The following is a 72089-nucleotide window of genomic DNA, read 5'->3' as shown; positions in this document are numbered from 1 at the left end:
GGAATGGTAGAACTCACCACTAGAGTGACTCCTGCACAAACACAAAATACATAAAAATCATAAGATATAACACCTGGTGTTCTCTCTACTAATCTAGCTAAAAATAGAAAAACTTAACTAAATACTCAAATTAAAATCAAATAAAGCAATACAAGTTCAAGTGTTAATGGCTTAAATATCCCACAGTGTATGAGTTCTCACACCCCCAAACTTGAACCATTACATGTCCTTAGGTGATGTGACAAATAATATCAGAAAGAAATTTTTTACTTTTATATAAAAGGACCACATCTATATATTGACACAACTTGGTGTTTTTACATATTATCATGTTTCTGTATGTGTGTGTGTGCGCGCGCGCGTGTGTGCATGCTTCATGATGTTTCATGTCATTCCAGAAGTCTTTAGTAAAGATATTCATCCTAAATCCTAGTTTGATTATTCTATCATATAGTCTAAGATTTCATTTTTTCAGTTTCAGAAGGGGGAATTAACTAGCTTGCTTTGTTTTGGCTTCTTAGTTCATTTTGAACTTGAGGATTTTACTTGCATCACTTTTCTTAGTAACGTTTGCTAGATGCTCCACCTTTCCACCTGACGGGATCTCACTTGTAATGAGTCCAACCTATTACTCTAAGTGAAAACACCAATTTTTCCTCCAGTTTTGGGCACACGAACTTTATTTATAATTCTCTTTGGAATTTCATTTTTTTGCACACTTTTGTGTGTTTCTTTGTAACATTTTAGTAAATGCATTAGATCCTTGTGCTAACCTTATTTACTAGTGTTTTTCTCTCCTAAACTAAATGCTACAATGAATCTTATTCCATACTTTAGAATAATTCAAACTTCTTAAGAGGCTAACTATTTTTAGGATTCACTACAACAAAAATGGGTTTAGGCAACAACGAAAAACCGCCCCTTAAAGGTATAAAACTGTTGCTTAATGCTTTAGGGGACGGTTTATCAAGCGTGGATATTGTATAACTATGGTGCATCTTTGATTTACCCCTTTTGTTTTTTTCCATTCTAATATTTTAATTGAACATTTTTCTTACTATATTGAATACAAAATAAATAACTTACCTGAGCATGATTATCTTTCCAATACACTAACAATTTCTTGAAATGATATTCAGATATACTCTTTGGACGGTTATTTAATCTTTCCTTCATACTAGAGTACTTTAGGAAATGATCTCTCTTAATAGAGTATTTGTGCCGTCTCCAAGCATCATTTATTCGAGAAAATACTGCTTTTTTTCCTCTCTCAGGAATGTTGAACTTCGTCTGCAAAAATAAAACAATATTTGTCATCAACTGTAGATAAATATTTGATCATTTAAAAAATATGAAATTTTACTTTTCATACATTAATAATAGGTCTACCACTGTATGCAAATCAAACGTTTATATATTCTATGGACAATGATGTTTTATTTTCATTCATTCATGTAGTATCATAGATTCCTAATTTGTACTATATCTTCTAAATTCTTCTAATTGTGCTTCAAATCATGATTACTTTTCACTGGGTTTTTTTGTATGTAATTTTCGCTACCGGGATTTCACGATAACGAAACCGGGACTAAAGAGATGCCAAAGAGAGGCAAAGTCAAAAGAGTCGCCACCGAATTTTATTTTGTTTACCTCTATTGGATAGGAGAGGGGAAATAGTCGATAAAACCCTCGGAAAAGAGACGCGCACAGGAAGCGCTTAAAAGAGAATAAGGAATCGGTCTCGCAACCGAGATTTGTGTTAGCACCCCTTACGTCCATGGTACTCCATGGGAACCATTTGGGTTGTTTTACATACATGAGATTTATCTATTATTGTTTTATTTTCAAAAGAATATGTGTAAAGAAGGGGGATAATTTTGTTATTATAGTGCTCGCCAAGGATTGTGGCCCTTGTGCCTACGTATCACTCATTCGGGGATGAGGAGTCAGAGCTCCGTAGTTCGGAGTAGAAAATATTTGTGTGTTGGTTGATTTTACCTTTGAAAAAAGGGTTTTCGGGATAAGGCATAAAAAAGAGTTTGATGAGTTGTATTGTTTTTACCTTGAATAAGGGTTTTATAAAAGAATGTTTGTGATTATATTGTACTAAAGTCTATGGGCGGAGGTGATTATTCTAGACAACAAGTCAAGCGTCTTGCGTCCAAAATAATAAGAGTAAGGGTAGGAATACTTCATTCTCACTCATTCTCCACCACTTAAGGCTCGTGGCGCACAATAATGATCGTAATTATTAGGTGTTTTGAATTTGAATATAAAAATGCCACTTGACGTTAAATAAAGGGTTTATTTTATTTTGATTATGAAATTTGGCTTATGCAACATGAATGCGAAGTAACCAACAAAAAATTAAAGAGTCTCATTGTAAGGTAGCCCAAGAGAAAGCCTTTTGTGTGCAAAAGTGACCTAAGTTAAACAAAGAATAATGGTCTTACAAACATGTCCCCCTAAGGTGGTGCCATGATGCCATTCTTATAACATGAATGTAAGTTACAAATAAAATCCAACATTCACAAAGTATCACAAAGATAAGGGAAAAGCCTCCAAGCAAGGGTCCTAAAATGAAATCCTCTAAGTCCAAGTTGATTAAGAGTGGAATGAGTATTTTTGTCTTATCATTTTATCATGTTTTTGTTGTTTTTAATATTTGATGATAATAAAATAAATAACAAGTAAATAAACATGCATGATGAATTTGTACAATGATGATGATGAGTACTTTAATGTAAATTACAAGGTAATGACATAAAAGTAAATTATAAGCTAAAGAAACAATATCACAATAATAATGGTTAGTGAATATAAATGATATAAAACAAATATAAGTCAATAATACCAAAATCACAATAACAAAGGTTAATGACAAACAAAATTAATGAAGTATAATTAGTGGTTAGTAACATGTATAAAAATGAATATTTTTTAAGACTATTTTCTTAGGCCAAAAAGACTTAAAATATGACACATTAAGGGATAGATTATTATTGATGCAAAGTATTGAAGATGATTAAAAAATCAACTAACAATAGATTTGTAACAAAGAAAGTTATGCAACCTTAAGCCCATCTATTAATATTTAAAAAAAAGTGATTTGTTCTCTTTCTTTTGTTTTTATTCCTCTTTTATTTAACAAGATAATAAGGTAGTAAATAAATTAGCATAATGTAAATGATATAGTTAGATAACAATAAACATAAACATAAAATACTTGAAATAAAGTGAACAATAAAGTAAATTGCAAAAAATTAAATCAACTCTAAACAACCATGGTCATGATCTAATAGACCTCATCAACCAAACAAATACAACAACAAGTTCATAATAAAAGAAAATGATAACACACACAAAGCAACCACAAAAAGGTGAAAAAGATAGTAAGAGTAAAAAATCTTTAAAAAAGGTGAGTAAACCAGAGTCAATCATTTTTTGCAAGCTTGAATCTAAACCATCTCAAAAGACCAACCAAGAACAAGCAACCATTTTTAATAAAAAAAAAAGAAACAAAAAGTTAAAAAAGTTTAAGTTAAAATCATTACCCACAAAAATGTGAAAAAAGCTAGGTAGAAATGGTGTTGAGCTTGAATGTGAAGCAAAGGGTTTGGGATGAAAATATTTATGGTGAAAGCTTAGTAAAGGGGTTGGGTTATGAGTGTTAGAGAGTGAGAAATTTTGAGGAAAAAATGTGAAATGAAAAAAAAGTTGGTAGTGGTGACCTTTGGGAGAGAAGGGTTTTTTTGGGTTTTGATTTAGGTTTGGAGAAGAGGGATTGAATGATATTTTTTTAGAATTTTTAGAGGCTAGAAAGCATGAAAAATGAGGGGGAATAGTGCATCTATTTATAGGGAAAGCAAGTGGGAAAGTGGGGGGAACCAAATACCCTTTGTGCAAAAAAAGCTTATTTTTGATGTCTGCGCAAGGCAAATCGATTTACCTAGTTGAGTAAATCGATTTACCTATTTTTTATTTTTTTTAAATTCATGCCTTGAGCCCATGCAATATGTCTTTGGTTATGAATCTTAATATAATTATGATGATGAAATAATGAAAGCATGCATGTGCAGTAGGGTCATGGATCAGATGAAAGTTGTATCGGAGTATGGTGAATTTTGGGGTATGACAGCTGCCCCTATTTAATCTTCTCGAACCTGAATGTTTAGATAGCAACGACTTCCACACATCCAAGGTAAGAGAGGATTAAATAAATAAAAATATCCAAAAATTCAACCTACTGGGAATGAAATGAATGTGATATGAAGTGATGGGTATTTGTGAAGTTTGTTCATGGGATGGAAAATAAATTTGATATGAAATCATCTGTTGAAGATAGTTTATGGTATTATGTGGGGAGGACACGGGTCAGCTATATGATGGTTATGTCATGATGCGTGTGATATGCAGTGTATGTTATGGTGTGTAACATAAGTATCTCTTCAACTGGAAAACAAAGAGAAAAGCTTCATGACAAAAGGTCAAGAAGAAAGATGAGAGGGAATATGACTTCGTTGGAGATAAGTTTCTTATGTAAAAGATAGTGAAAATCCCTAACAACGGATGAGAAGATTTTAGTTCAATGACGCTTCCTAACAAAAGCTGGAATACCTGAAATCTAAAGTTATAGATCCCTAGCAACGACTGGGGAGGTTTTAGTTCAGTGACGCTTCCTAGCAAAAGCTGGAATATCTGAAATCTAAAGGTGCAGATCCCTAGCAACGACTGGGGAGGTTTTAGTTCAGTGATGCTTCCTAGAAAAAGTTATAATACGTGAAATCTAAAGGTGCAGATCCCTAACAACGACTAGGGAGGTTTGATTTTTGAAAGTGTCAATCCCTAGCAACGGCTGTGAAGGTTTGAATTTGAAGAGTATCAATCCCTAGCAACGGCTAGGAAGGTTTGAGTTTGAAAAGTGTCAATACCTAGCAACGGCTGGGAAGGTTTGACTTTTGAAAGTGTGCAAAAGGCACAGGAGTACTTGCAAAAGGTAGGTGAATAGATATGGTTGTTATCATCCACAAGGTAGAGGAAAATTTACGGTAGGCACGAAAAACTCATTATATCCCTCAGGCACAACGGCGGGGATGAAATTTTCGAAATATGGCTACCACTTAGGACTTGCCAAACCTACATCAGGTGTTTTAAGACAAACGTTTAAGAGAATAGGTCAATCGTCCAATATCTCATTTTTGCATAACATGCAAAGTTGATAAAGGTAAACTCTTTCGTGCAAAAGGTAACAAGGAGGCTTGCAAAAAAGGCAAAATAAGGTTTTCCCTTGCAAAAATCAGAGGGGTCTCGCAAAAGGCCAGGTACTGAAAAAAGGGCCAACAATATTTGCAAAAGGCAAATAAGAAGAGACATTTTGGGGAAACCTGTTGGGGTTGTTCACGAGGACCCCTTGCACTTTCGAGAAAGGCTTGAATCCAACTTATGCTAAACATACTTGCCGCAATATGAAGAGTATGTTATGATGCAATGTTATGCATGTAAAATGTCGATGTATGCAGAAAGTCGGTGTATGCTCGGGCTGCTGGGTTATGCAAATGCATGGTCTATGGATTGTGCCAAGTATGGTTGGGCTTTAGTGGAACTTTCCATTTCGGCGGGAAAAATTATGCATGAAGTGATGCATGCAATGCATGTGGGACTACAACTGGGTATTTGGATTTTTGTAGGGATTTATTTTTGTTTCCAATGAGAGATTGTTGGTGAATATCATCATCAAAGGGTTGATGGAAAATGGTTTTTGAACATCGTCATCAAAAGGTTGATGGAAAAGGGTGTCATCATCAAAGGGTTGATGGAAAAGTATTTTTCATCGTCAAAGAGTTGACGGAAAAGGTAATTTGTCATCGTCAACGGGTTGACGGAAAGGTAATTTGTCATCGTCAAAGGGTTGACGGAAAAGAATTTGTCTTCGTCAAAGGGTTGACAGGAAAGAATTTGTCTTCGTCAAAGGGTTGACGGAAAAGAATTTGTCTTCGTCAAAGGGTTGACGGAAAAGAATTTGTCTTCGTCAAAGGGTTGACGGAAAATAATTTGTCATCGTCAAAGGGTTGACGGAAAAGCATTTGTCTTCGTCAAAGGGTTGACGGAAAAGAATTTGTCTTCGTCAAAGGGTTGACGGAAAATAATTTTTCTTCGTCAAAGGGTTGACGGAAAAGCATTTGTCTTCGTCAAAGGGTTGACGGAAAAGAATTTGTCTTCGTCAAAGGGTTGACGGAAAAGAATTTATCTTCGTCAAAGGGTTGACGAAAAAGCATTTGTCTTCGTCAAAGGGTTGACGGAAAGGTAATTTGTCTTCATCAAGGGGTTGACGGAAAGGTAATTTGTCTTCGTCAAAGGGTTGACGGAAAGGTAATTTGTCTTCGTCAAAGGGTTGACGGAAAAGAATTTTGTATTCGTCAAAGGGTTGACGGAAAGGAATTTTGTCTTCGTCAAAGGGTTGACGGAAAGGTAATTTGTCTTCGTCAAAGGGTTGACGGAAAGGTAATTTGTCTTCGTCAAAGGGTTGACGGAAAGGTAATTTGTCTTCGTCAAAGGGTTGACGGAAAAGAATTTTGTCTTCGTCAAAGGGTTGACGAAAAGGAATTTTGTCTTCGTTAAAGGGTTGACGGAAAGGTAATTTATCTTCGTCAAAGGGTTGACGGAAAGGTAATTTGTCTTCGTCAAAGGGTTGACGGAAAAGAATTTGTCTTCGTCAAAGGGTTGACGAAAAGGTAATTGTTGTAAAATGTCGTCATCAGAGGGTTGATGGGAAAAAAAAGTTTGTCATCGTCAAAGGGTTGACGGAAAAGTAACTTGTCTTCGTCAAGGGGTTGACGGAAAGGTAATTTGTCTTCGTCAAAGGGTTGACGGAAAGGTAATTTGTCTTCGTCAAAGGGTTGACGGAAAGGTAATTTGTCTTCGTCAAAGGGTTGACGGAAATAAGGTAATTTGTCTTCATCAAAGGGTTGATGGAAAGGTAATTTGTCTTCGTCAAAGGGTTGACGAAAAGGTAATTTGTCTTCGTCAAAGTATTGACGGAAAGGTAATTTTGTCATCGTCAAAGGGTTGACGAAAAGGTAATTTGTCTTCGTCAAAGGGATTACAGAAAGGTAATTTGTCTTCGTCAAAGGGTTGACGGAAAGGTAATTTGTCTTCGTCAAAGGGTTGACGGAAAGGTAATTTTGTCATCGTCCAAAGGTTGACGGAAAGGTAATTTGTCTTCGTGAAACACCAGGTTTTGGGAGTGACAGTCACTTGCCTTCTTATTTTTGTGCTTGCAGTCACACGACTTTGTTCTTGCTGAGGATTTTTGTTTTTGATTCCTCTTCTGCTTTTTTTTTCTTTCTGTTTTTCGACTTCCCTAATTTTGCCTGGACTGTTTTTTTTTTTGCTTACAGTCCAACGGGATACCCTAATTTTTGCCTAAGACACTTGCTTTCAAGTTTCGACTTAGTGGGCTTCTTTTCTCTCTTTTTTTTGAGTTTTTTTTATGGAACAAATCGTGTGACGTTTGTTTATTTGGTTTGAAAGGATTTGTGACTGTCTCACTTTTTTGTTGGCGAGGGACAACCATTGAATTTGTGATTTCGACCTCTCGTGAGGGAAATGATGTGGTTGTCCTTTAGACAAGACACTCCCTAGGATATGGTTGCTCCTCAAATGGGACACTCCCTTCTTTTTCTTTTTAAGAATTGAACGCGTGGTCAAATTAGCTGGAGACTACCCTGCCCCGGGTTTAAGATGTGAGGGTTTCTCTGCTTGGAAGAAAACTCCTACTTCTATGCTCAAAGGGGTTGACTAGGGATTACTGTAGCAGGGTATTCGTTACCATTAGAGATATTGACTAAATCCAAGGTAAATCATACAAGTCGAGTCGCCACCGCACTTCTATTTATCCAAAGGAATGGTTAGAAAGCGAACAAAAACCTAAAAGTTTTATCGAATAAAAAACTAGTAAAAATGTCAGAGATCTGGGTAAGGGGGTTGGTTATGCAATGGGAAGGTGTTAGGCACCCAAAGCATCCTAGGTACTCCTAGGGAGCCCTTTTCACATTTGTTGTAAGGTTGTTGTTTTTTTTTCGTGAAAATTTATTTGTGCAAACATGATTGAAGGGATGAGAAAAGAATATACAAATTTATTTAAGTTTTGTGTTTGAATGGATGAACCCATTGCCTACGTACCATCTTAAAAAAAGATTAGGATCAAAACCTCGTAGTTCGGGGTAAAAAAATTCAAAAAAAAATTGGTGAATTGATTGGTCCAAAAACCTTAAGGTCTTTTGTTATCAAAGGGAGAAAACTCAACCTAAAACCACAAATCCACCATGTGAGGATAGCTTCAACATGCTAGTGAGGGGTTAACCCTATAATAAGCATGGAAGACTCATTGTCCATCACTAAGGATAAAGGTGAGTATTATATCTACCTCAAGGATAACTCAAACCTAATAGCTAATGGTTATAAAAAAAGGTTTGATTAAGAAGGTGGCCATTGAAACCACAAAAAGTATTTGAATGGGTTATATTTACCAATTAAAAGTATTTACAAAAAATAGGGTTAAAGTGGATTAAAAGGTTCAATTCAAAATAAGTGTTATGAAAAATAAGTTTGAAAATCAAAAGCATAAGGCTTAGGTTTCTAATGTTGAAAACAAAAGTTATTGTTTGCACAAAAAGTTTTGGCTTGGGTTAGAATGGAAAAAAAAAGGGGTTAAATTCCTAAACATACAAGAGATAAGGGAAAAGAAAATAAAACCACATTGGGAGTTCCCCTCTTGAGATCATATTGATGATCCAAGTAGCTCCCATCCTTTGGAATAAGCAGTCACAAACAAATATCTCAAGTCATTAAGCACAGGTAATCGGAATAAACCTCCAGGGGGTATCCCACAAATAAAGTGAAACACCAAGACATCTCTGCAAGAGTCATGTGAGCCCTCACAAAAAAACTCAACAAACAGGTTAGAGAAACAAGATAGGGTAATCAAGAGTTGCCCACAAATCAAAATGTAACCACATGAATCATGCCATTAAAATTCACAAAAAAACTCACAAAAAGCAACCAAGGGCAGGAGGCCTAAACCTCTTGTCAAACACATACATTAAAAGGGTATCAAAAAATTTCAGGTTGAAAGTATAATGTAGTGGAAATAGGGCATGCCTGATTGGGGAGGATCCATTGAAATTGAGTTGCACCCGTGAGGTTTGCAGAGCAATCTGAGGGTTTGCCTCTGGAGGTTGCTCTGAACTCTGTCAGCTTTTCTCTCACTTTCTTTTTCCTGTCAGGGTAATAGGAATGGCCTCCCCTTTTGTTTCACTGAAACTCTGAATTTATAACCTGGTTTTTGTGGACCTGTGGGCTCAAATGAGAGAGGCCCAAGTCCAATTTTTTTTTTTGTTATATTTTATTTATTTATTTATTTCTTTTTTTTTTATTTTTTCGTTTTCCTTTTTTATTTTTTATTTTTTATTATTTTTTTTTATTATTTTTTTTATTTTATTATTATTATTATTTTTTTTTTTATTTTATTTTATTTTTTTTTTTTTTTTAGTAAACAAAAGTTAGAGAAACAATGATGTATAATTCAAGCATGCTTGGTGATCTCAAACCAATCACAAGGAGTCCCACCCAAAGGCAAAGGGAACCAATATGCTCATGACCCTTGAGGTTTTGCAAATGCAATGTTATGATGCCATGAGGGATCTTAGGGTCAAAATTGGGGTCTTATAGATGCCCCTATTTAAGATCATTCTAGCTGGAGAAGTGAAGGTTAAAATCTTCGTCTCGACGAGGTAGAATGGGCTTAAATAATAACAGAGAGACAAATTTTGGTCCATAAGAGACCTCATGATGCAGATGTATGTAGGCAAATAATACGAACTCTGTGGGGATATGTGTCCACAAAGAAGAAAAGACATCCGGAGAAACTGACAATCCATATGAGAAATACACTCAATGGAACAGAGACTCTGGGGACTCTTATGGGGATAGGAGAGGGGATAAAATGCGTGAGCAGGTCACGACTCAACGCTTGGGGAACAAAATTCCAAAGGGAAAACATCCAATGGAAAGACCCTACCTGATTCAAAGATGCATGTATTGGGGAATATGCCAATACAGCAGGAATTAAACACAACAGGTACTTCGGATAAAAAATCCGGACTCAGGCTGGGGAAAGATTTGAACAAAATATCCTTGCGGGGGAAATGCATGTATTGGGGAATATGCCAACACAGCAGAAATTATTCATGACGGATACTTCGGATAAAAATCCGGACTAGGATGGGGACAATCCACTAAGGGACTGCACTGGGGATGTCCAAAAGACTCTCCTGGGGAAGCAACAATGACGAGGTATTATCGGTTACTGGGTGTCATACGGTGAACTGACTTTATGTGTTTTTGCTTTGGAAAGCAAATGTCGCGGATAGCAAGAGTCGCCACCGACTTTTCTTTTATCCCATAAGGAAAGGTGGAAAAGAACAGGAAAGACCTTAATTAGATTTTGGGTTCGGGAGGTACATTATACAAAGGGAAGGTGTTAGCACCCTTTGTATCCATGGTTATCCATGGGCTCTTAATTGCTTGATCACTTATGTTTGTCTGAAAAAAATGTTTGTGAATTGCTTAAAAAATGTTTTGAAAAGAGAGTTTAACTTTGTAATGATTCTTGTACGAATGTATACAAAGTATTTATCTCGTTTAATTTTGAAAGCGGTTTAGAAAAAATATAACTTGGCAATGATTCTAGTACGAATGTATACAAAGTGGTGATTTTCTAATATTTGCAAAGTGTGAGGTATGAAAAATGTTTTAGGTTGTGAGCCAGCAATTAAGAGTTATACCTACCCAAGGTCTTTATAGGCATTTCCTATCCTTATGAGGGTAAAACTGTCCTTACTATTGAGAAGTAAGTAGTCTTATCCTTTGGATGTAAAGGGACATCGTAGGGTCATCGTTTGGTCATTGAAGGCAACATTTGTAAGGATACCTTAGCATTCGAAGGGACGATCATCATTTAACCGTAGGCTACAACGAAGGGTCATCGAGGGGCAAAATCATATATTCGCAGGCAACATCCGAGGGACTATGATTTATCTTATAGGGACATGATGATTTAATCGAAGGGTCTTTGCTAAGTGTATCCCCACATTCGCGGGACATGACCATAATACCGTAATATCGTAAGGCAACAGAGAGAGGTCCAAGATCACATATTCAAAGGCAATATTTTACAATCAATTAGATAATGAGGGTGAATCCCCACATTATAATCAATTAGGTAATTAGGTCCACATTATAATCAATTAAGTAATTAGTATGAATCTCCACATTAAAATCAATTAAGTAATTAGGATGAATCTCCACAAGGGTATCCCACAAATAAAGTGGAATACCTAGCAAGCTACCTTTTCCGGGAGTATATGAACCCTTACAAAATTCAGCAAACAGGTTAGAATACCAAATCAGGGTGCAATCGAGAATTACACCACAAAAGAAATCACAACAGTAATAGGGTCAGGTAAACAATGCATGGCTATGATAAAACATGTCAGATGAGCAAAAATCAGAACAGAAAAGTCAGTGACTGTCACGTTCGCTCCTGCCTCGCCTAGCGAAGGCTTAGCGAATACTCGCTACATGCTCGCTTAGCGATGGGCTAGCGAGCGGCTGTGGGTTCTGGTTTTGATAATAGTACAATTCCGGAAAGCTTCACACCCTATGGCATCCATCACAGAAATTACATGGTTAAACGTTCAAGACATTCATATATACTTAAACTCACATGCAAGACTTAAGATATTTTTATAAATTCAATCATAATGCCACATGCAAATTGAGAACATAAAGTGGTAATGGTAATGCAAACCTGTTTGCAATTGAATTGCAACCTTGAATTGGCAAGTCACTCTTAGGGTTGGCGCCGGATTGAGTTGGGCGGAGGTAACCTTGGTGCAGATGAGTTTCCTTCAGGGTTTCCTTTAGGGTTGCTCTGAATTCTCTGGGTTAGCCTCCAGGGTTTGTTGTGCCTTCTTTCTATCTCCTGTTTTCGTTTTCTTTTCTGAATGAGGTCCTTGGTATTTATAATAGTTTTTGTGACCTAATGGGCTCAGAATGAAGCCCAGAATTTTCTGGTATTCGCAAGCTTCGCTAGGCGAGTGGCGTAGCGAAGGGTTCGCTAGGCGAAGGAATTGCTCGCCTAGCGAGCATGCCAGTTTGGGCCATTTTCTGAATTTGGCCACCTGTGTGCTGGGTCTTTGTTTTTTTAAGATCAGTGTCTTGAACAATGAGTTGGAGTGCCTTAAAAAATGCCTTGTAACATTAACGGGTAAATTTTTGGGGTATGACAGCTGCCCCTGTTCAATTTTCTTGAACCGAGAGAGTCAGAATGGTATGTACGCCATTCGTGGTCTGGAGGTGGAAGATTATTGAACACTTAGAATGCCCCAAAATTTTCACTTGTTAATCAACAGTTAGTCTTGATGAAGATGGGCTTCAAGATGCCATCCAGGAAGTTTGATGATGAGAGCTTCAGAGTGCGTCATACATTAGACGATATCTGAAAACATGGGTGTCATGCCGGGTCATACGCTAGACCGTATAGTGAGTCATCCATTAGGCTGTCGACTTCGCTGGAGAGTCAGAGTGTGTTATACGCTGCTGGGGATAAGGGATCAGAATGGATCATACGCTAGACCGTATCTGAATAGCAGAGTGAGTTGTCCCTTAGGCGGTGACTTCACTAAGGATGAAAGATCAGAATGGATCGTACGCTAGATCGTATCCGAGTTGCAGAATGAGTTGTCCATCAGGCTGTATCTGAGGATGAAAGGGTAGTCGTACACTAGACTACGTTTCAGAATGTACCGTACGCCAGGTAGTATCTGAGTTGCGGAATGAGCCGTCCATTAGGCTGTATCTGGGAAATAAAGGTCAGAATGGATCGTACGCTAGATCGTATCTGAGTTGCAGAATGAGCCGTTCATTAGGCTGTATCTGACGAAAAGTAGTCGTACGCTAGACTACACCTCGGAATGTACCGTACGCTAGGTAGTATCTGAGGAATGAAGGTCCAACTGGGTCGTACATTAGACCGTATTGGAGTAGTTGAAGGTCAGAATGGATCGTACGTTAGATCGTATCTGAGTTGAAGGAGCTGAGTCAGAATGAATGTTCATATGGATTGTATCTGAAAGATGTAAATGTAATCGATAAAGATGTCCGTCTGAATGGATCTTTATTTTGACTGTATCCGGAGGATAATTAACCTGAAAAATAAAGTTAGCTTCATGCTATGTCATGATGCATGAGATGTTTTATGCTTTCGAAAGTAAATGTGAACATTGTATGCATGCGTATGCTGTAAAATGATGTAATGAATGAATTATGCGTGGGGAAAGTTCTTTTCTGGCGACTCCCTGGGGAAAATAAATCCCCATCTTCTGGTTGGAGATACTTGTATTGATGACCCTTTCTTAGCTGGGGATACTTGATTTCTGTCTGACGGTGGAAACACTCAACAGAGCCTGGCTGGGGGGTGGAAGAGATGACCAGTCTGTCTGGTGATGCCAACCTCTTCTGGGAAATAGCTGGTTTTTGTTGGGGAATAGAATTAGCAACCGGATTAATTGGAACGCTTGGTTAGACCTTCTCCTCGATCCTGAAGTCTTTTGTAATTGCTATTTCCGTTTTATGCATGTATTTTCGGTAAACCTCAATTATGTTCAAGCGCATATACTCATTCGAATCAAATCAATGGACGTTTATGCAAACAAAACAGAGAAAGTAAAACAAAAGCATCTTTTTGGAAATAAAATTGTATTGATTTTGAAAGAGGGCCTATAAACAGGCAATTTGAGTACAAAGAGACAGAAATCCTAGTAAGAGGAAATTGTCGAGAAAGCAAAGAAAAAGCTATGAAGAAAAAAGAGTCCTATTGATTTTAATTCTGCTACTGTCATTATGTCTTCAAGCATCTCATCTCCTGCTGTCGGATAGAAGTGATTGGCTTGTTCAGTCCCTTTGTCTTGGGTGAAGCTGACTGAGAACGGGACATAGTCATACGCTTTAATCCCTAATTTTTGCCTGGACCGCCTTTTCAGGTTTTCAGTCCACCAGGATACCCTTTTTTGCCCAAGCCGCCTTTTCAGGTTTTCGACTTGCCGGGTGTACATTTTTACATGTTTATCCCCAATTTTTGCCCGAACCCTTTTGGTTCGCCGGGATGCCCTTACTTTTGCCTAGGTACGTCGACCTAGCGGGTCTCTTTTAGGCGTAGTATTTTTTAACTATGTCTGCGTTCACGGGATGTGGGAAGTCTTCGCCATCCATTGTAGCAAGTATCATGGCTCCACCAGAGAATACCTTCTTAACTACAAATGGCCCTTCGTATGTGGGAGTCCATTTGCCCCTGGGGTCACTTTGTGGTAGAATGATACGCTTTATCACCAAATCGCCAACTTGATACACCTGTCTTTTGACCTTTTTGTTAAATGCCTGGGTCATGCGCTTCTGATATATCTGCCCATGACAAACAGCCGCAAGTCTCTTTTCATCAATCAAATTTATCTGATCGAGTCGAGTCTGAATCCATTCATCCTCATCTAAGCCTGCCTCTTTCATGATTCTTAGAGAGGGAATCTGAACTTCCACTGGTAAAACGGCTTCCATCCCGTAGACTAAAGAGAAAGGAGTTGCCCCTGTCGAAGTGCGTACTGAAGTGCGATAACCATGAAGAGCAAACGGTAACATCTCATGCCAGTCTTTGTACGTTACTGTCATCTTTTGTATGATCTTCTTGATATTCTTATTAGCAGCCTCCACGGCACCGTTCATCTTTGGCCGGTACGGAGAAGAGTTATGGTGTTTTATTTTGAACTGCGTGCAGAGTTCAGTAATCATTTTGTTGTTCAAATTGGTGCCATTGTCCGTGATAACTCTTTCAGGGATGCCATATCGACAAATAAGACTATTCTTGATGAACCATGCCACCACATTCTTGGTAACAGGAGCAAATGAGGCTGCCTCTACCCACTTTGTAAAGTAATCAATAGCAACCAGAATGAAACGATGTCCGTTGGAAGCAGTAGGTTTAATCTCTCCAATCATATCAATGCCCCACATTGCAAAAGGCCAAGGGGCTGTCAACACGTTTAATGGAGCAGGAGGCACATGTACTTTGTCCGCATAGATCTGGCACTTGTGACAAATTCTGGAGTGATGGTGGCAATCAGCTTCCATGGTAGACCAACAATACCCTGATCTCAAAATCTTTCTGGCCATCGTATGTCCACTAGAGTGAGTCCCAAAAATACCGTCATGCATGTCTTCCATAATCTTTTCTGCTTCCTTTTTATCCACACAGCGAAGCAGAGTCGAATCATGATTACGTTTGTATAATACTCCGTTACTCAGAAAGAATTTAGCCGAGAACTTCCTCAGAAATTTTCTGTCATTGATGGATGCCCCTTCAGGGTATTCCTGAGCTTCTAAATATCTTTTTACTTCGTGGAACCAAGGTTTCCCTTCTACTTCATCCGCGTTAAGTTCATAACAGTATGCTGGTTCATCTAATTGTTCAATGGTGATCGTGGGAGCTTCATTATCCCATCTGACTCTGAACATAGATGACATGGTGGCCAAGGCGTCTGCCAACTGATTCTCCTCTCGGGGAATATGTTCGAATGTAATCTCTTCAAAATATGGGATTAACGTCAACACCTGCTCTCGATAAGGGATGAGATTCGGATGTTTAGTGTCCCATTCTCCTTTGATCTGACTGATTACTAATGCTGAATCTCCGTACACACTCAAAAACTTGATTCTTAGGTCTATAGCAGCTCTGAGTCCCAAAATACATGCTTCATATTCAGCCATATTATTGGTACAATCAAAACATAGTCTAGCAGTGAAAGGCGTATGGCAACCCTTGGGGGAAATGATTACAACACCAACACCATTGCCCAATGCGTTAGAAGATCCATCAAAAACCATAGTCCATCGGGATCCCAGTTCGGGTCCTTCATCCGGTCCAGGTTCTTCATAATCAGTAACAAGCATGACATCCTCATCTGGGAACTCAAAATTCATAGATTGGTAATCATCAACTGCTTGATGAGCCAGATGATCGGCTAACACGCTTCCTTTGATTGCTTTCTGAGTAGTATACTGGATATCATACTCTGTTAAAATCATCTGCCATCTTGCTATTCTTCCGGAGAGGGCAGGTTTCTCAAATATGTATTTGATAGGATCCATCTTAGAAATCAACAAAGTGGTATGATTCAACATATACTGTCTTAGTCGGCGAGCAACCCAGGCCAAAACACAACAAGTTTTCTCAAGCAGTGAGTATCTCATTTCACAGTCGGTAAACTTTTTGCTAAGGTAGTATATGGCATGCTCTTTTCGGCCAGACTCGTCATGTTGCCCCAATACGCACCCCATTGAATTTTCTAACACGGTCAAATACATGATTAGAGGTCTTCCTTCAACTGGTGGTATCAGAATTGGAGGTTCCTGGAGATACTTCTTGATCTTGTCAAAAGCTTCTTGACATTCATCATTCCATATCATCTCTTGATTTTTCCTCAGTAGTTTGAAGATGGGTTTGCAGGTAGCAGTCAAATGGGAGATAAATCGGGCAATGTAATTCAAATGTCCCAAGAAACCTCTGACTTCTTTATCTGTACAGGGAACTAGCATTTCTTGAATAGCTCTCACCTTAGCCGGGTCAACCTCAATTCCTTTACCACTGACAATAAATCCCAAGAGTTTATCGGATCTTACTCCAAAGGTGCATTTGTTCGGGTTCAATCTCAGCTTGTACTTCTTCAACCTCTCAAACAATTTGTACAAATGATCGAGATGTTCTTCTTCAGTATGAGATATGGCTATCATGTCATCCACATATACTTCTATTTCATGATGAATCATATCATGGAACAAAACCACCATAGCACGCTGGTACGTTGCCCCGACGTTCTTTAAACCGAATGGCATTACTTTGTAACAGAAAGTGCCCCATTGCGTCACAAACGTAGTTTTCTCCATGTCTTCAGGTGCCATCTTAATCTGGTTATAACCCGAGAATCCATCCATGAAGGAGAATACTTTGTGTTGAGCGGTGTTGTCTACCAGAACGTCAATGTGCGGGAGTGGAAAGTCATCTTTGGGACTCGCTTTATTCAGATCTCTGTAATAGACGTACATTCGTACCTTACCATCCTTCTTCGGTACCGGTACCACATTAGCAACCCATTGAAGATAAGAAGTAACGGCTAGGAAACCAGCGTTAAATTGTTTCATAACTTCGGCTTTGATTTTCTCGGACATCTCAGGACGCATGCGACGAACCTTTTGCTTAACAGGATGACAATCTTCCTTCATTGGCAAACGATGCACTACTATATCAGTATCCAGTCCTGGCATGTCTTCATAAGACCAAGCAAAAATCTCCATATAGTCATGTAACATCTGAATCAATCTTCCTTTGACACTGTTTTCCAAGCCTGCTCCTATTTTGACTTCTTTCTTGACACTGTTTTCCAAGCCTGCTCCTATTTTGACTTCTTTCTTGTCCACTTCAGTACCCAGGTTTACAATTTCGATTGACTCTTCATGCGGCTGTATAGTTCTTTCTTCTTGCAGTAACAGTCTGGCAAGTTCTCCAAGTACTTCACAATCTTCCTCACTTCCATCCTCGGCTTGGTAGATCGGATTTTCAAAGTCATAATGAACAGTAGTAGAACTATTATCAACAAGATCCAGAGTGGGTATGGATCTGCAATTCGTTACGTGAGTGTGTGTAAGAAAATATAGCCTTTTTGGAAGATGACAGGAAAGATAAAGAGCGTAATATTTGAATGCAAAAAGTCCATTGATTTATTGAATGTGAATATGCTTATGAAAATGACAAAACCCTTAACAAATTAGCTATTGTGCCCCGGGCATAGACACAATGCTTTAAGAAGTTCAATTGTAAAAACTAAAAAATTTGCAACACTAAAATAGACAATAACAATTACTCCTGACTAAAGGAAATCGGGATAGTGTCTTCAGCCTTCCAATTATTGAGTCCGTCACCAATTGTTGGGAAAATCCAGGTCGCAATCGCTATCAGCATCTTCTACAGCATTAATCTGATCTTTGACCATCCTTTCAGAGTTAAATCCCAGACCAGACTTGTCAGACTTGTATGGTATGTTGATCAGTTGACCCCAACCAGTACGACCACCATTTTCAACCACGGCTTGAGCGTCCTTCAGAGAAATCATAGCAGGAGGAGCACGAATAACCTTGGGCACACGGGGAGTTGGCTTAAGGACAGGACTAGTCGGAGGAACTACTTCGAATGACTGAGAAGGAGTCTCAAAGAATTCACCATCCATCTCGACGTATCTGAAGGTATGCACACTACTGACAATATACTCTTCTTCCCCACACACAGTGACGATCTTACCCTCTATTGGATACCTCAGCTTTTGATGGAGAGACGAAGCTACAGCACTTGCCCCATGAATCCAAGGGCGTCCCAGCAAGCAGGAATAGGCAGGACGAATGTTCATTACGTGAAAGATAGTGTTGAAGACTTGAGGTCCTATCTTGATAGGGAGGACCACTTCACTATGGACAACGCTCTTCGCACCATCGTAAGCACGCACCACAACGTCACTAGGCTTCAGTTCAATGCCTTTACAGTCAAGTTTATCGAGCACAGCTGTCGGCAGCACATTCAAAGAAGAGCCGTTGTCGATCAATACGTGAGATAAGGTGATCCCCTCACACTCAATGGAGATATGCAGAGCTCTATTGTGATTCTTTCCTGCTGGTGTCAGGTCAGCATCGGAAAAGCCTAGGCCATTGTCAACAGTCAAATTGGCCACATAGTTTTCGAATTGATCGACGGATGTCTCCTGAGGTACATGAGTAGTCTTCAAGAATTTTATCAATGCCTTGGCATGAGATTCAGAAGATAATAACAAGGATAACATCGAGATCTTAGACGGAGTATGCCCCAGCTGTTCTACCACATCAAAATCACTCTTACGGATGATTTTCAGCATTTCCTCCACTTCCTGCTTGGCAACATCTTCAGTAGTAACTTCGACCGGTGTCTTTGACTGAGAAGGGTTGATCCCTGGTTCCTTTCCTCGAGTTTCAGGGGCGGGAGGTGAGATTTCTGGAGAGAAGATCCTTCCACTTCGAGTAACTTTACTAGTCCCAACAATGTCATTAGGATTAGCAGAATTACCAACTTGCTTTACGCCATGGATGTAAACATCACCTCCATAATTCCAAGGAATGGCTTTGCTTGAGGAATACGGTACTGGGCCAGGTGCAGTAATGATTAGGGGAGCTACTTTGGGCTCAGCAGTAATCTTCACAGGCATTCTAGTAGCGGTAATCTTCACTGGCACTTTGGACCTAGCAATCACAAATATTTCTTCAACAGTGTTTTCCACCTTAGGAATCCTTTCAAAGAGAATTGTACGATCATCCATCAGCCGTTGAATACCATTCCTCAATTTCAGGCAATCATTGGGTCGGAGTATGCAGAGATCGCAATTTTCAGCACAACCTGGAAATAAACCAGCTTGCAATAAGTTCTTCTTGATGGTCAGGAGAGGAGATGTTAAATCAGCTACAATAGAAATGTGAGAATTGTCATCCACATCATTAACAGTCTTGTCGTGGTTAGGCATAGGTGCAGTGATGACATTAGGAGTCTCTGGAGGATCAAATTCAATTTCTCCAGCGTCAATCATATCCTGAATCTTATTCTTCAACGACCAACAATCGTTTGTATCATGCCCGGGGCTATCGGAGTGATACACACACCTGGCATTGGGATTATAACGAGGAGAAGTAGTGTTGGGATTCGTAGGAGGATCTCTGAGGGTAATCAAATTTGCTTTTAGCATACCCTGCAGTGCCTGTGCTAAAGTCATATTGATCTTGGTAAACTGCCTTCTTGGCCTGTCTTGTCTGTGCTGGAAGTTTTGAGATGGCGGTGCTGCAATCGTAACTGCTCCAATGGTATGGTCACGATTTTTCTTGTTGCGACCCCCTTTGACCGTACACAGCATTTGATTCGTTCCTCCCCTGGTAGGACCTTTTGGTGCTTGCAGAGGTAGTCGCCTGTATCTTTCCACTTCGAATGCCGCTTTCAACACGTTCACCTGTCAATATAAGTTCAGTGAAACCCGATGAAGAACTTCCCAGTAGATGGCTGTAGAATGGGCCAGTCAGTGTACTCATGAACATGTCCACTAATTCTCGATCAGTCATAGGGGGTTTGACTCTGCCAGCCAAATCCCTCCATTTTTGAGCGTATTCTTTGAAGCCTTCTTTAGATCCCATTGTCATATTCTGCAACTGTAGCCGAGTAGGCGCTAGTTCATAATTATACTGGTAGTGCTTGTAGAAAGCTGTTGCCAAATCAGTCCAGGTGCGGATGTTAGAGCTCTCAAGCTGATAATACCATTCCAACTGTGTGCCAGATAGACTCTCTTGGAAGAAATGGATCCATAGCTTCCTATCAGTGGTATACGGCTGAATCTTTCTCACATAAGCTCTCAGATGCATCTGAGGACAAGACGCACCATCGTACTTAGTGAAAGTGGGGATCTTGAATTTGCGAGGAATGACCACATCAGAGACCAGTCCCAAGCTTTCGAAATCCAGACCGGGCGCCTTCTGACCCTCCATAGCTAGCATACGCTCTTCCAGCAACTTGTACTTGCCATCTCTTGGAGAGTACTGTTCATTCTCATAATCTTCATCGTCGTCCTCATGGTTAAAGAGATCAACATTCTCCTCTTCTGAATCATTCTCTGTCTCCTCTTCTTGATCCTTCGGAATTCTAATCTTGACTCCTACGGCCTGTCCTTTAAGCCTTCTTCCCGGGTTGATGTAACTCACAGCTTTCTTGTCTTTCTTCTTCTCGAGCAAGAGAGCCTTCAGTTCCTCCTGCCCCTTGGATATGCTCAAGATCATCTCTTGGAATTGAGCATTCTGAGCCTGGAGATCTTTGACAGTTTGTTCGAGAGCCATTTTTCTGTTTGGAAGGAAGACCGTGAGAATATTGATCTTTTAGGATACCTGTTATGCAATGTTATGTTATGCTATGCAATGTATGAAATGTTTTCAAGGACTTCTGGAATTTAACTTTGCGTAAACCACCAAAAAGAGGGAAACTTTTATTAATAATTTCTTTAATCAATGTTCATTACAAAAAGGAAATAATAAAAATACAATGAAAGCTCAAGTCTCCCAGGGACGGCTTCTTTTTGGGCGAAGATATGCATGAGTCTTCGTTCCTCATTAAGCTGGTTGGTGAGCTCTAATACTTTCTTCCTTTCTGCAACGAACTGAGCTTCAAAAGTATCCCTCTCCTCTCTCAACTGGATCCAGGATCTTTTCAATTCTTCAACATCGGTAGGCATATCTGGGGAAGGAATGATCTGAGGAATGCCTCCTTCAACTTCTCGTTCAACAATCAGTGGTCCGACTGCAAGATATGGCATGACAAGTTCACGAGCTCTGGCGCGTACCCATCTGAGATAAGGTTCCATAGGAATAGAGTTTTTCTGTCCTAAAGCGCTTCTTTTCACCATGCCCCAGGCTCGTACAAATCTTTGACGGAGACCTTGGGAATCGTTGTCATAGTCAAACACAGTGCCTTGAATAATTATTTCATGTGGACCATCTCTTCGAGCATAACCAAACTGGCGTAGGGCTAAAGCTGGGTTATAAGTAATACCTCCTCTTATCCCCAGGAGTGGTACGTTAGAGAATTCTCCACAACGGTCAATGATAATAACATTTTCTTTGAGATGAGGACACCAACGGATGTCTGAATGGGAGAGCGACATTATCCTTTGAGACCATTTCAAATTCTGCTCATTCTTCCAGACTGATTGAGGAAGGTGCGAAATAAACCACCTAGATAATAAAGGTATACAACACATGAGAGTCCCTTGTCTCTTCATAGTACGGGAGTGAAGGGAATGCAAAATGTCTCCAAGCAAGGTAGGCACAGGGTTATGAGTGAGAAATATCTTAATAGCATTCATGTCTATGAATTGATCCGGGTTAGGAAAAAGCACCAAACCATAGATTAGTAATGCTAGAACATCTTCGAAAGCATGGACATTCATAACTTTTAAGAATTCTCGGGCCTTATTTATCAGAAACTTGGCAAGTAAACCCTTAACTCCACTTCTTGTTACCCAATTAGTTCCAATGTCGGACTTTGTCATGTGTAAAGCTGCGACAACTTCTTCAGACTTCAGAATCTTTTCTAAACCACTGACAGGTATTTGATCAAGGATAGGTATCCCAAGCAACCTGGAAAACTCTTCTAATGTGGGTACCAACTGATAATCTGGGAAAGTGAAGCAATGATGCTTAGGACCGAAGAACTGGAATAGAACTCTCATCATATCTTCTTTGAAATCAGTGGTAACCAAATTGAGGAGATAACCATGTTTCTTGATGAACTGAGTCTGATCAGGAAGTTCTGACACTAAACCCTTTAGTTGAGGAGAGATTGCTACAAAATTGATCCGAATGGTCTTTCTGGAAGCCATAGCCCTGTTACAGAACAAAGTTAAATCCCTAAGTCCTTGAAATGGTTAGTACAATGCCATGATGTTATGATGTTATGATGTTAAGTAAGCAACAAACACAAGCAAGTCACACAACAATCATTCCTAAGTTTTAAGGCTTGCATGAGTTTCATAGGTAAGTACCCTCCCCACTGAAGTTTGGTTGGTTCAACCTGTCCTAGAATAGTAACCGGGTTCTAGAAGGATCTCAAATCATTGACCTTTCCTTAAGTCCACTTTAGTGCAACACCAAGTGGTTGACCGAAGCTTCCCTAAAGTCCAATCTCAAAGAGTGTAGTATCGAGTCTCAACCAACCCCAGTCGAAACCGAAGTCAGTTATCTCACCACTTTCTAATGGCTAGGATGAGTCAATTAGGGTTCTAAAGGTCTGGTTAATGCTTTGATGACACCACGCGGAAGCCAAATTTTTCCTCAAGTAAACATGAGGAACATCAGGACATCCAAAGTGTCACATTAACCGTAGCCATCATTTTGACCATTCCAGTATACGCCGGATAGTCGCGATAATCTTTTGCGACTTACCTAAGGTACACTAGATCCGGGTGTAGGATCTTTCACTCAAGCATAACATACCCAAGCAATCCCTTAAAAGTAAATCAAACAATTTGAATAAGTGATCTTGTTTTTTTAAGGTAACCTCTCTTTTTAATATCCCCAGCAGAGTCGCCAGTTCTGTCATACGGTGAACTGACTTTATGTGTTTTTGCTTTGGAAAGCAAATGTCGCGGATAGCAAGAGTCGCCACCGACTTTTCTTTTATCCCATAAGGAAAGGTGGAAAAGAACAGGAAAGACCTTAATTAGATTTTGGGTTCGGGAGGTACATTATACAAAGGGAAGGTGTTAGCACCCTTTGTATCCATGGTTATCCATGGGCTCTTAATTGCTTGATCACTTATGTTTGTCTGAAAAAAGTGTTTGTGAATTGCTTAAAAAATGTTTTGAAAAGAGAGTTTAACTTTGTAATGATTCTTGTACGAATGTATAAAAAGTATTTATCTCGTTTAATTTTGAAAGCGGTTTAGAAAAAATATAACTTGGCAATGATTCTAGTACGAATGTATACAAAGTGGTGATTTTCTAATATTTGCAAAGTGTGAGGTATGAAAAATGTTTTAGGTTGTGAGCCAGAAATTAAGAGTTATACCTACCCAAGGTCTTTATAGGCATTTCCTATCCTTATGAGGGTAAAACTGTCCTTACTATTGAGAAGTAAGTAGTCTTATCCTTTGGATGTAAAGGGACATCGTAGGGTCATCGTTTGGTCATTGAAGGCAACATTTGTAAGGATACCTTAGCATTCGAAGGGACGATCATCATTTAACCGTAGGCTACAACGAAGGGTCATCGAGGGGCAAAATCATATATTCGCAGGCAACATCCGAGGGACTATGATTTATCTTATAGGGACATTATGATTTAATCGAAGGGTCTTTGCTAAGTGTATCCCCATATTCGCGGGACATGACCATAATACCGTAATATCGTAAGGCAACAGAGAGAGGTCCAAGATCACATATTCAAAGGCAATATTTTACAATCAATTAGATAATGAGGGTGAATCCCCACATTATAATCAATTAGGTAATTAGGTCCACATTATAATCAATTAAGTAATTAGGATGAATCTCCACATTAAAATCAATTAAGTAATTAGGATGAATCTCCACAAGGGTATCCCACAAATAAAGTGGAATACCTAGCAAGCTACCTTTTCCGGGAGTATATGAACCCTTACAAAATTCAGCAAACAGGTTAGAATACCAAATCAGGGTGCAATCGAGAATTACACCACAAAAGAAATCACAACAGTAATAGGGTCAGGTAAACAATGCATGGCTATGATAAAACATGTCAGATGAGCAAAAATCAGAATAGAAAAGTCAGTGACTGTCACGTTCGCTCCTGCCTCGCCTAGCGAAGGCTTAGCGAATACTCGCTACATGCTCGCTTAGCGATGGGCTAGCGAGCGGCTGCGGGTTCTGGTTTTGATAATAGTACAATTCCGGAAAGCTTCACACCCTATGGCATCCATCACAGAAATTACATGGTTAAACGTTCAAGACATTCATATATACTTAAACTCACATGCAAGACTTAAGATATTTTTATAAATTCAATCATAATGCCACATGCAAATTGAGAACATAAAGTGGTAATGGTAATGCAAACCTGTTTGCAATTGAATTACAACCTTGAATTGGCAAGTCACTCTTAGGGTTGGCGCCGGATTGAGTTGGGCGGAGGTAACCTTGGTGCAGATGAGTTTCCTTCAGGGTTTCCTTTAGGGTTGCTCTGAATTCTCTGGGTTAGCCTCCAGGGTTTGTTGTGCCTTCTTTCTATCTCCTGTTTTCGTTTTCTTTTCTGAATGAGGTCCTTGGTATTTATAATAGTTTTTGTGACCTAATGGGCTCAGAATGAAGCCCAGAATTTTCTGGTATTCGCAAGCTTCGCTAGGCGAGTGGCGTAGCGAAGGGTTCGCTAGGCGAAGGAATTGCTCGCCTAGCGAGCATGCCAGTTTGGGCCATTTTCTGAATTTGGCCACCTGTGTGATGGGTCTTTGTTTTTTTAAGATCAGTGTCTTGAACAATGAGTTGGAGTGCCTTAAAAAATGCCTTGTAACATTAACGGGTAAATTTTGGGGTATGACACTGGGTAATAAGCTCAAGGAGACATGTGATCTGATTGCCGGTATGAGGGTGAGATACAACATGCTCGGGAAGAATGAATATCTAAGACCGGTATAAGAGTGAGAGATATCAATCAACCAAATCATCTGAGGAAGACCTAAAAAGGTATATCTCAACTCAGGAAAATCTGACTCCACAAAGGACAAAAAGTCATAATAGGGAGCAGAGAGGAGGGAACACCAGGGATACCGGTTACTGGGCATATAATAGGTGACCAACCAAGGCATGAATTGGGGAATATTCCCAAAACACTCATCATCCAAAAGAGGGCTAAAAGCAAACTCGATGATAGGATGGATATTCGACTCCGTAAAGGGGGTACGAATCTTACTCGACTGGGGAAGAACAAAAGCTTCGACCAAAGAGTGCATGAGATATACTATCTATTCCCGCCAGAACGTAGATAATATACTCGCATGGATGATTATCCACAACCGGTTACTGGGTTAATAAAGGATAAATCGACCGAAAAGAAAAGGCATCGGGATACCGAAACTAGGTATATAATGATGACCAATCAAGGCGTGAATTGGGGAATATTCCCAAAACACTCATCATCCAAAAAGAGGGCAAAAAATAAACTCGATTATGGGATGGACATTCGACTCCGAAAAGGGGGTACGAATCTTACTCAACCGGGGAAGAACAAAAGGCTTCGACCAAAGAGTGCATGAGATATACTATCTATTACCGTCAAAACGTAGATAATATACTCGCATGGACGATTATCCACAACCAGTTACTGGGTTAATAAAGGATAAATCGACCGAAAAGAAAAGGCATCGGGATACCGAAACTAGGCATATAATGATGACCAATTCAGGGGAGGAACAATCGTTACTAACAACAACAAGATAGACGAGAGATGACCCGCTGGGGATAAATTGCGTAATTAGAGCAATTATCCAAGAGATATATCACCGGTTACTGGGTGGTATACTAAAAAATTAAGGAATGTCAATATCGAATTTTGTATAAAGATAACCAACAAGGAGGGAATTATATCTACCGGTATGAGGGTAGAGAACCACAAAAGAGAGTACCCGTCATCGGTTAGGATGAACAACAATCAAGGTTTAACTCTGCACGGGGACAAAATGGGGTTTACAACTACTGGTTACTGGGTAGTAGACCACAGAAATATGACTTACAACTACGGGTATGAGGGTAGAGAACCACAGACTCCTTCGGGATAATAATTACTAATTATTGAGCGATTATTCATTTACCACGGGGAAACAGGAAAAGAGTCTCAAGAGACCGATCTAGGATCAAACTAGATAGGCATACCAAATCAAGACTTGTCCCGGTGAGGATATAACTTAATGGGGAAAACCATCCCAGTATATGTGTTGGGAAGGAACAAAAACAATCAACATCCACGAGGATATAACCCGTGGGGAATATGGAAGAACGGATAGACGCTTTCTACTTATGGAGCTGACTTTATATGGAGAGATCAGACACACACGTCTGCTTGGGGAAGTATATCACCAAATAGCAGGAGACAACAAACAACGATATATGGTAAAGAATGCAACATGAATACCTGAATGTTATAATTATGCATGAATATGCGTGGTTTATGTATGATGTATGCTGACAGACAGACATATCTAACACAACCAGGTCCAGGAATTAACCACCCGGTACTACATCTCAAGAGAGAAAGCCAAGTTCACCGGAGAGTATCCAATCTGTTGGGGATCAGAGATACCAGGAAGCAAAGAACTCTGCAGGGGATGAATCATCAATCATTCCAGCTGGGGACGAGAGTTATCACGGACAAGGTCCACCATACTAACAACTCTGTTGGGGAATCTATCCGAGGAGATAAAGGATTTATCGGGATCAACCACCAAATACCGCTCTTGCCCAAAGAGATCCAAGCTGCTGAGGAAGAAAGATTGCTACTCTGCTGAAGGGAAGAGAGGTGACTCTCAACAAGCAATCCACTTGGTAGGATAAACCACAAAAGGTTCCGGAGGGAGAAGATACAGTCATGCCAGGAATATGAACAAATGTCTTACCCTGTTGGAGATCATACCACCCTTAGGAAAGCACTGAGGATCTCCTAAGTATCTTTCTGTCGTTGTGAATGTTCACTTTGTTTAAAAACAAGTTATGAAATTTTTTATTGTTTTAAAGCAATGATATTTTCTCAATCAAAACATGCAAAACATTTGTTGAATAGAAACAAATAAGAGTGCAAATAATTGGATAAAGGCTCACAATTATTTGATGGAATGATGGTCTGCAAATGGCAAGACTCCATAGATCTTTTCAAATTTGAAATTGGTGATATATATTGGAAGAGGGCTACATTGAACATAATGACCATTTCTCCACCAATTTTGAATCCGATATATTTGGAGCTTCAGTTGATAATGATTGAGCAAGAATCTCTGACGGATGACAGTTGTAGAACAAAGTCTTGTCAGGATGCAGTTACTTGCCAAATCCCTAATTTTTGCCTAGATTGCCCCAGGATGAGGTACTCAATCTAGCGGGATACATATACTCATTTTTTTCATGTCTCTAACTTTTGCCTGGATCGCCCCTTCGGGTTTTCAATCCACCGAGACGCTCATTCTTGCCTAAGTCGCCCTTTTGGGTTTTCAACTTAGCGAGCTGTTCTTTTTTTATTTTTTTTTATTTAGGCGAAGTATTTCTTGACTGCATCTGAATTCACAGGACGAGTGAAATCCTCCCCATCCATAGTTGTAAGTATCAAAGCACCGCCTGAAAAGGCTCTCTTAACAATGTATGGACCTTCATAGTTTGGAGTCCACTTGCCCCTGGAATCGGGCGTGAAAGACAAGACTTTCTTGAGCACAAGGTTACCTTCTCGGAACACACGAGGCTTGACCTTCTTATCAAAAGCTTTCTTCATTCTTTGTTGATATAACTCAATCTCCTTGTGCATCATATCATGAAACAAGGTAGTCATAGCTCGTTGATGCGTGGCTCCGGCGTTCTTCAAACCGAAGGGCATCACTCGATAACAGAATGTTCCCCAAGGTGTGATGAATGTTGTCTTCTCCATATCCTCGGGTGCCATCTTAATCTGATTATATCCGGAAAATCCGTCCATAAACGAGAAGACATTGAATTTAGCTGTATTGTCTACCAACATATCAATGTGTGGTAGGGGAAATCATCTTTCGGACTAGCTTTGTTCAAGTCTCTATAGTCCACACACATCCGGACTTTTCCATCTTTCTTAGGCACGGGCACAATATTGGCCATCCCTTGAGGATATATAGAAGTCACTAGGAACCCCGCATTAATTTGCTTATGAACTTCCTCTTTGATCTTCCCTGCCATATCAGGATGAGTTCTTCTGAGCTTCTGCTTTACAGGCACACACTCAGACTTTAGAGATAGGAAATGTTGCACAATATCAGTATCTAGACCAGGCATGTCTTCATATGACCAGGCAAAGACGTCAACATATTCTCGTAGCAACTTAATCAACCCCTTCTTAACAGATTCTTCCAGAAGTGCCCCAATCTTTACCTCTCGCGCACAATCTTTAGACCCCAAGTTGACTGTTTCCAGATTCTCAAGATGCGGCTGAATGATCTTCTCTTCATGCTCAAGTAGACGGGTAATCTCTTCAGGAATCTCTTCAACATCATCTTCCTCTGCCTCAAATACAGGGAATTCAAAATTGGGAGATGGTGTTGGGTCATTATGTTCAATGGGTTTAGAAATCAACCTACATAATGATTTTTGGATATGAAAAGCTTTTTAGAAATCAAACAAGGCAAATCATTATGCATATGAAAAGACCGATTTTATTCCATTTTTTAGGGTTTTATGTGATCACCAATTTCATGCAAAAAGCAAAAAGGGAAAATAATTGGAAAAACAAACAGTTAACATGAATTTATTGAATGAAAATATCATTGTTTTTATGCGCCAACAATGTTATCACTCCTCCTTTTAGCATGGGAGAAGGGTTTTTAAACAAAGTGATCATTACGTTAACTTATGGACAACTGTTGGAATATCCACAGCGACCCAATTGTTGCAGACCCCACCAGGGATGGTGAAGTTGCCAGAATCCTCTGTATCTTCTTCTAAAACAGCAACAGTCTCTTCGTCTAGACCAGTGTGGATGAAACCTCCACTCTTGAATAAACCTTGCTTGTTGAAAGTACCAGAAGAAAAACCTATGCCAGCCCGGGATTCGTTGTCTTCTAACTCAATCATTTTTCCTAAACCAGTGGTTGCACCACGCTCAATGGCCAACTTTGCATCTTTGTAGGAAGTAAATGAAGGAGTTCTTTTCTCAATAGGCTCAGCAATAGATAAAGCTTGGAAAGGAGTTCCAACTTCATCCTTAGCATCTATATAAGAGAAGGAAGACAAATGGCTAACCAGGAGAGCCCTTTCTCCCCCTACCACCACCAGCTTCTTGTTTTTCACGAATTTCAGTTTCTGGTGTAGGGTGGACGTCACAGCGCCTGCCTCGTGAATCCATGGTCTTGAAATATTGGCTCTAGTGTAGTACCGGTGAGTCAGCTTGTCTTCAAAATAAATGAAGGACACAGAGTTAGACCACAGGGCAAGGGACCGAAAACAAAACCTGCTTATGTATATGATGCATGCAATGCTTGTGCATATGATTTGTTTTTTATTTCAAAGGAACTTTAGAGTTTTATTTGCAAATTTTGGAAATATTAAGCATTTTATCACATATGGAAATATCTCATCAAATAATATTAGGGAAAAGAAGTGCAGCGTTGTTAATCATATACAAGAGAAAAGGAAAATAATCATCCTATGGATCCCTAGAAACAATCATCTAAAGCTCGGGACACAGGAAGATAAGATGCGCGAAGCCTCTTCACCTCCCTCTCGTAGGCTGCCTCCATATCGGCCTTCTCTTTGGCGAGTCGATCATACTTCCTCTTCCAGAACTTAGAAGACTGAGGAAGTAGAGAAGTCCATACATCATCAGGGTCATCAATAACCTGATGCTCAAGAAACTCAATCAACGCATCCTTCTCCTTAATCTGCTGAAGCAACTCTTCACGTTCACGGATCCAGGCACGTGAACGGTCTTCATCTCTCAACTCCTCTACTCCTTGATTATTGAGGGTTGAAGGCCCAGCCATAATCATAGGTGTAGGTCTCGGATACTCGTAAGGCATGAGATACTCAGACGCCCTCTTCCTAACCCAAACAGTGTAAGGCTCCAAAGCGATGCAATTCTTAGGACCCAACTTTTTCCTTCCTTTCCTATGAATCTTGCGCCAAGCACGGACCATCCTAGCTTTCAAGCCTTGGGGATCTTTACCGTCCTGAAAGAATACACCCTTTAACAGAATGTTATTGGGTTTATCCTTTAGGGGGAACCCAAGCTGCCGACGTGCCAAAACAGGATTGTAGTTAATCCCACCACATGTACCAAGAAGAGGTACATTGGAGAATTCTCCACAAGAGTCAATAATCTGCACACCATCATACACATGGTTATACCAAGAGATATCATCATTAGTGAGAGACATAAGTCTCGTGGACCACCGTAGACATTCCTTGTTCTCCTTGAAAGCGACCGTCTGAGGTAAGTGAGAAATAAACCACTTATACAATAGAGGCAAACAGCACACAATAACTCCACCACCCTTTGCATTCCTCATATGCAAAGAGAAATAGGTATCGCCCAATAGAGTCGGAACGGGATTAAGAGTAGAGAAAATCCTAATAGCGTTCACATCCACAAACTTGTCGATGTTGGGGAATAGTACTAGCCCATAGATGAGAAGTACAAATATGGCCTCAAAGGCGTCCTCACTCATGGCCTTCCCATAGATAGTAGCTTGAGCAATGAGAAACTCGGAAGGGAGACCTTGAATTCCTCCTTTGGTAGTCATATGAGCACCAACCAGAGATTCATCTATGTGCAACATGTCAGCTATCTCTTGAGAAGTAGGGATACTCTCCAAGCCACTGAACGACAATTGATCTAAAATAGGTATACCCACAAGATAAGCATACTCCTCAAGGGTAGGCAAAAGCTGGAAATCCGGAAACGTGAAGCAACGGTACAAGGGATCATAAAACTGCACCAATACACTCATCAATCCTTCATCCACCTGAGTGGTCAGAAGAGGAAGAAGCTTCCCGAAACGAGCCTTGAAACCCAAAGGATCTAATACATAGGATGTCAGATTCCTTAACTCTTTCAAATTTGGTTGCCTGAAGCTGTACCTCTTTGTATTCCTTCTTTGTCTTTCCATGTCTGAAAATTTTGCAAATAAACCCCCTTAAGTTCCTTGAAAATTTTCTTATTATTTTGGTGATATGAATGCATGAATGCAACAATCACACTCAATGATCAAGCAAAGCATACCAAACAAAGGTCATGGGATGGATCATGTTATCCTTAATATCAACCATCCATTTTGGTGGATTATGGTTTACACCTTATCAACACCCAAGTTCCATTGATATTAAGGATTCATGAACGGATCAACCATGAATCAAGGGTTTGTTGTAAGTCACGAGCATGGAGTTTAGGTTAAGAACCACCCAAAGGGAGTGTACTAAGGTTTAAACCTGCCAAACATGTTCTACAAAAGGTTCCCATAGTCATCATCCCATCTTTTGGATATTATCGGAGGAACGACTACTCGTATTCCAAAAATATTCTCAAGAGAGACTCTTATGAGTGTAGTATCGCGTAACAATCGTATCAAATCTTACACTTGAACGACTTTCGCACTACATCCTACGAATAGGCCAAGATGGGTTTGGTAAACTAAGGCCCTTGGCTTCTAAGGTCTATATTGGAAAAAGTAATGTCTAACCACAACTTACTTGTGTGACATTATTGATCCCAACATAACCTCCACCAAGTGAATGGACTTGCAAGTCAACTTGCTAAAGAATAACTCCATACAAGTCGACAAGACTATGCCATTCTCCTATCCTAAGTGCACTTGAGTTCGGGTATAGAACTCATCTCACAAAGATCACCAAGCACACAAGGAATTAATATTCAAACAATTCAATCATTACATACAATACAGTAATCCCAAATTGCACAAAAATATGTCAAAAAACAAATATACAATACAATACAACAAATATGAAAAGTAGGCAAAACCCACTAGGAAAATTATTTGTCCCCAGCAAAGTCGCCATTTTTCTGTAGCGGGGTATTCGTTACCATTAGAGATATTGACTAAATCCAAGGTAAATCATACAAGTCGAGTCGCCACCGCACTTCTATTTATCCAAAGGAATGGTTAGAAAGCGAACAAAAACCTAAAAGTTTTATCGAATCAAAAACTAGTAAAAATGTCAGAGATCTGGGTAAGGGGGTTGGTTATGCAATGGGAAGGTGTTAGGCACCCAAAGCATCCTAGGTACTCCTAGGGAGCCCTTTTCACATTTGTTGTAAGGTTTTTGTTTTTTTTTTCGTGAAAATTTATTTGTGCAAACATGATTGAAGGGATGAGAAAAGAATATACAAATTTATTTACATTTTGTGTTTGAATGGATGAACCCATTGCCTACGTACCATCTTAAAAAAAGATTAGGATCAAAACCTCGTAGTTCGGGGTAAAAAAATTCAAAAAAAAGTTGGTGAATTGATTGGTCCAAAAACCTTAAGGTCTTTTGTTATCAAAGGGAGAAAACTCAACCTAAAACCACAAATCCACCATGTGAGGATAGCTTCAACATGCTAGTGAGGGGTTAACCCTATAATAAGCATGGAAGACTCATTTTCCATCACTAAGGATAAAGGTGAGTATTATATCTACCTCAAGGATAAGTCAAACCTAATAGCTAATGGTTATAAAAAAAGGTTTGATTAAGAAGGTGGCCATTGAAACCACAAAAAGTATTTGAATGGGTTATATTTACCAATTAAAAGTATTTACAAAAATAGGGTTAAAGTGGATTAAAAGGTTCAATTCAAAATAAGTGTTATGAAAAAAAAGTTTGAAAATCAAAAGCATAAGGCTTAGGTTTCTAATGTTGAAAACAAAAGTTATTGTTTGCACAAAACGTTTTGGCTTGGGTTAGAATGGGGAAAAAAAGGGGTTAAATTCCTAAACACCAGGCTCCCATCCTGAGATCATATTGATGATCCAAGTAGCTCCCATCCTTTGAAATAAGCAGTCACAAAAAAATATCTCAAGCCATTAAGCACAGGTAATCGGAATAAACCTCCAGGGGGTATCCCACAAATAAAGTGGAACACCAGGCTATCTCTACAAGAGTCATGTGAGCCCTCACAAAAAAACTCAACAAACAGGTTAGAGAAACAAGATAGGGTAATCAAGAGTTGCCCCCAAATCAAAATGTAACCACATGAATCATGCCATTAAAATTCACAAAAAAGCTCACAAAAAGCAACCAAGGGCAGGAGGCCTAAACCTCTTGTCAAACACATACATTAAAAGGGTATCAAAAAATTTCAGGTTGAAAGTATAATGTAGTGGAAATAGGGCATACCTGATTGGGGAGGATCGATTGAAATTGAGTTGCACCCGTGAGGTTTGCAGAGCAATCTGAGGGTTTGCCTCTGGAGGTTGCTCTGAACTCTGTCAGCTCTTCTCTCACTTTCTTTTTCCTGCCAGGGTAATAGGAATGGCCTCCCCTTTTGTTTCACTGAAACTCTGAATTTATAACCTGGTTTTTGTGGACCTGTGGGCTCAAATGAGAGAGGCCCAAGTCCATTTTTTTTTGTTATATTTTATTTATTTATTTATTTATTTATTTTCGTTTTTCTCTTCTTCTTTTTTATTTTTTTTAGTAAACAAAAGTAAGAGAAACAATGATGTATAATTCAAGCATGCTTGGTGATCTTAAACCAATCACAAGGAGTCCCACCCAAAGGCAAAGGGAACCAAGATGCTCATGATCCTTAAGGCTATGCAAATGCAATGTTATGATGCCATGAGGGATCTTAGGATCAAAATTGGGGTCTTACAATTACCATCCTTATACCTCCAGTGTTTGTGGATTTGAAGCAATGCCTTACATCATCAACAAGGTGTTTATTCAAAAGCATACATGCAATGAGATATTGTACCTTATATTCATCATTCTCCTTCTAAGTTTCGTTGTTAAACAAAAGTAAGATAAGAGTGAACATGATTGGATTGACTTAAAACATGCATATTCATTTCATTGTTGCAAAAACAAGTTTTTAAGAGTGAATATTACAATGAAAAGCAAGAAAGTTACACATGAAAACAAATGAATGATAACGTAATTGCTGGCGTGATTAGCCTTGTTTCAACCGTAGACTGGTGTCATCATGCTTGTAGGAACTTAGGTATGATAGTCCCCAAGGAGGCTTTTATTCAGCTTCTTGTTCCTCATCCATTAGCACTGGTTGTGGCATTGCAGAAGTGTCTTCACGTGGCAACATGAGGTTTCTTATTATATCCAGTCTGTTTGGTATGAACGCGATAGCCTTTGAATCAATAAGTTCCTGAACCTTGTGTTTGAAGGCCTTACAACTCTCGATCGAGTGTTTGGGTGCTCCTGAGTGGAACTCACACCTAGCATTCATGTCGTAGTTCAAGGGAAGAGATGTTGGATGAGGTCCTAGTACCCTTAACTTCACTAATGGTCTGTTGAGCAAAAGAGGGAGAATTCGACCATACGACATGGGATTCGGGTCAAACTGTTTTTCCGACCTCTTTGATTTTCTTTGGCCTTTTTGAGCATAAGAGTTTTGCCTTCCACTTGAGTACCAATTCTGATTCTGCATTTGGTTCCCCAGAGCTAGCTGAGGAACAAACACTGGGTGTTGATTAAGAAACCTCAGCAGTTCGGGTTGGGGACGGTATCCCTGAGGCAACTCATGATGTAAGGTGGAGCCGGACAGAGGCATATGAGAGACCATTTCCATCCTGAAGGTTGGTGTGGGATTTCCTTCCTTTTTCAACAGTGTTTGCAAGATTTCCATAACCAAGCTCATCCGAGTCTTGAGTTGGCTGATCTCTTCCTTCAATGCAGTTTGGCCTTGTTGGAGTTCTTCCACCGTGGCTTGAGACATGCTTCTAGTTCTATGTGTACGTCGAGAAATCAGCTAGTGGGGTAAGAACAGAAGGTGGTATAAGGTTTTGCTTATGAGATGAAAATGATGCATGAATGTGATATTTATTTATGAATGAATGGGTGAGAAGATTTCCACAGGTTTTTAGGCATGGGTTCATGGTTTTGGACCATCGTGACAAAGCATGGAGTTAATAATGAATGCTTAGTAAACCAAGGTTCTCGCTTTGTATGGTCTAAGGCTTTTGGAAAATTGGGTGTAAGACACTGCCCCTAGAGTCATGGGCTTCCTTGACTGTCAGCCGCTTATGTCAATTTACTTGCCAGGAGACTGCTCCATCAAAGTCATCTACTCTAAGTGAGATCTTCGTATCGACCCTTACGAGGAAGGCACCTCGGTGGCCTATACTACATGACCATCGGTCTAGGCTAGCCATAGTTTTAAAGGTTCTAAAAGGGGTCTTAGGGTCATTGACTATAATAAAAGAAAAGATGCTTACGCCGAAAGCACGACAGTCATCAATCCCTTTAAGAGAATCTACCACTAAGTGAGGTTCTCGTACGACCCTAACGAGGAAGGCACCTCGCGGATCAATACTACTCAACCTCTCCTATCTCAAGAAAACTCTCAGACTCGGGTGGGGAGTCTTTCACACAAGGTTTTTTTCTTTGCAATCATTATTGTCTCCAAAAATTCTTCGTCACAGAGTCAGGGTTTCGGACCAACAGGTAAACAAAGAAAATATGCATAGGTTAGTAAAGAAAGCAATATATACAGAAAAATAGATAATAGATAAAATCTCCACGTATGTAAAAGAGAAACAACCCAAACTAGGTTAGACTTGCTCAGGGAATTTCGTGTCCCCAGCAGAGTCGCCAGTTGTCGCTACCGGGATTTCACGATAACGAAACCGGGACTAAAGAGATGCCAAAGAGAGGCAAAGTCAAAAGAGTCGCCACAAAATTTTATTTAGTTTACCTCTATCGGATAGGAGAGGGGAAATAGTCGATAAAACCCTCGGAAAGGAGACGCGCACAGGAGGCGCTTAAAAGAGAATAAGGAATCAGTCTCGCAACCGAGATTTGGGTTCGAAAGTCGGTTACGTAAGGGGAAGGTGTTAGCACCCCTTACGTCCATGGTACTCAACGGGAACCATTTGGGTTGTTTTACATACATGAGATTTATCTATTATTGTTTTATTTTCAAAAGAATATGTGTAAAGAAGGGGGGTGTTTTTTGTTATTATAGTGCTCGCCACGGATTGTGGCCCTTATGCCTAAGTATCACTCATTCGGGGATGAGGAATCAGAGCTCCGTAGTTCGGAGTAGAAAATATTTGTGTGTTGGTTGATTTTACCTTTGAAAAAAGGGTTTTCGGGATGATGCCCTAAGGCATAAAAAAAGAGTTTGATGAGTTGTATTGTTTTTACCTTGAATAAGGGTTTTATGAAAGACTGTTTATGATTATATTGTACTAAAGTCTATGGGCGGAGGTGATTATTCTAGACAACAATCCAAGCGTCTTGCGTCCAAAATAATCAGAGTAAGGGTAGGAATGCTCCATTCTCACTCATTCTCCACCACTTAAGGCTCGTGGCGCACAATAATGATCGTAATTATTAGGTGTTTTGAATTTGATTATAAAAATGCCACTTGACGTTGAATCAAGGGTTTATTTTATTTTGATTATGAAATTTGGCTTATGCAACATGAATGCGAAGTAACCAACAAAAAATTAAAGAGTCTCATTGTAAGGTAGCCCAAGAGAAAGTCTTTTGTGTGCAAAAGGGACCTAAGCTAAACAAAGCATAATGGTCTTACAAACATGTCCCCCTAAGGTGGTGCCATGATGCCATTCTTACAACATGAATGTAAGTTACAAATAAAATCCAACATTCACAAAGTATCACAAAGATAAGGGAAAAGCCTCCAAGCAAGAGTCCTAAAATGAAATCCTCTAAGTCCAAGTTGATTAAGAGTGAAATGAGTATTTTTGTCTTATCATTTTATCATGTTTTTGTTGTTTTTAATGTTTGATGATAATAAAATAAAAAACAAGTAAATAAACATGCATGATGAATTTGTACAATGATGATGATGATGAGTACTTTAATGTAAATTACAAGGTAATAACATAAAAGTAAATTACAAGCTAAAGAAACAATATCACAATAATAATGGTTAGTGAATATAAATGATATAAAACAAATATAAGTCAATAATACCAAAATCACAATAACAAAGGTTAATGACAAACAAAATTAATGAAGTATAATTAGTGGTTAGTAACATGTACAAAAATGAATATTTTTTAAGACTATTTTCTTAGGCCAAAAAGACTTAAAATATGACACATTAAGGGATAGCTTATCATTGATGCAAAGTATTGAAGATGATTAAAAAATCAACTAACAATAGATTTGTAACAAAGAAAGTTATGCAACCTTAAGCTCATCTATTAATATTTTTTAAAAAGTGATTTGTTCTCTTTCTTTCTTTTTTATTCCTCTTTTATTTAACAAGATAATAAGGTAGTAAATAAATTAGCATAATGTAAATGATATAGTTAGATAACAATAAACATAAACATAAAATACTTGAAATAAAGTGAACAATAAAAAATAAATTGCAAAAAAATAAAGTGCAATAATACAAATGTTAGAAGTTAGTAGTTACTGAACATAGACATAAAGTAAATGAAATAAAATGAAAAATAAAATAAATTGCAAAAAAAATAAAGTGCAATAATATAAATGTTAGGAGTTAGTAATTAGTAGTTAGTAACAATAAGCAAATGAATTAGCAAGTTAATGTAAAGACATGGTTTCATCTATGCATCAAATGACCCAAATATGGTTAAAATAGAGGCAGTCTATCAATGCCTCAAAGTATCATGAATGATCTATTGATCAACAATAGATAGGTTTGAAACATTGAAGATTTAATCAACTCTAAACAACCATGATCATGATTTAATAGACCTCATCAACCAAACAAATACCACAATAAGTCCATAATAAAAAGACCAACCAAAGTCAATCATTTTTTGCAAGCTTGAATCTAAACCATCTCAAAAGACCAACCAAGAACAAGCAACCATTTTTAATAAAAAAAAAAGAAACAAAAAGTTAAAAAGTTTAAGTTAAAATCATTACCCACAAAAATGTGAAAAAAGCTAGGTAGAAATGGTGTTGAGCTTGAATGTGAAGCAAGGGGTTTGGGATGAAAATATTTGTGATGAAAGCTTAGTAAAGGGGTTGGGTTATGAGTGTTAGAGAGTGAGAAATTTTGAGGAAAAATGTGAAATGAAAAAAAAGTTGGTAGTGGTGACCTTTGGGAGAGAAAGGTTTTTTTGGGTTTTGATTTAGGTTTGGAGAAGAGGGGTTGGATGATATTTTTTCAGAATTTTTAGGGGCTAGAAAGCATGAAAAATGAGGGGGAATAGTGCATTTATTTATAGGGAAAACAAGTGGGAAAGTGGGGGGAACCAAATACACTTTTTGCAAAAAAAAAACTTATTTTTGATGTGGCGCAGGGCAAATCGATTTACCTATTTTTTTTTAAAAAATTCATGCCTTGAGCCCATGCAATATGTCTTTGGTTATGAATGTTTATATAATTATGATGATGAAATAATGAAAGCATGCATGTGCAGTAGGGCCATGGATAGATGAAAGTTGTATCAGAGTATGGTGAATTTTGGGGTATGACAGTAATAAACAATTCGTGTAAACTCTTCTAATTGAGTATTTTATTTCTCACTTTCATAATCTTGCATTTTTTAAAATTGTTCAAACGTCAACTTCTTTTAATTTTTTTCTATTGATTTTATTCTTCAAATATTTTATAAAATTTTATTTAGAGAATTATTTCAATTTTTTCTTATTTGAGTTGATAAATTATAAAGTATTATTTTTTTATTCTCTTTGGAGAATTAATTGAATTTTTCCTTAATTAAAAAATTATTTTGCTATCAATAATCACGGACATATACTCTAATAATTGGTTACTAACTAATCTTATGTGAGGTCATTTTGGTTTTATGAAATTAAAACAAGATTAAAATAACTGTATATTTTTGGTTGATTAGATATAACAGTGTACAATAATACTATATTCTTCCTAGCTTCTTTTATTTTGAAAAGTATGTCTCTCCTTTTATATGATTAATTAAATTTTTTAACTCTGTTAAGTTATTTTTGTACCAAAATGTTACTATAATATGAGTTACTAAAAACCAAAAACTTAAAGCAATTGATGTTATAATTTGAAACAACTTTCACGTTAAGCCTATGAAAGCAAATACAATCTCACTAAAATATTATAACGCCCTTATATAATAAACCCTAATAACTATATGACATCCTTACAAAATAATTTTTGTAACAAAAAATATTTAAAGTAATATTTTTCAATTCAGATTTGGAGAAATAGGAAGGTTAGAGTTTTAGCATAATTTAAGTATTTGAGTAATTTTATGAAGAATGAGACTCACCATTGGAGACAAATATGGAAGATAATTTGAGGCGGTGGTCCTGCTTGAGCGATTTCTAATTTCACAAACAAAAAGGAAAAAACGAAGGTATTCAAAACAGAGAAGTAAATGAAAAAGATGAACAACAAAAAATTTTGGTGGTAAGAGGTATTTATGAGAAATAGAATGAGAATGAGAAACTTACTCTTAAGAGGTGTTTGTAACAAATGATGCAACAATACAACGAAGGTGAGTTGCAGCAGAAAGCGTGCGGTGGCCGGCGTGAGAGTATGTGAGTTATAGAGAAAATATTTCTTTGAGTAGAGAGAAAGAAGAAAAGACATAATATTGTGTAGAGAGAAAGAAGAAACGCCAGAAAGTTGTGTAGAGAGAAAGAAGAAAATATAATTTAGGATTCAATTGTAATGAATCAGCTTTTAGGAAATTATAAGAAAAAAATACGAACATTAAATTATAAATAAAATTTCAAAGAAAAACATTCTAATGAAATGAAAGTTGTCTAGTGGTAATGAATCTTTTCTTTGAAAGTAAAGACCTAAGTTCAACTCTTTGGTTGTTATATTTTAATAAATTTACCTTTTTCCATTTAAATATAACATAATAAATTAATATAAGTCTAATTTAAAAATATTTTAAGATTTAAAATATGTTGATTAAATGTCAGTAGTCCAGTGATTATGATCTTTAACCATTCTAGTTGCAAACTTAGGTTAAAAAATATTGTTCAAAATAATAATAAAAACCGTAGCCTTTTAACAATAGGCCATGCTTTTTAGTTGTTGTTTTTAAATAAGAAACGACCACATATCTTAACCGTGGCATAAAAGGAATAAACTACGGTTATGTTATATCTACGATTTCATAAGCGTCGCTTATAGTAAATAGACGACGTTTATGTTATGCCTGCATTTTACTAACTGTACCATAAAGTAAATAAGGGACGGTTTTTCACGCTTTGCCAAAAAACTCGTCCACGCATAAAAAAGTGTGGTTTATGATACCTTTAGGTGACGGTTTTTCAATCTTTGTCTATTCTTCCGTTGCCTAAAGTATAAAATGTTGTAGTGATTTCTTCTGGCGCAACATGTTTTATCAATAAATCACAAATTGGTGACTTGATTCTTATCAAGATCTTATTCCAATATTGTCAGCGTTCCAATTAGAAGTCTCTAAATCTATTTAGAAATTCTTCTATTTTTTAGATGAATATAAGTAAGTGTCTGTCTGCACGCGTGTGCGTGAATGTATTTCATTTGAAACAAAAGATTAAAAAAATTAAGGCAAACATTAACACTTAACTTTCATTGACTAAACTTGAAACATCAAAGACATTAAGGACTGAAACATCAAAGACAATACTAGAGTCATGAAGGAAGTTACCATACCCCCAACATAGAGTAAGAAAATGGTCCTCACTATTATTTGGTGAGATCTGCCATGCCATGACTTAGAAAACAACAAAAAGAAACGATAAATGACTAGTAGGAAATACCAACTAGGCTTGAAGCTAGTTACTTTTTCTGTTGGCCTTCTCCTTTTTTTCTTCCTTTTTTCTCTGTTTCACATCTTATTTATTTTTAGCCTATTTATCCTCTGCCTGCACCTTGCTTCTCACCTCTATAACAATAACAAAATTCCTATTTTCTTTTGGTTTTTTAGAAGACTCAATGGTATTTAATTGCTCTCTTTTTGCTGGTTCTTTGACGAGTTTTGGAACGACAACAAGGATAGTCCATTTAAACTTCTTTTCAAGGCTTTTCATCTTGACGGGGCTCTTAAATTTTTCCGGACTAGGAGATTTAAATTGGATTTTAGCTTTGACAGAGCTGGTGACTTTAGTTGGATTGTTGACGGTTGTAGGAAAGACCGGTGTTACCTCTTCATTTTGTGGTTCAATATTGCTTGCTTCCTTGAGAGGTTGTTCAATTTCCCTGTATTTCTCCTTTTCTTTGGATTCTTGTATGTCATTTTCTATCGTATTAGGTTCCTACACAGTTATAGCCTCATTCGCAACCTTCACTTCTTCCTCACTAGCTTCTTCTGATGTTTCTTCTTGCTCCCCTTCCTCTTCATCAAATTGTTCCACATTCTCTTCCTTATTTTCACTTTTGTCTGAGTCTTCTACCTCTTGACACTCTTCCACTTTCTTTTCTTCTTTGTCTTCTTTTGACTCCTCATCTATCTCTTTCTCAATAGCTTCTTCATGATCACCTTCCTCATCTCATTCTTCATCAGTGGGCTCATGGTCAATCAACTCTTGTCTATTTATGTTGGTCTTCTTGATTAGGTCATTAATAGTTTGTCCATCATCCATATTTTCCTCACCAACTTGTACGTTCATATCCAAATATTTTATTGGGCTAACCTTCTCAGTAAATTTCTTCACTAGGCTTTTTACTTTCTTGACTATTTTCTTCTTCTTTTTCTCCATAGGGGGGTCTTCTAGAGTCGCGCCAAAACTTGTCCCTGGCCTTCTGTCAAAAGACACGTTCTTCTTTAAGCTTTTATTCCTTTTTCCATTTTAATCCTGGTTTCCTATTGGTCTTGCATTCCTTTTAGAATTCTTCTCATGTACATCATGTTTATCTTCTTTAAGGAGGTCTCCCAATATTTGATTAGGGAGCATATAAGGCTTATTCGTTTATCCACCTTTGTGGAGAGAGTACAATCTTTTAGGTCATTTATGTTGATCTTTGAAGAGCCAGTAGAACTCTCATTGGTCCTTTTGCATTTGTAGAAAAATGTCCCACAAGAGGTCTTCATTTTTACTTGAAAAACCATTTCCTAATGACATAGAGTATACCTCATCTTTCCCTTCCTCCCCTTTTGGCTTCTGCAAATTCATAACGGTTGCTTTATCAAACACAACCTGTAGGTACCACATTTGATCGGTGTCTTTCTTTGAAACTCCTTTTGTTTTGCATAAAGCACTAATGAGACAAGGGAAATATATCATCCCATTCTTCCTTTTAGAACTAGCTTATATCTCTTGGCAAATTATATTAAATACATTCACCAAAGCGTAAGTAGTGATACAACGCAGTAAGAACAACCTAGACTTATTGATTGTTTCTTTGTGAGCAGTAGGAAAGAGAGCATGCTTAAGAAATTGGTACCAAGCCGTTAGTATGGGTTGTAGATCCATCCTTAGCACCGTCATATCAATAGATTTGTTAGTTTCCATCCAAGTTGTGCTTGGGGTATAGAGAGAGACTCTCGACATATCAAGATCCTCATCGTCCACCGTCTTCAATAACATTTAGTAGGAGTCTTCCATGCCCTTTACTCCCAACATGATTTTGAGGGTTACTTTCAAGTATTGCACCTGTGTTCCTCTCACAATAACATCCAACCTATTTTGGGAGGTGTTAACCATATTCGAGTAGAACTTCTTCACAATTTGCATGTTGTAGGGATTTAGATACTTACAAGATTCTCCCACTTATGGCTTGTTATGATGCACTCGACCTCATCAGTGAGTCAAAAATCATCACCCTCCATGTTGAAAGTGAAATCTCTTTCTTAATGAACACTCTTGGATGCGAAGATTTGGATAAAGCGTTGCTTGGCATCATTGTTGAAGAATGTCTCCACATTAGAGGAAATCAGAATCAAAGTAATCAACATAAGGCGTGGTGTTTTTCCTCGCACATGTTTTCATTCTCTTCCCGATCATCTTGGGCTCCATTGAGATTTAAGGGTTTGAGATTTGTTTGATTCAAGGTGATGGCAGTTGAGATGTTGAAAATTCTTAGAGAGATGAAGATGATTTTAAGATTTTTAGAAAAAGTTGTGAATGTGAGGGAATGATGATGTGTTATAACTTTTTATAATGGAAAGGTGAAATAAGGTTAAAAACTAAAATTGAATATTGGGAAAGAGAAAAAAATAATCGTTTCACTTTTACTGTTGGGTAATTTTTCACGGTTAAATACATGGCATTTAATGGTAGGCAGTGCCATTACTGCATTAGCCTGAGTATCACACTAATGATGTCACATGAGTAATTTTCTGCCTTGCCCACATTTGAAAAAAATGTCCCAATATATCCCAATTTAAAAAAAAAATCCCAGTCTACCCCTTTTTAGTGGGGCCTCGCCATTCCATTTGACAAGGGACTGAAGAATTATTTCTAGCTTGTAAGCTCGTCACTTCAAGTGACGAGGCATTAAAGTAATTCGTTTTTTTTTAATTTATATTTTAAATAATATATTAAATACTAAATATAATTAATATAATTGTTTTTTAAATATTAATTATATATTAATTCTATATTTTATTAAATATTAATTCTATATTTAATGATAATAAGGAAATTGTGATATTATTATTAAATAGTAAATAATTATATTTGAAATAGTAAATATTTATAGTTTTTAATTGATTTAATTATATAATTGTAGTTATAGTTTTTAATTGATTTAATTGATATAATTGTGATAATTATAGTTTTTAATTGATATAATTGTGATAATTTTAAATTGATTTAAATAAATTGTAAATAATTATAGTTTTTATTGATAATAAAAAAATTGTGATATTATTAATTTTGAAATATTAATAATAAAAATGATTAATTGATATAATGAAAGCAAATACATTTTATTGATATAATGGAAGAAATACATTTTATTTGATACAATGGAAGCAATACATTTTATCTATAGTGACTGCCTGTTCCACATCTTGTGCCAACTTTTTTTCGTTTTCCCTTGCCCAAGTCTTCTTGTCTTTGTCTTACGGGAGACGGAGTCGGAAGACAATTCATCAAGGGCGTTTTGTTGTTGTTGTTGACTTTGACGCTGTTGTGATGTGTTAGGAGGCATATCCATAACGTCGAGTTCTTGAACGCCAAAAGAAGGCATACTCATTAAATGGTCATCGGTGAGGTCAAAGTTGGGTAGTGAATGTGTGGTTTGTGTGTAGGTTTGGGGTGGGGTGTGTTGGATAGGAGGATAATACACATCATTAGGGTTGTATGTGGGAGTGGGACGTGCGTATGTGGTGTTAGAAGGTTGGGGTTGAGAATGAGGGTTTGAGTATTCGAAGTTGGGTTGAGGAATTGGAGTGTATTGTATGGGTGGGCGTAGGTTGGGTTGTTGTTGATATTGTTGGTTGTAAAAGTAGTTTGTTGGAGGGAATGGAGTTTGGGGATTAAGGTGTTGGGTTGAGGTGGAATAAAAGGTGTGTTGTTGGGTGGTCTGGATGTGTTGGTATGTTTGTTGAGCTGAGGAGGATGGTTGGTTATGTTGTTGTGGGGGTGATGTTGTGTGTTGGGTTGTGTGTTGGGTTGCGGAAGCTACACGTTGACGGGGATCATCCAAAAATTGTGTCGGAGCAACGTGCATAAAAGGAATTGATAAAAACCAATTCATGTATTGTCTATCCGACTTAGACTCACCATTGACCGAGTTTCCTTGTAACACCAAATGCCTTCTTCTTTTCCATTCTTTCAGCTCTTCTTTATTTAAATCTTGCCAATGCGTGTCCCAAGCTTTGACCATAGTCATGTTATGGTGTTCACTTAGACATCTTGGCGGAGACGGTATTTGTTGTTCAAATCCAAATTGGAGTTTGACTCGATCCGTCTGATGCATCTCAACGGTATAGAAACATATGATGTATGTTGTTGCACTCCAGACTCGGCTGTCATTATAATCAGGCACTGGATATTGTATGTACGGCCTCCAAATAAACTGTTAAAAGAAATATAACTATTAGAATGTAAAAAATAAATAAATTTAATATTATAATTAATATTAGAATGTATACAATAAATTTAAATAAGTTTAATATTATAATAAATATTAGAATGTATATAATAAATTTAAATAAGTTAAATATTATAAATAATCATTCTTACATCTTTTTCTTCCATGTGTTCTATTGCAACACGGTACCCTTGTAAATGATGTCGAGGATTAGTTCGATAATTCATACCTCGTTTGCACCATCTTGCATATTAAAAAAAAATACAAAAATACGTTAAAGTGATGTATAAATAATTTGAATAAATTTAAATTGCATTTAAATGTAAATCGTTACCTTAATGCATAAGGAAATGATGGAACCTCGTTACTAACTGGGGCTATCAAGGGTATGCGTGTGAATGCCCATACAGATAGTAATACCACACATCCTCCTATGCTCTTTACTCCTCTATGGGCCGCCTTGCACATATGTCTATATAATGTAGCCAAACAAGCAGAACCCCAACTGTATGAATTACATTTTTCAAGGTCTCCTACTAAAGGTAACCAAGAAGAATGCAACAAATTGTGACTTTTATCTGGCATTAAAAAAGTAGCAATTAAAAGTAAAATATAAATTTTTGCATGTAAAATATTTTCTGCCTCGGACGGGTTAGGGTTATTTTTTAGTTGCGTTAATACTGCTTCTAGCCAAACAATTTTGATAGAAGCCCCATTTTTATCCGAGGCGGTTGGTTGGATTCCCAAATATTCCATGTAAACGTCATTTGTTACGTTTGTTGGCCCATTGACAGCTTTTCCATGGATTCGGAGACCGAATAACATGCTCACATCCTCTAATGTGATGGTACATTCACCGGTTGGTAAATGAAATGTATGTGTCTCCGGTCTCCATCTCTCTAATAATGCCACAATGAGTTTAGAGTCTACTTTTAGACTTGTAATTTTTGCCACATTCGCAAAACCAGCTAGCTCCAAGTACGGTATAATAACCGCACTTGGTTGAATATATGAATGCGAATGAACCCGAAAATTTCCATCTTGCTGAAATTAAAATAAATAACAGTAATGAATATTTGGTCTAATAAAGAACGGAAATAAAAAACGATAGTAAAAAACGATAATAAAAATGAATATTTGAATGAGACTTACGTATTCGGCGATGTTTGCCGCCGTTCCACGGTGTGATTCGCCCATCCATAGGAAAGACATCTTGAAAGGAAGTGTAGAAATTGAAGAGAGTAATAGAAATTGGTGAAAATGTGTGTAATAGAAATTGTAGGTAAATGATGAGTAAGAAGTGTAGAATTATTTGATATTTATATGGATAAAATAATAATAAAAAAATGTAGTAAATGTATGATTAGACTATTGCATGTAGAAAATGTAGTAAATGTATGATTAGACCCTTGCATGTAAATATATGGAATGCATGCAGAAAAAAATGGAATCGGATTCCCCTGCAACATGAGATTCCCATGCTGAAGGGAAAAATCAATGAAATTTTTTTGTACCTAGTCCTCGTCACTTTGATTGACGACCTGTGATTACTTCTTCATCAACTCGCCAAATGGAATGGCGAGTGCATTCGTTGTCTTCAGCAACTCGGCAAATGGAATGGCGAGGGCTTTATGCCTAGCGTGTTGGCTCGTCACTCCAAGTGACGAGGTATCACATGTAATTCAAAGGCACGCGTTTCCCCTCTCTCAGCATGTGATTTTGGATTTTGTTTTATATAAATACTACTACTGGCGTTGCAACAATGGCATATAAAACGTAGTCTAGATTTCTCTGTGGTTAAATCTGACAGTGTACGTTTTGTCATCAAATGTAGAAATGCAACATGCAATTTCAAATGCAGGGTCTCTTTGCGCAAGGGCAACTCAAGGTGGAGAGTTGGTAAGTCTAGTGGGCCTCATACGTGCACAACAACTTCCATGTCACAAGACCATACAAAACTCAGTTCAGAAATGATTAGCAAGAGCATAATGGAGCTTGTAAATCGGGACGCTTCTCTTAAGGTGAAGGTTATCATTGCTCATGTTGTTGAGAAATACCGCTATATCATATCATACAAAAAGGCATGGATTGCAAAGTGTAAGGCGATTGAGTCGCTCTATGGAAATTGGGAGACATCTTACAACGATCTTCCGCAGTGGATACTGGTAATGAAAACATATCTTCCAGGTACCATTATAGAATTACAAACCCTACCTGTGATTTCAAATGATGGTTCATACTTGGGTGACCAAAGGATATTTCATCGTCTGTTTTGGGCGTTTAGACCATGTATACGTGGCTTCGCGTATTGTAAACCAATTGTGCAGGTTGATGGAACTTGGTTGTATGGCAAGTACAGAGGGACTCTGCTGATGGCTGTGGCACAGGATGGGAACGGAAACATATTTCCGATAGCGTTCGCATTGGTTGAAAGTGAAACAAAGGAAGCCTGGAGTTTCTTTCTTAAGAATTTGAGAATGCATGTTACCCCCCAAGCAAACCTATGCCTAATATCAGACAGGCATGAATCAATAAAGAGTGCATACAACAACCCGGAAAATGGATGGCAGTTTCCTCCTTCATCACACGTCTATTGCATCAGACATATCGCGCAAAACTTCATGCGGGAGATTAAAGACAAGGATCTGCGGAAAATGGTTGTTAACATGGGTTATGCATTAACAGAGGCAACGTTTAACTACTACCGGGGGGAAATACGAAGAACAAACAACGACGCTTTATCATGGATAGACAACATCCCTCGCGAGAAGTGGGCAAGGGCATTTGACGGAGGGAAACGCTGGGGTCACATGACAACTAACCTAGCAGAAGCAATGAACGCCGTGTTGAAAGAAACCCGGAACCTTCCAATCACTGCGTTGGTCAAATCTACGTACTATCGTTTAGGATCACTATTTGGTAGAAGAGGCCATCAGTGGACAAAAATGTTAGCCTCTGGGCAGGTTTTCACTGATAACTGCAACAAGGGGATGGCTGAGGAAGTCATCAAAGCTAACACGCATAACGTCATGCAGTTCGACCGAGAGAGATTTTATTTCATGGTCCAAGAGAAGATTAATCATAACGACGGTCGACCAACCGGAATGTTCAGCGTTGATCTAAGGAAACAACACTGTGACTGTGGGAAATTTCAGGCATTTCACTTACCTTGCTCTCATGTAATCGCAGCATGTTCGAGCATACGCCAGGACTATTACATTCACATTCCAGACGTCTTCAAAATTCGTAACGTCTTCAAGGTCTATCAGGAGAGTTTCCTAGGACTTCCCCATGAGGAGAATTGGCCACAATATGAAGGATATACTCTTTGCCACGACGACTCTATGAGAAGGAGGAAGAAAGGGCGCCCAAACAGCACCAGGATTAGAACCGAGATGGACGACGTTGAGAAGGAGAAGAGAAGGTGTGGAATTTGTCGCGAAATAGGACACATGCGTAGGAAATGTCCTAATGTTGCAGGATCATCCCAACGACCTTCCAGATGATTATCTTGTTGTTTTAAATATCCGTTCAGATGACTATGTTTATTTATTTATTTATTAACTACTATGCACATAATATATATAAACCATTTTGTATTTCTAATGTCTTTTGGGAACAAACATTTATGAAATACATTTGATAATCAAAGGCTTCTGGTTACAAAGTACGACCACATTAACTAAACAACAACAACAATCAACACAACTGGTAATTAAAAAACTAATCAACAACAACAACCAACACAAGTGGACCTTCAACTCCTCTATTAATTTCACCACTATGTGCCGAAAACATACATTGGACATCTTCATCATTTTCTATACGATCCAGGTAATACATGTACGTACCATCGGGGCTTGCATCAGTCAACGTTATGTATGGACAACGATACTCTACTTTCCTCACCTTCATACGACGCCCGCCCAACTGTCGGAAGCCAGTGTGGATGGCAGAAATCAGTGTTCTGAAATTCCATTGCGGATCAAGGCAAACACTCATTTTTTCACCGTGTCCATAAAATACAAGACCACAAACAGACATTATGAACTAAAGAAAGGATTTGGTGGTGTGAGTTACATTTCTACAAGTTCTGCTACTTATACACAAATTAATAAATGAATACTCGGCAAATCATTGGCCGAGACAGTAAAAACACAAAAACTTTTTGGCGGGAAAAATATCATTCCCAAAAAAAGATTGACATTTTGGAGGGAAAAATAACGGTTTTATTATTAATATATAAAACACCAACTATTTCTATTATTAATATTCTAAAAATTATTCATTTTTATTAATAATATTTCAAAAATAATAATATCACAAATTATTATTTACTATTTACTATTTATTATAAATTATTTATTATTTATTTTAAATATTTTTTTATAAACAAATTATTATTATTTTTAATTAAATCAATTATATTAATTAAATATAGAATTAATATTTAAAAAACAATTATATTAATTATTATTAGTATTTAATATTTAAAAAAGAATTATATTAACAATTATTAGTATTTAATAGATTTAGTATTCTATTTACATTTCCTATTAATATTAATTAAATACTATTTAAAATAAAAACAAAAAAAAAAGGTATGCCTGCACCTGCTCGTCACTTGAAGTGACGAGCCATTGAGGTAAAAAAAATTCGTCCATGCCCTCGTCATTCCATTTGCCGAGCCCATGAGGCAAAATTTCTTTCAGCACCCCCTCGTCAGATCAAGTGACGAGGCCCAACTACAAAAGGGGGTAGACTGGGATTTTTTTTTCAAAAGGGGGTATATTGGGATTAAATTTTGAAAAAAGGGGCATTTCAAGCAAAAACTCGTCTGTTTCTAACACTCTATTCTCATTATTTTTCCTTTTTCTTCCAATTTTTGATATCCCTTTTTGTTTCCATTTTCCCAAGACTTCATTTTTCCATGCAAATCTACTTCTTTTTTTTCTTTTTATGCCACTTTATAGTCGTGACATATGACTTCACAAGGTTTCAGAACTCCATCAGTTTCCCACTTTATCACTTCTAACAACAAAGCAAAAACACAAATTTATTAAGCTAGGCTGCCTCCCAATAGCGCTGTTTTGTAGTCTTATAGCCTGAATTAAAACAAGAGTTATTAATCATCCAAATTCATGTTGATCTTTGTGTTTTTAAGGGATCACCAAGATAAGCTTTCACTAATTGACCATTAACCTCGAACTCATTCCCTGTTTTCTCATTCAAAAGGTCTACAACCCCATGTGGATAATTTTTCAAAAGCTTGAAGGGGTTTGACCATCTTGAATTCAACTTACTAGTTTCAACCTTGATTTAAATTAGAGAACTTTTTTGGCATTCCACCAATTCCCTTTTCTGACATTTTTTGTCATGCCATTTCTTGATCTTCTTCTTATATAACTCAACATTCTCATGTGATAACAGTCTATGTTCTTTCAGTTAATTGAGTTAGACTATTCTTGCTTGCCAAACTGCTGGAAAGTTGATGTTCGACCTTTTTATGGTCTATAATGCCTTGTGTTCCAACTCAATGGGTAAGTGGCAAGCCTAGGGATACATTCTTAAATGGGTTTTATAAGTAGTCCTATAAGCCCACAATGTATCATTCATATGTTTGGACCAATCTTTCCTTAAAGGGTTAATAACTTTTTTCCAATATTCTTTTTATCTCCCTATTAGATAACTTAGCTTACCTACTACTTTATAGATGATGGTTGTGTCAACCTTGTGCTTGACCCCATACTTTTCCATTAGGTTTTCAAACAATTTTTTGCAAAAATGGATTCCATCGTCACGTATGATATATCTAGGTGTGTAATGTTTAGAAAGGATATTTTTGATTAAAATTTAGTCATAACCTTGGAATCATTGGTGGGGGGTTGATACTGCCTCTATCCATTTGGATACATAGTCCATAATTATAAGGATGTAAAGATTTCCACATTATTGTGGAAATGGTCCCATGAAGTTTATGCCCTACACATCAAAAAGTTCAATTTCTAAGATGTTTGTGAGGGGCATTTCTTGCCTCATAGAAATATTTCTTACCCTTTGGCTTCTATCACAAACATTGACTAATGCAGTAGCATATTTGAACAAAGAGGGCCAAAAACCTGATTGTAGCACTTTTGCATCAGTTTTGGTTCCCCCAAAATGTCCTCCATAAGGTGCATTATGACAAGCTATCAAGATCTAGTGCGCCTCTAGATGGTTCACACACCTCCTTAATAATTGACCAACATATTTATTTTATAGAAAGGGTTCGTCCCATAAGTAACTCTTAGACGTGTGAAAAAGCCTCTTTCTATACTGAGAGCTGAAATGTGGCGGAACATACCCACTTACCAAGTAATTTCAATGTCTGCATAATATGGTGTCACAAGAGAAGTAATCATGAGCAAATTCTCATAAGGAAAGTATTCCTTGATGTCTTCAAATATTGTGCCTCTGGACTTCATCGAGGAGTCTTGACAAGTGATTGACAACTAAACTTTCCACTTCCTTCTTGTCCCTAATTTCCAGATTGAATTCTTATAGCAATAACGTCCACCTTATCATTCTTGGATTTGCATCTTTCTTTGCAATAAGGTACTTGATTGTTGCATGGTATGTATACATTATCACCTTGGTTCCCACCATGTATGATATGAGCTTGTCAAACGTGAACACAACTACCAACAGTTCTTTTTCAGTGGTGGTATAAATAATTTGGGCTTCAATGGGTGTTCTACTAGCGTAGTAAATGGTGTGTAATACCTTGTTGTTCCTTTGGCCTAACACATCTCCAATGGATAAATCACTAGCTTCAGACATAATCTCAAATGTCTTAGTCCAATCAGGATATTTCATAATGGGTGTTGAAAATAAAGCTTATTTCAACAATCTGAATGCCTTATCACACTCCTCACCGAAGGCATTTGGCACATCATGATGCAATAGCTGGAAACTTGTACCCTAAAACAATTCATTTCTTGAAAATCTTTGATTAATCTTCTATAAAATCCAGCATGACCAATGAAACTTTATATTACTTTATGTTGGATGGTGGAGGAAATTTCTCAATAACTTCAATCTTTGCTTGATCCACTTTCAACCCTTACTTTGAAATCTTGTGCCTTAAAACAATTCCTTCCTTAACCATGAAATGACAATTCTCCTAATTTGAAACCAAGTTACTCTCTCCGCACGAGTGAGAACCATCTCTGGGTTGTCTAAGCATTTTCTGAATGACTCTCCAAACACTAAGAAATCATCCATAAACACTTCCATTGAACATTCTGTCAAATAAGAAAATATGGCCATTGTCACACCCCAAATCCCCCCCCCCCCCTTTTCATTTTCACCTGACTTTTGATTTGTGATTCATTTGCATATAGGTTAGCTACATAACACATTCATTTTACAATTTTCATTAAACATACTGGATTCAAAGGCTTTTGATGTTTATGATCAACAAGGAGTTAAGATTTCCTTGAAATCCAGGGCATACCTTGATACATTGACTAATAGTGACAATTCTTTTGGTTTCAAGACCATGAAACCCTAATCCTTGACTTTTTGTATCCATGGATCATATGAGTTGCATCTTGGTATTTGACTTAATCAGAGATTGCAAGTATTACATTGGTCAACCATGGGGGTTTCATTTGATTGGTTAAATTTCTTTATGGGCCTGTTTAGTACAATAGTTCATTATGGATTCAAGACAATGCTCACTCAAGGAATTGCAAGTTCATATTCAAAGTCATGTTCAAATTCAAGAATCAAGGTTATTTTGGCAAAAGGTCAATACAAGGTCAAAAACAATTTTGGGAAGGAAACTGATCAAACAAAACAAATGCATTTTCATTTACAAGGTACCAGGTTCACACTTCCAAATATCGTATTACAAATCATTACACAAAAATCCAGATCATTACACAAAAAAAATACATTTTTGACCTACAACTGACTTTGGTCAGCCGTTGACATTTTGGTCAACTAGTTGACCAAAGTCAACTTTCTAACGCTAACCCTAGATCCTACTACTTCTTGCACAATCCATCTCCTTGTGGTGCATCTATTCCTCCAAAAGCCTCCAAGTGTTCTCGAAACCATGATTTGCTTTCTTCATGATCAAACTCCAAATTTTATACTCATCTACCAAACTCACACTATGCCAAGCCCAACTAACCCTGCAAAACATACATCAAACATACATACATGATCAACAGTCATTCATGATTCAAAGCATATGATATTCATTCAAATTCAAGCATAAAAAATTACTACACAAACAATGTCAAAAATAGATCCACACATTTCAAACAAAAGCTTACATCCACAAAAGCCTCAATGTACAAACTTTGATTTCAAATCGTTTTCATGAGGATCCTAGTGTCCCTACCAACAAGCATACATCATAAATTCATCCATAAGCATTCACAACTGAGGCATCAAATCTCTAACAGAAGCCTAATTCAATTTCAGTTTAATTCAGTAAACTCAACTGCGGTCTAAGTCAGCCTCCTTCTAGCATGGCTCATCACAATTAACACTAACCTCGTCCAATCTCAATCCTCTAACAAGACGGTTTCATTAACATGACCCTTTTCCCTTAACAGAACTTCAAATCCACCTCTAGCAGTATATTAACATTGAAAATCCAAACTAACATATTGGTTTTTTCACGTCAAATATGTTTAGCATATAATCCAACTAGAACCTAACAACAATCCAACAGAAGATTAACAACGTGAACCATCCTAACAACCTTCCATCTAATCTAACTGAATCCAATTAACTCAAAACCAGAAATTAATGGAAACTAACAGATTTTCTCTAACATAATTTAACATGTAACAACTTGCATAGAGAAATTCAACAAAGCTAAACATAACTAACAGAGATTTCAACAATGTTCAAAAAACTTCCAACATAATTTAACAAAGATTACTAACAGTTTGCTAACACCTCTAACCAATTTTCACTGAGCAAGTTCAACTCTGTTAATTTCCCTAACACCTCTGCCCTAACTGTTTGAGTTTGAATTTGTCTAAGTTGAATAAGTCATCTATTGTTACTTAGTGGAGTTTGTTCCTAGTTTCTAGCTATAGTGAAATATGTTTCCTAGTTTCTAGTGTAGTGGAGTCAGTTTCCTAATTTCTAGCTTATTTCCGTTATTTTATTTATTTCTCCTGTAAGGCTATATAATGCCATAGTCTTTGGTTTAATATATCATCACTTTCAGCTTTATATTTCACATTTGGTATCAGAGCAAAAACCTGTGTGAGAAAGTGATCGAGAGAGATGTCTGAGAGATCTGAAAAATTTGTGCAGCCATCCATTGTTGAAGTGTATATTTCGTGTCGGGTTTTTGTTATCGTATCCACAGGGATTGTAAGATATCACCGCCGTTCAATGGTTGTATTAATCTTAGCTTATTGTAACAATAGGGTTTTGGTTTTAATCAAGTTATCTTGCATAAAAAGTAATTAATTGCGGTAAAAGTTATGTTTCGATTAATATGAGAAATATTGTCAAAGTTAGGTTTCAATGATCACTTTGCATGTATTTGCTCGGTCAACAATCTTATAAACTCCTTTAGATGATAAATCATTTCACAAAGTCCTCTCAATATGTTTCTCTCGAACACATATTGTGAGTTTTGCCATTTTGATCCATTGTTTCTCTCGAACACAATCCATCAAAATGACAACTTTTTTTTTGTTCAACCTTATGGTGAACAAAATTATTCGTTACTATCTCTAGCTAACAAACAAGTTTGGATGAAAACCTAGGTCAAGAATCGGTAAACATCTCTCGATCATAAACCAACACAAAGAGTTTTAAATAGAAACAAAGTTTTCATCATATATTTACCGTTAAAGAGTTTACATATGAGGATCCTTACATTTACACACAAAACTAGTAATCACCTACATCTAACCTTGACAAATGGATGACTTAGCTACTCATTTTCATGGTAGCTTGGTCGGCAAGTAAGGAAAGAAGGTTGATCAACATCCAAGTCGGATAATCGAAGTTGGATGGGAATCCACCTTCTTTTTGTAGAAGATGGTTCTAAGATGAAGGGAAATGAAAACTAAGGCATAAAGATCCCAAAAACAATGCTGCAAAAATATCTAGAAGAAAGTACAAAAGTGGAAAAAGTTGGTAAAAATGAGGTCTGGTGCTCAAAAGTGGCACCTGCTACTTATAGACCACAGCTGGGCTGTCATGTTCGCTAGGCGAGCAGAATGGCTCGCCTAGCGAGGGTCTAAAATGGGCACAAAAGGCCCCTGCGCCCAGAGAAAACAGGGCCTGCTGAACTGTCATGTTCGCCTAGCGAACATACCTTCGCCTAGCGAAGGACACGCTTCAACCTTCGCCCCAGCGAGGTTGAGAGGTTTTGCTACTGGAATGCTCGTTGGGGACTCGCTAGAGCTTCGCCTAGCGAGTGAGTGCTAGCTGCGTTTTCCACCAAAACAGAATGAACTCGCTACCACCTTCGCCTTCAGCTCGCCTAGCGAATTAATTTGACAATTTACTGGAGTTTTTCGCCAGTAGCTCGCCTACCGAACCAAAGCTTCGCCACAGCCTCGCCTAGCGAGCAGGCTGATGAAATGCTTGTATTCTTAGGTTCCTTTGCCAATTTTCTTATGTCTTCATTTTCAATTAGTTCATGTCTTTCCTGCACAATAACACACAAATCAAAGGCACCAAGCTTGTTTATCACTGTAATGCATTCCATGTAAAACAAATGTGGTTTTGACAATTTAAGCAAGGAAAAAGAGTGAAAGATGCCCACATATGATAGCTCAAATAAGCACTTTTGGGCATCTAACAACTCTCCCCAACTTGATTCTTGCTTGTCCTCAAGCAAAGTATGCCTCTTGAAGGACAAGAGGATTTGCTTAAAGAAAATGGTTTCTCCGAAGTTGGATAAACGGCTCAAACACAAGCGAAATCAGCAAATACAAGTTCCCAATGGTTCGAATAAAATAATACATAAGAACTAAAACTTAAATAGCAATGCAAAATATTTATCTATCTACAACAATACTATTCTGAATGAATCATCCTATCTCTCCTCTTCGAATAAGGAATGAAGATTTTGCGCGTTTGCAACCGCGGGACTAATCTCACTCTCTAACAAATAATGAAGAAATCAAATAGATTCATACAATGTCTAACAATTAAAAATGGTACTGTGGAAGCATAAAGATCACTAAGGGCTTTTCGGTTGAAGCTTGGTTAGGTTAACAAACAAGGGTCATTTCTAAGGCCATTGAAACGAAAGTGCCGATGCAAAAGAGACATTCACAGTATTATTCACACTACTCGACTTTGTTTCATTTGTTTCTTATTTGAAACCTTCACAACACATATTCCACAACTCAATTTTTATTTTTTTCCTATTTTTCTTCCAAGCAAGCATTCATTTTCATTTTTATTTTTTTTCCTATTTTTGTTCTTTTCTTTCATATCAAATATACAAAACAGATGTTTCTTTTCTATATTTTCTATACATATATTTTTCTATGCTTGCTCGGTTTTTCTTTTCTTTTTCAAGAGTTGTGGTACTTACCAATTCTTTTTCGTTCTCCCCAACTTATTTCTTCCACACCCTAAGTGAATGCTCTTAACTTTTTACGGCAAAAGAACAATAAACAAGATTTTCCGGGTTGTAAAAAAAAGATTTTTGAGATCTCGCTTTATTTCAAGCCGAGATTCAACTGTTTAGGCTCAAAGGGGTTAACAAATACTCTCTCTGCTCACAGGTAAGTTGTTTTTGGATGTAGTTGTGCTCGAAAGAAAACAAGTGCCTTGATCATTTCTAATTGCTTCCACAATTTCACAATAATAAAAGACAAATAATGAATCACATGAATCAACAAAACTTATTAGAATCCAGCATTTAAGTGAACAATGGAGGTTTCCTCACAATTTGTGGTTTTAAGTTCTAGATGAAGCATTCATTCAATTATGTTGCAAAAAGACAATATTCAATTTACCAAAAAGAGTAAAGTTCCTAATGCATTCTAAAATTCTAGCCGACGGTAACCATGTACCTTAGCTTCATTCACTTGTTTATTCTTATCATTGCCATCCAAGCTCGGATGCACCTTCATTGGGTACTTCTCGAGGAGCAACCAATCTAGAAGGGTTTGCCACTCAATCAACCAAAAATTTATTAAACACACAAAATTAAAAACATAAATAAATATCATTAACTGAAAATATAAATTTGTTCATGGGGGACAAAACACCCCAATAGTACAACACCATGGTCAAAATACAAAATCCGAAGATAAAAATAGAAATGACATAAAAACTGAAAAAATTCAAAAACTTAACCCACTAAGGGCTCAGGACTCCTCCTCGCTACCGGCCTCAGAACCGGTAGCCTCATCATCAACATCATCATCATCAGCACCATCAGCATCAGCGCCCACCCCCTCACCATAGACTGGCCTGTCCACAGGCCAATTAGCGTTAAGCATAAACTGCTCACGCGCCAACAATGCTCAAGCACCGGAGGGGTCATTACCTTGCAGTTCCAACCTCTGCATACTGTTGTGCATATCAATCATAGCTCTCTGGGATGCCGCCATCCATTCAAAACTGAAGTCACACACCGCTCGTAGGTAGGGATCAAGCCCGGGAGTAGAAGCACTAGGACCATCAGAAGCCCTAGTACTTCCTGAGGCTGCACTGCCACCGGTAGTCTTTGGTCTACAATACTTAGCCACATACCGATCATCTATAGGTGCCGGGATCCTAACCTGCCCACGAGACGGAAGTCTCACCCTTGCCTGCACACATAAGCTCATGATCAAACACGGGAAAGCCAGGGGACAATTAACACGAGCCCCCGACTTAAGCCCGCTTTCGACCACGGTCTTCAGCTCATTGGCGATTATCCTCGCCACATCTATCTCGACATTTGTGAGGATGGAATGGACCAAATGTGCCACTGGGATCGGCACAGTAGAGGTGTGTGATTTAGGCTGGATGTTGGTCAAAACCAAGAGCAGTATCAGCTGAGCCATGGGAGTCATGTCCTCCCGGTGATACCTCACTGGAACCCCAGATGGGTTCGGCTCAACCGATTTCCCAGGTAAAAGCAGGTCGGCGGTAATGGCAGGAACATCTCGGTGAAGCCTGAGGTCGGTGTGGTATTGGTCTCTCTGGTCAGCTCCAAGCTGGAGCGGTTCCCCTAGGATTCGGTTGATAGCATCCCGGTCAAATGGAATTGGACGCCCGGCAACTCTAGAAACCCAAGTAAAGGGCTCGTCGTCGTCGGGCAGTGCGTTAGCATAAAACTCCCGCACTGTCGCAATGTCGTAATGCTCTAAGGGACTTATCAACCTATCCCACTTCTTCGCGTCTATCAACCCGGCGAAAGTTCTGTAAGTGCCCTGTGGGTTGATCAGAAATCGCTTCTCTGGAAGTATTTTTCGCTTCTCCAGAGCGATGTACCGTGCAGCCTGTTTTGGACCGACAAACTTGTCGGTATCGAATTGAATAGGCACGGTCCTGGAAGTAGTTGCTCCCTTTCTTTTCTTACCAGCTCCAGACCTTGACTCCATCTGCAACATATACAAAGAAACAACACACACCAAACAACAGATTAGCCATCAAAGCATAATGTAAAATACTGCCTTGCTCGCTGCTGCTTCGCCTAGCGAAGTGGCAGCAAACGCTCGCCCCAGGTTCGCCTAGCGAGTGCTAGCGAACCTTACGGGTTTTGGGGTTTTCTGCATTTTCAAAGATTTTTCCCCCAATACCCATACTCTAATGGTTCCCACATTAGAACCTAATGATTTCTCATGACAATTAATCGTTCTATGCTATTGGGGATTGCCTAATTGCATGCAAAACCTAAAGTAAAACTAAATCCCCAATTTGAAAACCTAAATCTCCAAAAATTGCAAACTCCAAAATACCACATGCAACCTCAATGTTCCCATACCACACTCATCCTATTTGCCATTCACATTTGGAAATTAAGAGTGCAAAAAAAAGAAAAATTTAATAGGGCAAACCTTAGGTACACGGATTCGGAAATGTGAAGTGAGAAGAGTTTGCAATCTACCGAAAGAGCAAGTGTTGGTGATAAAGATGCAAATGAGAGAGTTTGAGAAGCCTAACACAAATTCCTCAGCAGAGCCGTTCAGAAAATTTTTTTTGAAGGTTTGGGGCAAAATGGCCCTGCTGAGATTTAAATAGTAAACAGTACTGCAGCGCTCGCTGCTACCTCGCCTAGCGAGCATGCTCGCTACTGCCTCGCCTAGCGAGCTGCAAGCGAGCATGACAGCAAGTGCATTGGCAAATGCAGCACTTGCAAGTCATCCAGCATGGGTTTAGCACAGTATACTCAATACAACATAGAACATAAAACAGTAAATACTTACAATGTTGGGGTGCCTCCCAACTAGCGCTTGTTTAACGTCGGCTAAGCTCGACGGTGCGATGCTCACAGAGGAGCATCGAGCGGCTGAGCACAACTCTCGCGATCCACATGACCGCCGAGATACACTTTCAATCGTTGGCCATTCACGGTCCAACTATCTTTCTTGTCCATGTCTTCAATGACAATGGCCCCGTACTCTTTTACTTCTTTCACCCGAAATGGCCCGGACCATTTTGATTTCAACTTCCCGGGAAACAACTTCAACCGGGAGTTGAACAATAGGACCAATTGTTCGGGCACAAATTCTTTGTTACGGATCTTCTTGTCGTGATACTTCTTTGCTTTTTCCTTGTACAACCAGCTTGAGTGGTATGCGGCATTGCGCATCTCCTCCAACTCAAGTAGTTGTACTTTCCTTTTGTTACCGGCCAACTCATGTTCAAAATTTAAAAACTTTAGGGCCCACAAGGCCTTGTGCTCCAATTCAACCGGCAAATGGCAAGTTTTACCAAATACCAATTGAAAGGGAGTTAGGCCAATTGGAGCTTTAAAGGCCGTACGGTAGGCCCATAATGCTTCGTCCAATTTTTGGGACCACTCTTTTTTAGAATTAGACACGGTTTTTTCTAGGATTCTCTTAATCTCTCGATTAGAGACCTCCGCTTGCCCGTTAGCCTGAGGGTGGTACGGAGTTTTCACCCTATGCGATACACCATAATGTTTTAGAATTGTTTCCAAAGGTGCATTGCAGAAGTGAGACCCTCCGTCACTTATCAACACTCGGGGGGTTCCAAAACGGGAAAATATGTTTTTCTTTAAAATTTTTATCACCGTTTTGGCATCCGCCCGAGGTGAGGCAATCGCCTCAACCCACTTAGAGACATAATCAACAGCAACACGCATGTACTCATTCCCATAAGAGGGTGGGAAAGGTCCTACGAAATCTATGCCCCAACAATCAAACACTTCCACTTCTTGGATATTTTGGAGAGGCATCTCATCTCTCTTACCTATCCCACCACTTCTTTGGCAACTGTCACAACTTTGCGCATGGATATGTGCGTCTTTGAAAATAGTTGGCCAATAAAATCCCGATTGAAGAATTTTAGTGGCCGTTCTAACCCCATTATAATGTCCGCCATAAGGCGAGTTGTGACAATGCCAAAGGATGCTCTGGGCTTCATCACCAGTTACGCATCTCCTTAACAGGTTATCGCTACCCAACTTAAACAAGTATGGGTCATCCCAAACATAATACTTCGCATCCGAAAGGAACTTCCTCTTTTGGTTCGAAGTTAGGTCGGCAGGCACAAAACCACTAGCCTTGTGGTTTGCAAAGTCTGCAAACCACGGCCTAACTTGAACCTTAAACAATTTTTCATCAGGAAATTCTTCCCGGATTTCTTTTTCAGACGTGGTAACCTCCACGTTCACTAATCGGGATAAATGATCCGCTACCAAGTTTTCCGACCCCTTCTTGTCTTTGATTTCGACATCGAATTCTTGTAACAAGAGGATCCAACGGATGAGCCTTTGCTTCGAATCCGGCTTGGTTAGCAGATATTTAATCGCCGCGTGGTCGGTGTACACCACGACTTTAGACCCTATAAGATAGGACCTAAACTTTTCTAGCGCATACACTATTGCGAGTAGTTCTTTTTCCGTTGTGGCATAATTTATTTGAGCCTCGTTAAGAACCTTACTTGCATAATGTATCGCATGAAAATTTTTGTCTTTTCTTTGGCCAAGTACCGCTCCAACAGCATAGTCACTCGCGTCACACATTAGTTCAAAATTTTCATTCCAATCGGGAGCGACTATTATTGGAGCGGTAACCAATTTTTCTTTTAAAACCTCAAAAGCTTGCAAACAATCTTCGGTGAAGAGAAACCTGGTCCTTGGCGAGCAAATTGCTCAAAGGCTTAGCCACCTTTGAGAAGTCCTTGATGAAGCGCCGGTAGAACCCCGCGTGCCCCAAAAAACTACGGATGCCCTTCACATTCACCAGAGGGGGTAATTTTTCAATTACTTCAACCTTAGCTCTATCCACTTCAAGCCCCCTTTTAGAGACTTTGTGGCCTAGCACGATCCCCTCGGTCACCATGAAGTGACACTTTTCCCAATTTAGCACCAAATTGGTCTTCACACACCTTTCCAACACCGTCTTCAAATTTGCCAAGCATAGACTAAACGTCCCACCAAATACCGAGAAGTCATCCATGAAGACTTCCATTGTTTTCTCTATCAGATCGGCAAAAATGGCTTGGACACATCGTTGGAAGGTCGCCGGTGCATTGCACAGCCCAAAGGGCATTTTTCTGTATGCGAACGCTCCAAACGGACACGTGAAAGCCGTCTTCTCATGATCAACCGGGTCAACCGCAATTTGGTTGTACCCGGAGTAGCCGTCCAAAAAACAATAGTATTGTTGGCCCGATAGTCTTTCAAGCATTTGATCCATAAATGGAAGTGGGAAATGGTCCTTACGAGTCGCGGTATTCAACCGTCTATAATCTACACACATTCTCCACCCCGTGGCAACTTTAGTCGGGATCAATTCGTCTTTGTCATTTCGGATTACGGTCATTCCACCCTTCTTCGGAACCACGTGCACAGGACTAACCCACGGACTATCCGAGATCGGGTAAATCATTCCCGCATCCAATAGCTTCACCACTTCCTTTCTTACAACCTCCTTCATCGTAGGATTTAAGCGGCGTTGTGGTTGAGCTACCGGCTTGAAATCCTCCTCCATCAAAATCTTATGCATACAATAGGATGGACTTATTCCTTTTAGATCGGAAAGAGTCCAACCCATAGCTTCTTGATTGGTTTTTAGCACAATGATTAGACGAGCTTCTTCTTCTTTTGTCAAAAGGTTGCTTATGATGACCGGCTTTGCCTCGGTCTCATCTAGAAACACATATTTCAAAGTCGAAGGTAACTCTTTTAATTCAATTGGCGCTTTCTGGTCAATTACCTCCTTCTTCAAATTTTCTTCCTCTACTTCCCACGGTTGTAGGTCTTCCAAACTATCAAGTTCCTTTAAGCATTCCTCAAGAGCTAGCTCCTCTTCAACAGTGAAAACCTCCAATGAGTCGTCAAGAGCTAACTCCATAGGAGATATCTCATGAATATGCTTTGAAACCTCTATAATAGCGTCTTCAATCACATCGATGCGAAAGCTATCATTTCTATCCTTGGAATGCTTCATCGCCTCGAATAGATCAAATGTGACTTCCTCATTTTGAACCCGCACCTTCATTAAACCGTCATCAACATCTATCATCATTCTTGCGGTCTTCATGAATGGTCGGCCCAATATGAGAGGAGCATCATCATCTTCCTCCATATCAATTACAATAAAATCCACCGGGAAAAAGAATTTGTCGACCTTCACCAACACATCTTGGGCTACGCCATGAGGATGGGTCGTCGACTTATCCGCCAATTGCAATGTCATTCGGATGGACTTAATCTCGATGTTGCCAAGCCTCTTGATAATTGACAAAGGTATAAGATTAATGCTCGACCCCAAGTCAATAAGTCCCTTCCCGACATAAACGTCACCAATCTTAACCGACAATGTAACTCTTCCCGGATCAACCTCTTTCTTAGGAAGCGTCCTTTGAATAATGGCACTACAGCTCGCATCAAGGACGATGGTCTCCGGTTCCGTATACCTCCGCTTTTTGGTTAGTATGTCCTTCATGAATTTGGCATACTTTGGCATTTGTTCCAAGGCTTCAGCAAACGGAATGTTGATTTGCAACTGTTTAAAAATATCCATGAACCGGGCGTAATGCCGTTCATTCTCCCTTTTGGAAGGAGCATGAGGATAAGGAAGGTTTTGGATAGGAGTAGCGCTCACTACCTCCTTTCCCTTTGCAATTCTAGCACTTTTCCATCTAGGCTTCTTCACTACCTCCCTTATTACCTCATCACTTTTATTTTCCTCAATCTCCACACCTTTTTCTTTTTCAACTTCACCATTATTTTTATTCTTTTCAACTACTTCCTCATCACTCCACACTCCTATTTCACCATCAACATTTTCCTCCACTATTTCCTCCTCAATTTCTTTTTCTTTCTCTCTTCGTTCACTCTCAACTCTTTTTTTATTCTCACTACCCAACTCCCTCCCACTTCTCGTCATAATCGCCTTACAATGCTCCTTAGGATTTGTTTGCGTATTAGCCGAAAAAGAAGGACCGGTTTGTTGTTCAGCGAGTTGCTTGGCAAGTTGCCCAACTTGAGTTTCAAGATTTTTTATGGCCGCGTCATTACTCTTTTGATTGGCCATTGACATTTGCATGAATTGCGTCAATGTCTCTTCCAATTTAGAATTGACGACCGGCGGTTGTTGAGATTGATACGGATTTTGGGGAGGGTTTTGACGGCTAGAAGAACCACCTCCATAACCTTGGTTATGATAATAGTTGCTTCTAGGTTGGAACCCTTGGTTCCCTTGGAATTGTTGTTGTTGTTGTTGTTGAGGGTGCGGTTGATAAGGTTGTTGTTGTCTCGGTTGATAGTCCCGTTGATTGGCCATGTAGTTTACTTCGTCAAAACCGGGAGGTGGACAAAATCCGGTGTCATGTTCACCTTTACAAAGTTCACAACAAGCTATTTGTTTAGCTTTTGACGGTTCTCTTAACTCTTTGATTTGTTGCGTTAAGAGTTCCACTTGTTGTGAGATGAGCTTGTTTTGGGCAAGGATGGCATCATTCGTCCCTAACTCAAGCACTCCCGCCTTCTTCAAAGAATTTCCACGACTTTGACTCTGAAGATCATTTAGAGCCATTCGATTGATAATGTTGGTGGCTTCTTCGGCATTTTTTGACATCAACGAGCCACCCGAGGTGGCATCCAACAACGTTTTGCAGTTTGGTTGAAGTCCATTTCTGAAGATATGGATTTGAGTTAATTCATCAAATCCATGCCCTTTACATTTCCTAAGCATGGACTTGAATCTCTCCCACGCTTCATTCAAAGATTCACTGGTTCCTTGAGAAAACACCGAGATGGCCGTCTTTGATTCCATGAATCGGTTATGGGAGAAAAATCTTTCAATGAATTTCTCTTCTAACACGTTCTAGTCTGTCATTACGGCTGGTGTTTGATCGAGATACCAATCCTTTGCTTTACCGAGCAAAGCGTGGGGAAATAATCGTCTGAACAACGGAAGCTCCTGAGCCTGATCCACTCCGGCAGCCAATGCTATCTCATAAAATTTTGTGAGAAACGCAAATGGGTCTTCATGGTCCATTCCGGTGAATGGACTCCCATATAATAAATTCAGAGTTCCCGTCTTCATCTCAGCTTGCCTTCCTGTGTGGTTGGCAAACTGAGCGGTGTTCCTTGGACTATTGATACATGGAGTAGAAATAGGTGGTGGTGGTTGTGGCTCCATGTTTGGTATGAATGGGTGTGGATTTGTGGTTGAAGAACTTTCTCCTTGCTCTTGGCGTTGTCTAGCCTGTTGCCTCCTACGTCTCGTTTTGCTATTGAGCCTCCTTGCGGTTCTCTCGATCTCAGGATCAAAAAGAAGTTCGTCCACAGGGATTTGCCCTCGCATAAAACGTAAGCTGCACACTAAACCAAACAAATTACAAGCACAAGTAAAAAATTCACAAGCTAAAACTTAAACAACCATTGCGATGCTCGCAATATCTATTTACAATCCCCGGCAACGGCGCCATTTTGTTGAAGTGTATATTTCGTGTCGGGTTTTTGTTATCGTATCCACAGGGATTGTAAGATATCACCGCCGTTCGATGGTTGTATTAATCTTAGCTTATTGTAACAATAGGGTTTTGGTTTTAATCAAGTTATCTTGCATAAAAAGTAATTAATTGCGGTAAAAGTTATGTTTCGATTAATATGAGAAATATTGTCAAAGTTAGGTTTCAATGATCACTTTGCATGTATTTGCTCGGTCAACAATCTTATAAACTCCTTTAGATGATAAATCATTTCACAAAGTCCTCTCAATATGTTTCTCTCGAACACATATTGTGAGTTTTGCCATTTTGATCCATTGTTTCTCTCGAACACAATCCATCAAAATGACAACTTTTTTTTTGTTCAACCTTATGGTGAACAAAATTATTCGTTACTATCTCTAGCTAACAAACAAGTTTGGATGAAAACCTAGGTCAAGAATCGGTAAACATCTCTCGATCATAAACCAACACAAAGAGTTTTAAATAGAAACAAAGTTTTCATCATATATTTACCGTTAAAGAGTTTACATATGAGGATCCTTACATTTACACACAAAACTAGTAATCACCTACATCTAACCTTGACAAATGGATGACTTAGCTACTCATTTTCATGGTAGCTTGGTCGGCAAGTAAGGAAAGAAGGTTGATCAACATCCAAGTCGGATAATCGAAGTTGGATGGGAATCCACCTTCTTTTTGTAGAAGATGGTTCTAAGATGAAGGGAAATGAAAACTAGGGCATAAAGATCCCAAAAACAATGCTGCAAAAATATCTAGAAGAAAGTACAAAAGTGGAAAAAGTTGGTAAAAATGAGGTCTGGTGCTCAAAAGTGGCACCTGCTACTTATAGACCACAGCTGGGCTGTCATGTTCGCTAGGCGAGCAGAATGGCTCGCCTAGCGAGGGTCTAAAATGGGCACAAAAGGCCCCTGCGCCCAGAGAAAACAGGGCCTGCTGAACTGTCATGTTCGCCTAGCGAACATACCTTCGCCTAGCGAAGGACACGCTTCAACCTTCGCCCCAGCGAGGTTGAGAGGTTTTGCTACTGGAATGCTCGCTGGGGACTCGCTAGAGCTTCGCCTAGCGAGTGAGTGCTAGCTGCGTTTTCCACCAAAACAGAATGAACTCGCTACCACCTTCGCCTTCAGCTCGCCTAGCGAATTAATTTGACAATTTACTGGAGCTTTTCGCCAGTAGCTCGCCTACCGAACCAAAGCTTCGCCACAGCCTCGCCTAGCGAGCAGGCTGATGAAATGCTTGTATTCTTAGGTTCCTTTGCCAATTTTCTTGTGTCTTCATTTTCAATTAGTTCATGTCTTTCCTGCATAATAACACACAAATCAAAGGCACCAAGCTTGTTTATCACTGTAATGCATTCCATGTAAAACAAATGTGGTTTTGACAATTTAAGCAAGGAAAAAGAGTGAAAGATGCCCACATATGATAGCTCAAATAAGCACTTTTGGGCATCTAACACCATCCCAAAATTTGATGGCCATTACGATTTTTGGTCCATGACGATGGAGAATTTTCTGAGAAGCAGAGAATTGTGGAGTCTGGTGGAAGATGGCATTCCGGCGATGTCGATCGAAACAACACGGGCGAGTGAGGTGCAAAACAAATTGGTAGAAGAGGCGAAATTGAAGGATTTGAAGGTCAAGAGTTTCTTGTTCCAGTCCATTGACAGAGAGATTCTGGAAACTATTCTTGACAAAGGTACCTCTAAGGCTATCTGGGAATCCATGAAAAAGAAGTATCAAGGCTCTACAAAGGTGAAAAGGGCGCAATTGCAAGCTTTGAGAAGGGAGTTCGAATTGCTGGCCATGAAAGAAGGAGAGAAGATCGACATTTTCCTAGGAAGAACCTTGACGGTGGTTAACAAGATGAAGGTGAATGGTGAATCAATGGAGCAGAGCACAATCGTGAGCAAAATTCTCAGATTGCTAACCTCGAGATTCAACTATGTGGTGTGTTCGATTGAGGAATCGAATGATCTGAGCACGATGAGTATCGATGAATTACATGGCAGCCTACTTGTCCATGAGCAGCGATTGAATGGATATGTGCAAGAAGAGCTGGCACTAAAAGTGTATAAAGATGAAAAACCTAGTAGAGGAAGAGGTCGCGGAATGTTCCGAGGTGGACGCGGTAGAGGAAGAGGAAGAAACGCAGTCGATCGTGCCATTATCAAGTGCTACAAATGTCACCAGTTAGGGCACTATCAGAACGAGTGTCCCGAATGGGAGAAGAAGGCGAATTATGCTGAACTAGAAGAAGAAGAAGAAGAAGAGTTGCTCTTGATGTCTTATCTTGAGAAACATCAGGCAAACAGAGAAGAAGTTTGGTTCCTTGATTCCGGGTGTAGCAATCATATGACCGGGTGCAAAGATTGGTTTTTCGAGTTGGAAGAAGGTTTGAATCGATCTGTGAAACTTGGAAACGACACAAGAATGTCGGTGGTGGGAAAAGGAAGCGTCAAAGTACAAGTTAACGGAGCCACCCAAGTCATACCTGAAGTTTATTATGTCCCAGAGCTCAAGAACAATTTACTAAGCCTTGGACAATTGCAGGAGAGAGGCTTGGCAATTTTGATTCGTGATGGAACCTGCAAAGTATATCATCCCAAGAAAGGTGCAATCATGGAGACTAATATGAGTGGAAACAGGATGTTCTTTCTTCTAACATCCAAATTGCAGAAAAACACGATGTGCTTGAAGACAGAAGAGGTGATCGAGAAGGAGACGAATTTGTGGCATCGCCGTTTTGGGCATTTAAACCAAGAAGCTCTAAAACAACTTGCACAAAAGAAGATGGTTATTGGGCTTCCGATGCTGAAGTCCACGAAGGAGATATGTGCGGTGTGTCTGACTGGAAAACAACACAGAGAGTCAATGTCAAAAAGGAGCCTTTGGCGTGCATCGAGACAACTGCAGCTGGTGCACTCGGATATATGTGGTCCGATTACACCAATTTCACACAGCGGAAAGCGGTACATTTTAACTTTCATTGATGATTTCACTAGAAAAACTTGGGTTTATTTTCTCCATGAAAAATCGGAGGCATTCACCACCTTCAAAGCTTTCAAAGCAAGTGTTGAAAAGGAGATTGGAACCTTCATCGCTTGCTTGAGGACAGACCGCGGAGGGGAATTCACGTCCAATGAATTCAGAGAGTTTTGTAAAACTCATGGTATCACCCGGCAATTGACGACTGCATTTACGCCACAACAGAACGAAGTGGCAGAGAGGAAGAATAGAACAATAATGAATGCGGTACGATCTATGCTGAGTGAGAGGCAAGTCCCAAAGGAGTTTTGGTCTGAATTTACAAGATGGAGTATGCACATCCAGAATCGATCTCCAACAGTAGCAGTAGAAGACATGACACCTGAAGAAGCTTGGAGCGGTTCAAAACCTAAGGTGGAGTGTCTTCGTGTCTTTGGGTGCATAGCATATGCGCACATACCTGATCAGAAGAGGAGAAAACTAGATGATAAAAGCAAGAAATGTGTTTTCCTCGGAGTCAGTGAGGAATCGAAAGCATGGAGGTTGTATGATCCGGTTACGAAAACGATCGTGATAAGCAAAGATGTAGTGTTTGATGAAGACAAAAGCTGGGATTGGAATCAAACCAGTGTAAAAGAGAAAATACTCGACTGTGGAGAAGAAGAACAGAATACAGAAGAGAGAGAAGATGACATGGCTTGTCCTCCGCCAACCACGAATTCATCGCCTTCTGGTTCGTCTTCGTCTTCCGCATCTGGTGGTAATTCGACACCGCCAAGCCCAGTCTCTTCTCTTCCCAATCCAATTCCGCCATCTCCATCAAGATCGATTGAAAGAGAAGTGGTTGCAGGCCTGCGGGTAAGGAGAACACCGGGTTATTTGGCTGATTATGTCACGGGTGAAGGAGAAGATGAGGAAGAAAGTTTATCGATCATGCTATTGATGATGATGATAGAAAACGATCCAGTCAAATTCGAAGAAGCAGTGAAAGACAAGGTGTGGAGAGAAGAAATGAAAAACGAGATCGAATCGATCGAGAAAAACAACACATGGGAGCTAACTATCTTACCTGCAGGTTTTACACCAATTGGAGTGAAATGGGTGTATAAAACAAAGCTGAATGAAGATGGTAAAGTCGACAAATACAAGACGAGGTTGGTGGCAAAGGGATATGCTCAGTGTTATGGTATAGACTATACCGAAGTCTTTGCTCCGGTGGCGAGGCTCGATACGATTCGAACTATACTTGCGATTGCAGCACAATCAAATTGGGAAATCTTCCAATTAGATGTCAAGAGTGCGTTTCTACATGGGGAACTAAAAGAGAATGTGTATGTGCGACAACCGGAGGGATTCATAAAGAAAGGAGAAGAGGAGAAAGTATACAAGTTGAGGAAGGCATTGTATGGGCTCAAACAAGCCCCGAGAGCTTGGTACAGCCGTATTGAAGGATATTTCTTGGATGAGGAGTTTGAGAGGTGTCCAAGCGAGCATACTCTATTTACCAAGACGAAAGGAGGTAAAATTCTCATTGTCAGCTTGTATGTTGATGACTTAATATTCACTGGAAATGATAGATCTATGTGTGATGAGTTTAAGAAGTCGATGATGATGGAATTTGAGATGTCAGATTTGGGAAAAATGAAACATTTTCTTGGGGTAGAGGTGAAGCAGAGTGTTAATGGGATTTTTATTTGTCAAAAACGGTATGCTCGTGAAGTTTTAGCAAGGTTTGGAATGGAAGAAAGCAATGTTGTTAAAAATCCAATTGTGCCGGGAACGAAGCTCACAAAAGATGAGAATGGTGAGAAGGTGGATGCTGTAACACCCCGATTAAAATAAGAGAATTATTTAATTGAGTTAATATTATTTTATTAATTTAATTAAATAAAGTTGAATTATTGGATTATTTTTATTATTATTATAGATGTTATTTATTTAATAATAATTAAATAAATAAAATAAATGGAATATGAAGAGTGGAAGGGTAAAAGTGGAAATTGGATAAAAGAGGCCAAAGTGAGGACTCAGGTTGTTTCACGTGTTTTGCCTCAGAGTCAGAGAAAGGGGGGAGAAACGCTGAAGAGAAAGAGAAGGAAGAGGAAAAGGCCAAAGATTGCTCAGAGCTTCCTTCAATCCAAAGAGGTAAGGGGTCTGAACCTTATTAAACAATAATATGCTGAAAATGGTGAAATATTGGATGAACGAAATTGGGATTTTAATCGAAGGAATTCGTAGAAATTATATGCAATGATGTTAGGATTTGTGAAATCGAATAGGGAACTGTTTGTATTAGATGATATGAGTGATTTTGTGTGAAATTTAGACTGTGGAAGGATGAAGTTGGATAGATCTCGTAGCAGAAAAAGCCATTGCAGATCTGGAAATCTGGTTTCTGGTCATACGCGTATGGCACTAGGCAATACGCGTATGAGATTGCTGGTACGCGTATGGCGCTAGGCAATACGCGTATGGATGAGGAAGATGATGTTTTGAACGTGTTTTGGTCTCTGTTGGTACGCGTATGGGAATGTGATACGCGTAGCATACGCGTATGGACATGGGCAATACGCGTATGGATTTGGTCAGGCGTGGGTAATACGCGTATGAGCATAGGCAATACGCGTATGGGCAGACTGTGGTCTTTCCGGGGCTGTTGTTGTGCAGTTTTGGTTGTTTAGGCTGAGCGAGGTAACTTAGCTGATGCATGGTATATGAGGGATCATTTCCCGTTGCTTTGAGTGGTATAGATATTAGTAGAGTGTGATAATACTGTGTTTGATTATGTGGCATGATGTGATATGCTTTTGGTGATAGGATGTGTTAATGATGATGATAACATGACTATATGATGCTGTTGTTGCTATGTTGATTATGATGCATGCTTGGTGTGCATGCATTCATGAAAGGCCGATGCCTAGTGATGAACGGACTGAGTTCCAATGATGTTGTTGACTCCGGGCTTGTTGAGAGGTTTGGTTCCTTGCGGGGAACTCGGATTCTATGGTGATGAATCTGGGAGTGGTGATCCTGTAGTTGGTCACAAAATGGGTATACCGAGTCGTGTTGAGTCATGCATGGGTGTGTGCATTGCATTTGATATGTTGTTTTGTTGATGTTCATGAATATGTTGATTATGAGGATTATGATGAGCTGTGTTGGCATATGTGAAATATATTTATGTTTATATTTCTGTCGTTATATTATTATTTAATAATGTAATTCTCACCCCTTCTGCATGTGTTTATGTTCATCTATGATGAGCAATGTGCAGATAAAGAGGAGTAGCTATTGTTGAGGTTTGAAGAATAAGTGTAGAGTTATTCTACAGAGTCGAGTCAAATGCTCTGGTCATGTGACACCGGGGTTATGGGATTCGATAGATAATTGA

At 38.7% G+C, this 72089-nt stretch overlaps 2 protein-coding genes across 2 annotated transcripts; one reads left to right on the top strand and one right to left on the bottom strand.

Annotated features, from left to right (window-relative positions):
- Window positions 1-41836: 41836 nt before the first annotated feature.
- Window positions 41837-46772, bottom strand: LOC127093893 (serine/threonine-protein phosphatase 7 long form homolog). The gene is made up of 5 exons (XM_051032789.1): window positions 46713-46772; window positions 45895-46604; window positions 45713-45803; window positions 45251-45545; window positions 41837-42060 (listed from the first exon to the last, which is right to left on the bottom strand). Exons 1-5 carry the CDS (start codon window positions 46770-46772, stop codon window positions 41837-41839), a joined length of 1380 nt encoding a protein of 459 aa, XP_050888746.1.
- Window positions 46773-47548: 776 nt separating this feature from the next.
- On the top strand, window positions 47549-49066 carry LOC127093892 (uncharacterized). The gene has a single exon (XM_051032788.1). It carries the CDS (start codon window positions 47549-47551, stop codon window positions 49064-49066), a length of 1518 nt encoding a protein of 505 aa, XP_050888745.1.
- Window positions 49067-72089: the final 23023 nt, after the last annotated feature.

The sequence above is a fragment of the Lathyrus oleraceus genome, chromosome 6 (genome assembly GCF_024323335.1).
Source record: "Lathyrus oleraceus cultivar Zhongwan6 chromosome 6, CAAS_Psat_ZW6_1.0, whole genome shotgun sequence".
Classification (NCBI taxonomy): Eukaryota; Viridiplantae; Streptophyta; class Magnoliopsida; order Fabales; family Fabaceae; genus Lathyrus; species Lathyrus oleraceus.
The sequence above is the reverse complement of the archived record's forward strand: the minus strand, read 5'-3'. Positions and strand labels throughout refer to the sequence as shown.

Excerpts from the sequence above, each read along its gene's own strand:
- LOC127093893 (XM_051032789.1), bottom strand. The coding sequence starts at position 46,772 with ATGTCTTTCCTATGGATGGGCGAATCACACCGTGGAACGGCGGCAAAC. Across the intron at positions 45,804-45,894 it reads TCATTTCCTTATGCATTAAG|ATGGTGCAAACGAGGTATGA; the intron begins GTAACGATTTAC and ends TTAATATGCAAG. Across the intron at positions 45,546-45,712 it reads AACACATGGAAGAAAAAGAT|TTTATTTGGAGGCCGTACAT; the intron begins GTAAGAATGATT and ends TTCTTTTAACAG.
- LOC127093892 (XM_051032788.1), top strand. The coding sequence starts at position 47,549 with ATGGAGCTTGTAAATCGGGACGCTTCTCTTAAGGTGAAGGTTATCATT.